Source organism: Chionomys nivalis, chromosome 3 (assembly GCF_950005125.1).
Source record: "Chionomys nivalis chromosome 3, mChiNiv1.1, whole genome shotgun sequence".
NCBI lineage: Eukaryota > Metazoa > Chordata > Mammalia > Rodentia > Cricetidae > Chionomys > Chionomys nivalis.
Window position 1 is genome coordinate 88,569,177 of NC_080088.1, and position 71,923 is coordinate 88,641,099.

At 48.1% G+C, this 71,923-nt stretch overlaps 1 protein-coding gene across 1 annotated transcript; it reads left to right on the forward strand.

Annotated features, from left to right (window-relative positions):
- The first annotated feature begins 17,474 nt into the window (after positions 1 to 17,474).
- On the forward strand, positions 17,475 to 41,280 carry Tmem130 (transmembrane protein 130). Its single transcript, XM_057764613.1, has 8 exons — positions 17,475 to 17,689; positions 25,107 to 25,412; positions 28,368 to 28,527; positions 30,867 to 31,033; positions 32,692 to 32,776; positions 33,443 to 33,645; positions 39,081 to 39,193; positions 39,564 to 41,280. The coding sequence occupies exons 1-8, from the start codon at positions 17,599 to 17,601 to the stop codon at positions 39,711 to 39,713; spliced, it is 1,275 nt and encodes a 424-aa protein (XP_057620596.1). The 5' UTR covers positions 17,475 to 17,598; the 3' UTR covers positions 39,714 to 41,280.
- The last annotated feature ends 30,643 nt before the right edge of the window (positions 41,281 to 71,923 follow it).

Consider the following 71,923-nt stretch of genomic DNA (forward strand, 5'->3'; position numbering starts at 1 on the left):
TGCAATAAAACTATATATATATATATATATATATATATATATATATATATATATATGTCATGGAATGCATAGAATTCAGTGACTAGCTTCTTTCATTTAATACAGTATATTCATCAGAACCATTTGTTGCCACTCCCATGTTCTGTAGACAAATCAGATTCTGTACCATCTGATGGCCATTCACGATATTTTCAGATCGGGGTGCTGTAAATAAACTGTCATGGACATTGGCGTCTGAGATCATGGTTGAACATTTGTTTTCATGTTTTCTGGGTAGGCACTTGGGGTGCAATTAGCGAATTACATAGGGATTCTGTGTATGACTTATCGAGCAGCTGAGAAGATTTTTTCTTTGATAGAGGCAGCATTTCATGTTCTGGTTAGGAGTTCACGACGACTCACTCCCGTTGGACACTTTGGGTTGTTGGAGTTTCATGATGTTCATTCCCCCCCCTAGTGGACATTAAGTAGTACAGCACCATGAGTGCTGGGCTGAGCTTTCTCCAAGGGGTAATCCCACTCTCCCACTCTGAGACATTCCTGTCTTTCTTAGATAAACATCTCTGTGACCTTTGCTCCTGTATAGCTGAATTGTTACGCGCTTGCCATTGATTGAGCTGTGAAATTGGCATGTGTATAATGAGTAGCAATCACTTTCCAGGCATATAATTGCTATACTTTCTCTTTTTTTAGATGTCTTTTAATGTTCTTGATGGAATCCTTTGAAGTACACTTTTAAAGCTTTTTATTTTTAAAAAATAAATTTAACATTTATAAATGTTTTAAAGTTTTATGATGTACAATTTTATGAAGTACTGTGATTTAATCTCTAAATCACATGGTGAGAGTTGAGGTTATGAACATTAACATCCCCCAGTTTCATCTTAATTGGGCAGTATATTCCTAAAAACTTTTATTTATTTTTTGGGACACAGGGTCTACGCTGCCCTGTCTGTTCTGGAAACTGTTCACTGAGATCCACCTGCCTCTACCGCCAGAATGTTGGGATTGAAGGCATGTGCTCCCCGTGCCCATCTTAGACCTAGATCTTTGACCCCTTTTAGTTAAATTGTATGCACTGTTATCAAACTTATTCCTGTCTTAAGAGGAGGAGCAGAGCATGTAAAGCTGGAAGGTGAGGAGGAACATCATCTTCTGGACATGGATGGTGGTCATACCCTCAACCTCACATAAGCTACATGGATCAAGCCAATCAATATTCCCTTTGTAGATGTGGGAGGTGCTCTCTCGGTCCCACCCTCTCTGAGGAACTTCTCACAACTGATAGCTGCTAGGGAAGAGAGAATCATTCTTTTCAGATGGAGTGGCCACTGGTCAGTTTCCCATGCTTCAGAGGATGGTCCCACACCCATGCACATGAGCGCAGCACTTAAGACTTAAGAGTCTTATTAAACAAATACAACATGAAGTTGTGAAAGGGATTCTGAGGGGGATCCTGGAGAAGCTGCAGAGGGAACATAGGAAGTGGGGTGAAGATGCTATTTCACTGCATGTATGTATGAAGTGATCAGAGAATAACAAATATTTCTTCCTATATTAACTATTTTTAATTTTGCTTTATTTGTGATCATGTATGCATATGTGTATGTATCCATGTGAGGGCTGGGCCTCTAGAGCCCAGCAGAGGGAGGTGGGTCCCTTAGAGCTGGACTTCCAGTTATGAACCATTCAGTGCCAAGTCCAGGGCACTGAACTTGGTCTCGTGCAAGCAGCAAATGCTCTCCACCACTTGACCATCCCTCCAGCCCGTATCTTGAGCGGTTTACATTTTGATGGGTTATAAAGACAGCTGTTTGTACACATCATTTTGGGACGCTCCTCTGAGTTGGATAGAAATAGAGTGGATCCCAGGCTCAGCAGAAGGTGTATTTGATTTCTAATCAGTGAATAAGAATTCAGTGCAGATTTTCTCTACACTTTCTCTTTTTCCTCTGTACTTACGTTTCCATTCCTTACTCCACTATACAATATGCTAAGTATCCCTATTTTCCAAACAGGCTTATGTATGTTTTTTATGATTTTGTAATAAAGATGAAGCAAATCACCTTGAGTCAAATCAGAAGGTGAAATGCGGTTGTGGTCAGAATGCTCATGGTTTGATCATGTGTCAGGCTGTGAACACATCATCTGTGCCCTTTCTCTCAATGTCCGTCATCCACTTTCTCTTTCTGCTTCCAGGCCCGAGTGGATTTTCTTCATCTGATGATGAACACTCAGGACTCCAAAGGCAAAGAGTCCCCGAAAAGTAACCCGGGGTGTTTCACGGTGTGTGGATGAAGGGGCCCAGAGAGGCACCACAACCGGCTGGTCAAACAGTGACCGTCCTCCCTGGACTTCCTACATCTCCTGACAGAGCTGCAGCAGCGTGTGGAACAGTTCAACTGTGAAACCAGACAAGGACGTTAAGAAAGAAAGAAGAGCCTATTGAAGCTCATCTCTTGTCCCTCTACCAGATGTGAGCCTCTCCCACAACCTTACCTGCTCTATACTTGGAGCTGGGTGCCGGGGAGGTGTCTTTCAGGGAACACTGGGTCCTGAGTTGCCGCTAGCAGGCAACCACGGCTGGGCGGGCTCCTGCAACACAGATGGAGAAGGCCCAGTGGTCTCAGGGACGGCAGCCTCAGCCCCAGATGCTTTCATAGCAAAGCAAGGTCCCTAGAGTATGGTGGTTCAAAGGCACAAAGAATTGGAAAGACCGGCCTTTTTCTGGGGACCTTTGTGAAAACATCTGAGCAGACTCCGTGCCAAGAAAAGGTAACATCACATCACTGCATTTCTTTATAAGTGTGTATGAGGACAGGCTGTGGTGGGTAGAGCTACACATTTGTGGTGGCGAGTCTGCTCTAACAGGACAGACAGGCCACAGGTGGGCACCAGAGTGGAATTCAGTCCCAGTGACTCTGGACCTCCTTTCTCTGTTCTTCCCTAGACAGCTGGGAGCGCCATTTGAATTTCTTCTCAACTGTGATGTTCTGCTTTGATCTTCATTATCTACAATGTTCTTTTCCTTTTAGCCCTGTCTGATATGGAGATCACAGCCCAATCAGTTGTTCTCATTTTCCCTGGCTATGAAGCCACAAGCACATCCACTTCCTTCATGATGTATACACTGGCCACCCACCCTGATGTGCAGAAGAAACTTCAGGATGAGGTTGACAGAGCTCTGCCCAATAAAGTGAGTGGATGATACCCAGAGAGGGAGCGCATAGGTAAGGTTTAGTAAGAACATGACTACTGAGAATTCAATGGGAAATTTTACAGAGGGCCATGCAATGGTTCTTCCACCCAACAAGAGTCTAAGAGAAACAGGAGAGGGACATAGGAGAAGATTGCAACCCACAGAAATGCACATTTTTATACAGTTCTGGCTCTGATGTATCTTTATCTGTTATGACAATAATACTAAGTAAGAGACACCCAGAAACCCTGTGTGACACTTGTCTGGACAGTTATCTCTGCTGATGTCTCCGGTGCTGTCCCTGTTATCTATGGTAGTAGGCTGGCCTTCCCGGGTCTGTGCAGGCTGGCCTGACACTCCTCTCAATGGCTCTGCTGTCCAGTGCAATAGCCCGGCATTTATGTGTGTGGGTGTGTACGTCAACTAGGGATTCTTTTCTCTCCTGTGGTTTACATAGTGTATCAGCGGACTTGCTGCCTGAGGCCGAACATCACTTTCATAATTTCTTGGAGCGTCAGTGCCCTCTGCCGGCCATAGCTTGCATTACACTCTGTGTGCTGGACAGGTTCTCTCAGGGAATCTCTAGGTCAAACCCTCTGAGGTGGCTAATGTCTCAGCTTCAGCTGAATGGGAATGCAGCTAGATTTGCTCAAGAGGAGTGCCTGCCTTTGTGCTTTCCACACCTCCTAAGTGCTGGTCGCCTGCTGGAGGGACGCAGATGTGGGTGTGTCAAGGACAGTACTAGGGCTCTTTTATGGGGCTCCAGAGCAGAGAGGGGCCCAGCTGCTGAGTGTGGGCTCAGGGCTGTCACACTCTGTGTTATTCTCAGTATAGGAGACCTGGTCAGGACATCGATGGTGGGGATACTTTTCTCTGTTGTTCTCAGCATAGGAGATCTGGTCAGGAAGTCGATGATGGATACACTTTTCTCTGTGCACTTTATTTCCTCAGCCTCCTGTCGCCTTGTCCTGGGTTGACAAACTTCAGTTAACAAGAACAGTCAGCCAGAAGCAAAAGTACAGGAGCCAAAAAGCAAGGTGAGAACATTTAGAGACTCTCCCATAGCTATGGACTTTGATGGATTAGGCCTTTGTTTTAGTTTTGGCGGGTGGTCCTGTCTATGTGCTGTGTTTTACAGCCCGAGTGGCACCTGCATCATGGAGTCCGTCTTGGGGCTGGGTAAGGTCTGAGGCCCTGTTACTCTGGCTCGCGGTTGGTCTGCTGCAATATCGTTCATCGCTATGGTGGGCCAGGAGTAGGAGCTCATGTTGGCCCTTTTGTCAACAATGAAGCTTACCTTTCTCCCCAATTCATGCGAAACTATAAAATGTGGGTAGACATATGTGTAAATCCTATCAGAGCATTGGAGTGTGAGAGTCTCCAAGTGAGGATGAGCCTTCTCCATCAGTAACAGCTGATGGATCCCAAGAGGCCCATAAGGGAAGATTCCCACAGGAAGGGTTGTCTTCACATTCTGCCTCTTCTGCTATCCATGGGGGACCCTGGCAAGTTCCCCAACCTCTGGGCCCCACTCTCCTCACTGGCCGCGGCTGGACTGCAGCTTAGTAAAGGATTGTTCTTAGTCAAGAGGGTATTTCTCATTGGGAGCTCCAGCTCCACTGGGGAAGATCTCATGGTTGAAAGGCAGGGAAAGGACAGCTTGGCCACATTCAATGTCCTTGTCATGCTGTCTAGAGATGAGTTTATTTGGTAGGGAACAGAACTATAGAAGAAAAGGAAGACCAAACAGTTGTTTAAAAGCACACTGAGCTATGGCCAACACCCTAAAGAAGAAGATAAGAGGAAAATACAGTTGTGTCATTCAAAATCAACACCCAGAAAGGCAGGCAGACCCAGCAGAACCTCATGGTGACAGGCTGGCTTGTAGGGACCGTACTGGGTATGGGGAGAGGCGGGGAGGGGGCTACTGGCCTCCTGAAAGAGAAAAGTGCATTGTCTTCAGGTGAACCTGTGTTCCTACAGGGGATCTCCTAGCTGACTCCTGACCTGTCACCCTGGAGCAATCCTTAAGGGCTGAGATAGGGCAAGGCTCAGCCTAAAGGGAGAGTCCGTGCTTAGCCTTGAAATTGTTTTAAAAATTACTTTATCATTTCATGTGTATGGGTGTCTGGTGACTAATCTTGGTTGTCACTTACACTGCACCTCTAATCCATGCAGGCACTGGTGAGGGTTTTGTTGATTGGATCATCTGAGGTGGGAGCCTCGGTCACACCTTTTGGTGGCAGCCCACATGAGGTGGAGCCTCGGTCACACCTTTTGGTGGCAGCCCACATAACAGGACACGGAAGAGGAAAGCTTTTGTTGTTGTTGTCTGTTTGTCCTCGCTCTCCGGCAAATTCATCGCTCCTGTTCATGAGGCGTTCCTTCACTGGTGTTAGACCCTGCTTTGGGATTTCAGTGCAGACTGACGACCAGCAGCTCTCCGGGACTCCCCTGGACTCCAGCAGCCGACTCCGGGACTGCTGAGGCTGAGGCATCTGGGTTCCTGGACTGAGGAGCTACCATGTGCTTGTCCTTCCATCAGGAGACCGCCTTGTAGGACGAGCTGGACCTCAGCCTCTAAGTCCTCTCTTAATATATGTGCTTCTACATTCATGTGTGTGTGTGTGTGTGTGAGTGTGTGTGTGAGTGTGTATGTGTGAGTGTGTATGTGTGTGTGAGAGAGTGAGAGAGAGAGAGAGAGTGGTGTGTGTGTGTGTGTGAGAGAGAGAGAGAGAGAGAGAGAGGTGTGTGTGTGTGTGAGAGAGAGAGTGAGAGAGTGGTGTGTGTGTGTGTATGTGTGTGTGTGAGTGGTGTGTGTGTGAGAGAGAGAGAGAGTGAGAGAGAGTGGTGTGTGTGTGTGTGTATGTGTGTGTGTGAGTGACTGTGTGTATGTATCAGTTCTAGTAGGCCTGCTCCCTGGAGAGCCCTGACTAATACCGGGTGTTTTGTCTGCATGTGTGCCTGTGCATTGTGTGACGGCAGCGCCCAAAGAGGCCAGAAGAAAGGGTCAGATCTCGTGGAAATGGAGCATACAGAGGCCACCCTGTGGGTGCTAGAAATTGACTCCAGGTCTTCTGCAAAAGCAGCTGGTACTTTTAACCCCTGAGCCATCTCTCCACCCCTGCTTTGTGATTTCTCAACGGTATGATTTTATTGATGCAGTTCAGTGAGTGTGGGGTCTGAATGAGAACCGTCCCCTTAGGCTCATGTGTTTGAATAGCACAGCCCCTTGTTGGGGGAACAGTTGTGGAAAGGAATGAAATAATGGTTTGCTGGAGTAAGTGTGTCACTGGGGGGCTTAGAGGTTTCAAATGCCCATACCAGGCACAGTCTCTTTGTCCCTGACTCCTGCTTGTGGTGAGATGGAAACTCTCAGCTACTGCTCCAGCACCGCGCCTGCCTACCTGCTTGCTGCATGCTCCCTGCCATCATGGTCATGGAATCACCATGGCAACCTGTAATCAAGTCTCCAATTAAGTGCTTTCTTTTATAAGCTGCCTTGGTCCTGGTGTCTCTTCACAGCAATAGCAAAGTGAAAAAGTCAGGTTTACCAAAACCTTGGAAGGAAAGGACAGAATTTCTCTGCCTCCTGTGTCCACCCTGCACTCTGTCCTCAGGAACCGTCAGAAGCTAGTTATTACAGCCAAGCACCAGCACTGATTTATTGTTAGCACCCAAAGACCCCTGTCACAGTGTGTTGATGGAGCTGTGGGCCTCTTCCCACAGCCCGGCTCCCAGCTTCTGCCATACATGGTTCCCAACTGCTGAGTCCATGACATCAGTGTTCTCTGAGGTTAAAAATCCCCTGTGGTCCTGCCTCAGAAGCTGGTCTCAGATGTAGGGTGTCTTGAATCCCTGAGGCATCCAACTGGGTCTTCTGAACTTGTTGCCCTGATGAACCCACACTCTATGGACAGAAAGAGATGGACCATTAGTGAAGGTGGCCTAGAAGTTTCCAGGATGGGGTGAGTTTCCCAGAGATGGCCTTGCTGGTCACACAGGTCCAATCGTGCCAGAGAATCCCCACTCCTCTCTTCCCATAACAGGACATATCACCTGACTGGTGTCCTGTAATTGCTTATTTTTTTTTTTTAATCTTTGGGGGCCCATCACCCAGATCCCAGTTAAATAGATGGAGATGTATTCTTTCTTAAGAATGCCTAGCCCTAGCGTGGCTTTTATCTATCCAGATTTTCTTTCTTTCTTTTTTTTTTTTTTTTTTTGGTTTTTCGAGACAGGGTTTCTCTGTGGTTTTGGAGCCTGTCCTGGAACTAGCTCTTGTAGACCAGGCTGGTCTCGAACTCACAGAGATCCGCCTGCCTCTGCCTCCCGAGTGCTGGGATTAAAGGCGTGCGCCACCATCGCCCGGCTATCTATCCAGATTTTCTGAGTTAAATTATCCCATTTCTCTAACTGCATTTTGCCTCTGGGCTTTTTACCTTTCTTTATTAAATTTATACTCCTTTCTTTCTACTCCATAGAAGGCTGTGTGGGTGGCCTCTGGCACCCCCTCTCCTTCTCCTTTTCCTTTTCTTGCTCCTTGCTCTCTTCCCTGATTTTCTTTTCTTATTTATTCTCTTTTCTTACCAGCTCAACCTATTTCTCTCTCCTGCCCACCTATTGGCCATCCAGCTCTCTATTAGATCAATCAGGTGTCTCAGGCAGGCAAAATAACAAGGCTTTTACAGAGTTAAACAAATGCAACATTAAAGAATACAACACATCTTTGCATCATTAAACATAAATTCCATAGCATAAATGAATGTAACACATCTTAAACTAATATTCCACAACAATGTCCAACTCTGCTTCCAGGTCAAGGCTTCTGGAGAATTCCCTGGTGGAACACATCACTGAAACTTCCTCCTATCTTCCCAGGCACCTACCTCTGGCCTCCTCCTCTTCATGCATTTCCCAGGGCTCCTGCTCCTCCAGCTGTGATATCAGCTTCTGGACGTGGAGGTGGAGGTTTGAAAACAGGATGCTGTGCCACAGGAAGACCAAAAGCTTCTTCAGGATGATGTGGTCTGGAGACTTCCTAAAGTCTTGTGGCAGTTTTTTGTATCCAGAGTGCCAGAAAGAATTGTATGGTGCTTCAGGAAGGAGCAGGTCGGTGGGAAGTAGAATCAGAAGCCTAGCCTCCCTTCACCAGCATGGCAGTGGTCCCTCAGATGAGGAAAGGGCTCCTTAGTACACATGCTTCTGGGTGGTCAGGAGTGAGGGGCTCTATGGAGAGGGCTCCAGACACTTTCTGGCCCTTAGAGGACAGACTGGGCAAACTGGACTGTGCTGTGGTGGGGTTGGATTCCCCTAGGGCCCTTTAGCTTCATCCTCCCCTCTGCTCCTCAGAACCAAAAAGATTATTAGAGATCTCTGTTTTTCTCTGGTACCATCCTCTATGGGAATCCTAAGAGGGGGGTGACTGGTAATGACTTAGTCCTCAACCCTATCACCCCAAACATCCCACTGTGCAGATGGACTCTAACCTCCTCGTCACCCAAGCCCACTCATGTCTTTGTATATGATCCTCTATACATTCAGTCTGGAAAGACCCATACCTGTGGCGTTTCACGAGGGAGTCAACACTAACGCCGTGTGTCCCCAACCCACACAGAGCTGCTTGAATCTGGTATAGGAATAGAAGTTAGGGAGGGCATTGGAGTGCTGGGGGCTCTTTGTATTCTTCTGACTTGCATTCTGAGGGCCTGGGAATGAGCCTCTCTCTGGTCACAGATCTTCAAGGACTTGAATGCAATGGGTGGAACCCAAGCTGCTCCTTTTAAAGTTTAATCGGGTGTACAGGGCTTCCTGAGGCTACTGCAGGGATCTTGTCTGGCTTTATTGATCCCACATAATCATGACAGGGTCTAGAACCTGCTTTCCAAATGGGAAAAAGGCTTTGCTCAAGGCACAAGATGTGTCTGACACTTCCTGGGCAAAAGTAGATATCACAAGCTAGAGTCATCTCCTCAATCTCTGGCCATGTCATTTTGAAGGGACAGGAAGGAGACCGATGCTGCCAGGACACAATCGTATTTTTCCTGTGAGAACACAGAGTCCCAGAGAAGAGCAGTGTCCTCCTAAAACCAAACCAGGGGGCTTGAGGGCCCGAACTCAGGTGTAGACACCCACATTTTCATTATTAGGTCAAGCCCCTCCCAGGGTGCGGCAAAAACTGGGTAGGCACCAAGGAAAGTAATGATGGTATCGTGGTCCCCAGTTTTCACAGCGGTCGGTAGGGACTGCACCACATGTTCTATGAAGTATGGGGTTTTGTTAGCAAACCTGAGTGGCTTGAATAGGGAGTCCGGGTCCATTTTGCCCTCAGTAAAGACCAAGAAAGGAAGGAGCTTTAAACGTGGAAACTCTGAGAGACATCCACAACCCATTACCACACAATGAAGTGGAAAGTGGGCATGAAGGATGTTCCTCAGTGTTCTCAGAGGATCACACCCCCAGGCAGGGATTGCAGTGGATTAGGGGACCAGAAAGGATTCCTACTCTAGGCTGGCCTGTGTTTTCTTGGTTTTGCTTTTGGAAAATGGCCGTAGGCGTTGTGTGAGAGGGCCCACCCACATCTCTGAAGGTGGCCACGGAGACCACCCTTGCCTTTTCTGTGGCTTGAGCCACCAGATTTATGGAAACAGGAGAAAAAAGCATCCTCAATGTACGAGTGCCTCCAGACAAGTGAGTCAGTTGAGGCTGCTGCTGGGCTCTGGTTACCTGGTAACCAGGTTGCTAAGTTACATCTGAACCATTATTAAGAAAGTGAGGTCACTTCCTAGCATCCTCCAGCCGATGCTTCCTCCATATAGGCTTTCTCTAGGGCTGACCAGGGCTGCCAACCTCTCTCCTTCTGCCTTTGCATGTACACAATGGGACACAGCAGTGTCCATATGCTTATGCCACACACTTACCTGGGGAACCCGGCTTCAGCCAGACCCTCAGCTTTGAGAAGGCAGAATATGTTTCCAAACCATTCCTTCTGTATCACATGGGTTCCTGAAAAAATAATTTCCTTTTAGGGTCTTCCCACTGTCCTAACATGCTCCCTGCCGGTCATTCTAGTGTTGATTTCCTATCATGCCATCAAGTGGCTATGACCACACATACCCTATAGCTGGGAAACCGTATGTGTTACCAGGGGTGAAGGCACAAATAGGACAGGTGCCTACATCCTCACACCCACACTCTTGCAAGGGCACACATAGGACCCACTACAAGTGCCCAGGAATATGTCCGTGTACAAAGGGCCATGCTTAGGTGGCCTGAGAGATATTAAGGTTGAGGTTAGTGTTACGGTGACAGGAAAAAACTGTATGTGTTCATGTTTAATCGTGCATTTCACTAAGAGGACCAGGCTGGCCTCTCCTTTTCTATGATTTCTAGTGTTGACCCCCTTTGGGCTTGCACAGGCAGCAGTGTGCCTCTTCTGCACCCCCAGACATTGCAGTCTGGGTTCTGGTCTGCAGGGTGTTCCGGCTGCTGGCAACATTCCTTACCCCGACGGAAAAGTACACACTAACGTGAAGACTCTGGTAGAAGTCTCTATCTTCATTCTTTGACGACTGTTTAAAATTCATTTATGGTTAAGTCTCAGACTTGTTGAAGGTAAAACAAGAAGCTTCAAAATTCAATGCAGAGATGGCCATGGTGGCACCAGGGCCTGAGCTGCCAAGGGCCATGTCTGGGTCTGTAACCCTACCATATCCAGGGTCTGTGCCGATGTCCATGGCTCCTGTTATCACCAAAGGCCGTGAGGATGCCCGGGGTCTGGGCTGTCACTTGAGGCCATGTTGGTGTCTGAGGATCATTTCTCCACAGGGGACGTACTGATGTGAGTGGCCTGAGCTGCCACCTGGGTCCATGGCAACATCTGGCCCATGATGCTGCCAAAGGCCATGTCTGGGGTCTGTGTTGATGTCTGTGGCCTGTTTTACCACCAAGGGCCAAGTGAATCGCGCGTGTTGAAATCCAAGTGCCACAGTGAGAGGGCCCTGCCCTTTGCTGACTCTGGGAGATCTGAACCTTCCTTTCACTGGCTACTGCAGCAGGGGTGTTGGCCCTGCCCCTCACTGGCCCTGAGAGAGCTGGCCCTGATGACCCAACCATGGGAGAGCTGGCCCTACACCTCACCACAGGCATGGGACAGCTGACCATGATGGTGAAGATGCAGGAGAGCTGGCCCGTACCCTCACTTGACAGGGGAGGTCCAAGCAGAGGCCTGGCTTGACCAACTAAGCTACTACCCAGGCCCATATCCAGGGCTTTGAGTTGGCCCAACCCAACATCTACCCCATCTATGACCTGCTGGAGGGTATGAAGGGACTGGTCCTGTGAACTATAGCTGCAGGGTCTTTATGACTCAGGGCAGCCAAGCAATACCCTAGAGGACTGCTGGTGACAGTCCGGCTTTAATGGTGTACCTTGAACCAGACCAAGAACTCATGACAATGAACATTTGCAAGTAAAGCTGTGTGGACACAAGGGTCTACTGCGTGACACACCACAGCTCCCAATGCCACTAAGACAAATGAAAAGGCAATGGGGAGGCAGGAAAAACTGAGAAGGGGATATTGTTTTTATTAGTAGTGCTTTTATTTTTTAAACTTTTCTTTTGGGGTGTGGTCACTGCAAGGGTGAATGGATGGATATGGATGGACTGGGAAACAAGTGGGATTGGGGTGCATGATGTGAAATTCCCAAAGAATCAGTAAAAGGTACAATGTTTCAAAAAAATTCAATGCAGACTGCCCAGTGGTGCATGCTTTTAATCCCAGCACTTGGGAGGCAGAGGCAGGCAGATCTCTAAATTTAAGGTCAGCTTGGTTTGCAGAGCAAGTTCCAGGACACTCAAGAACTTCTGTCTCGAATAAACAAAAAAAGTCTATGCAGAATCTGACAAAGAAGGAAGGAAAAAGAAAGGAGTGAGCTTGTGGTTCTGAGATTTATAGAAATATACAAATCCATATGGGAGTTTAACTCTAGGAAAGTAAAGTGATCAAATGAGTTTGAAGGGACTCGTGGGGACAGAAGGATGTATGGGAGGGGATATGCTCAATGCATTTTTCTGAGATTTTGCTGGTACACATTACATAATTAAGAACAACTATCATCTACATAATTGAAAATGTTTTAGTTCTTTTTTGGGGGGGGGGGATTTTTCGAGACAGGGTTTCTCCATAGCTTTTGGTTCCTGTCCTGGAACTAGCTCTTGTAGACCAGGCTGGCCTCGAACTCACAGAGATCCGCCTGCCTCTGCCTCCCGAGTGCTGGGATTAAAGGCGTGCGCCACCACTGCCCGGCTTAATGTTTTAGTTCTTAAAAATTATCTTATTATTCTTAATGATGTGTGCAGTACCCTTAGACTCCAGAAGAGGGCAATGGTTCCCCTGGAACTGGGGTTATGGATGGTTGTGAGCAGCCTTGTCAGTGCTGGGAATTGAAGCCATGTCCTCTGCAAGAGCAACCCGTGCTCCCAACCCCTGAGTCATCTCTCCAGACCATTTTTGTTCTCTTTGTGGTCATAGAGTAGCCCAGTGTAGAAACCATGATCAGTGTCCACTGATACCCAGTAGAAATTTCCAGCTGGGTTATTTTATAGAACCTGGTGGTGGGTGCCTTTCATTTCTCTCCAGCTATTGTTTAACTAATAAGAACCTCAAATATTAGCAACCTTAGGTGATAGCCACACTAATTTTGGCTACAGTTGTGAGATTTCATTGACCACAGGCTCGGAGGGTGGGGATGGAGCTGTATCCCAAGATGCAGGTGGTGTGCCCACCAGCTGGGCTCTCAAAGGTGTGAAGCCTTGCTGACTTAGATCTACCAAGGGTTGTCATGCTTGCTGTCATCTGGGACAGCTGGGGTCTGGTGGTGGTGACCCAGCAGAATGTCTCTCAGAGTCTGGCCTTAGAAGTCAGTCATGCAGCAGGGCAGTGCCAAAAGCCAGTAGCTTCAAGGGGAGGAAAACATGGCCCATCGGTTCATAGAGAGTAGAAGATTCTAGAAGAAACACTCTTGCCACCAGTTTTGGAAAACTCCAGTCTGGTTTGGATATACTTCTAGGACCTGAGTTGATTTGTTTGGGGCACATATACCTGGGCCCTGGCAGCCCTAACACCTAGACTTTAGTCACCCATTATCCAAAGGCCTGTTATACAGCAGAGAAGAACAGAGAAAGACTGGGTGTGGCGGTCCAAGCTTTTTTTTTTAAATTATTATTAGTCACCAATCTGGAGGCAGAACTAGAGGATCTCTGTGAGAGTATAAGGCCAGCCTGGTCTACACTGTGAGTTCTAGGATAATCATTCTCAAAATCAAAAGTAAACAAAAAAAATGGAGAAAGATAATTTAAGTGGCCACATTGGGAAGAGGAACAAATATCGAGGTCCAGTGACACCACAGTCCATTTTTAGGGTCCTGACATTAGGGTGAGTTTTAATATAAAGCACAAAGTATGCAAACTCAGCAGTCCTGAGGTGTGGCCACACCCACCTCTGCTTCAGTGTCTCCTGCAAGTGACCAGAACTCTAGGAATCTTTGGGAGCTAAGTTTTTCCTCCATTCAACACCAAGCTTCTTCTTTTTCCCTTTGCCTGTATGAAGTTCCTGGAGCTATTCTGTTAATTCTGGGGTGCGTCGCTTTGATGTCTTGTACTCATAGGGCCGGTGTCTATTTGGTGTATCTTCACTGTTCCAGGACAGGTAGGTTGCCCCATCTTCCTTTGTACAAGTCAATCTTCAGGTGAACAGGCCTGAGTTCAAAGCAAATACCATAAACAGAATCTAAGCAAGAAAAGGTGAAAGCTCATTCAAGACTGTGCTGGGCAGCCATGCACAAGGCTCATTTCTCTATACTCCCTAGGTTTTAGCTGTTCATGGAAGGGCTGGCACTAGTGACTCCATCTTTGTTGTTGGCTTGTAGACTGGATCTAATCATGGAGCACAGGCTGGCTTCAAAAACCTTGGTATTCTCTGCCTCAGCTTCTCAAGTACTGAAGTACATCTCTGCTTGTTTTTTTGTTTTTTTGTTTTTTTGTTTTTAATTTGATGCAGCCAAGGTCACCTGGGAAGAGGGAACCTCAACTGAGAAAGCATCTCCATCAGATTGTCCTTTTGGCAAGTCTGTGGTTCATTTTCTTGATTAATGGTTGATATTGTAGGGCCCATGCTGCGCGAGAATGCTTTTGTACACTATAAAGATTTGTCACTTGCATTGTTTTAATAAAATGCTTGTTTGGCTAGTAGCCAGGCAGGAAGCATAGGTGGGGCAACCAAACTAAGGGAGGATAAGCAGTTAACTCTCTTAGCATTAACCAAATCGGCCATTTCGATGGCTCTTGCCTCAAAAGATCGCTAATAGGAGCTGGGGAAATGACTCGGGAGAAAAGCACTTACTTCTCTTCCAGAAAACCTGAGTTTGGTTCCCAGCATCCACGTCAGGCTGCTCACAACTGTCTGTAACTTCTCTTTCAGGGGTTCCAATGCCTTCTTCTGGCTTCTGTGGATGCCTGCACTCAGTGCACACACAGACACACATATATACACACACAGAGACTCAGACACACACACACTCACACCTACATAAATAAAATTAAAATTAAATCTTTCTTTCTAAAGGTTACAAAGAAACACCCCTCACCTCTTGTCGTTTCTTTGTTAAGTGAGATGGTAGAAGATCGGCACATGCCCAGGATGGCATTATAAACTGATAAACTAAAGCAAGAAGCTGCAAAAGTTCAGATAGAGTTTACAGTACATGTCTTCTTCCTAAAGAATGAATCTTCTGGTGAGAATCTTTGAAAATTGCAGATTTAGAGCTGAGAAAGGCCTTGTCTTAGCTAGGGTTGCTATGGCTGTGAGGAGACACCATGACCATGGAAACTCTTATAAAGGAAAATGTTTAATTGATGCTGGCTTACAGGTTCAGAGGTTTAGTTCATTTTCGTCATGATGGGAAATATGGTGGTGTGCAGGCAGACATGGGGCTGGAGAAGATGCTGAGAGTTCTATATCTTGATCCTCGGGCAGCAGAAGGAGACCGTGTGATACACTAGGCATAGCTTGAGCATATGAGACCTCAAAGCCCGCTTCCACAGTGACACACTTCCTCCAACAATGTACCTCCTAAAAGTACCACCCCCTATGGGCCAAGCATTCAAACACATGAGTCTATGGGGGCCGTACATACTCACACTATCATAGACTTTAAGCAGTTGTTAACCATGCTGGAGTTCTTTTTTTTTTTTTAAAAAAAAAAATCTCAATTTTCACAGGGCAGTGGTGGCACACACCTTTAATCCCAACACTCGGGAGGCAGAAGCAGGTGGGTCTCTGTGAGTTCGAGACCAGTCTGGTCTACAGAGCGAGTTCCAGGATAGACTCCAAAGCTACACAGAGAAACCCAGTTTCAAAAAAACAAAAACAAAAAAAAAATCTCAGTTTTTTAATTAATGAATATATGTGTCTGTATGATCATATGCAGGAATTCTTGCTTCTCTCCTGGTAAGATACTTTAACCACGTTCTAAGATAAAAGAGTGCCTTTCTCCTCTTCACCTCGCCAAGATTTTCCCTGCTTCATTATCTTGCCTTAGTAGGAATATGAACCCTGGGGCTTCTGCCGTCTGTGACCAACAGATACTCAATCGCATACCTTGATAAGACCAACAGACAGAATAATCTGCTTTCAAAAGGCCACCATTAACAAAAGTCAGTGAGGGGCAACGAGATGACCAAGCAGGCAAAGATGCTTACTGCCCAGCCTAATGGCCTGAGTTCCATCCCCTGGACCCAGGTGGTAGAAGGAGTGACCCAGCTCCTGCAAGTCATCTTCTGCCCTCCACACATGCACTAGCATGCGTTTGACTGCACACACACACACGTACATACACACATAGAATTAGATAATAAAGGTGAACTTTCTACTTCCTAGAAATATTAGCCCAAAGGAACGCTGCTGAAATGAGGTCCTATCAGCCGTACCTATCCTTGGTCCCTGGTCCTCTGAGCATGACAGCCACTATCTTCTTCTGAGATGCTGCAACTACTTGCCAGAGACCCTCAAGACTGGGCCTATTGACTGCTGAGTTTCCCCCATAGAAAGAGAAGCATGGGGAAGGTCGTTGGACCCTCATTTGTTCTCTCAACCACTCCCTCCTGTACCTTTTAGCCAGCGGTATGCAATTCTGCCTCGTCCGTGAGCTTGTGGCCCTGGGAAGTACTACAGTGTATAGAGTACGGAAGCCTAACGGGATCAGGGGAACCCCGTCTACGCAAGGGGAAACATTGGCTGGATCTCCGGAGGAGCAGGGGCAGAGCTGTCCTCCCAAGAAGACAATGGCACACGGCCACAAAGTGAGTTCCAGACCAGCCTGAGATGTCCAGCAGAAAACCTGTCTCAAAAAGCAAAAGCAAGCTGGGCAGTGGCGGTCCACACCTTTAATCCCAGCACTCAGGAGGCAGAGGCAGGCCGATCTCTGTTAGCTGGAGGCCAGCCTGGTCTACAGAACTAGTTCCAGGATACCAGGATAGTCAGGGCTACACAATAAAACCTGTCTCAAAAAAAAAGAAAAGAAAAGAAAAGAAAAGAAAGAAAGAAAGAAAGAAAGAAAAAAGAAAAAAGAAAAGAAAAAGAAAAATCAAAACTAGTCAACAACAGTTAAGTGTGTATATTGAATTCTTTTTCGAGACAGGGTTTTCCAGTACCAGTCCTGGAACTCGCTCTATAGACCAGTATGGCCTCCAACTCACGGAGATCCGCCTGCCTCTGCCTCCCGAGTGCTGAGATTAAGGCATGTACCACCACCACCACGAGGCAAGTGTGTGCATTCATCAGTAGGGAACTGTAGCTAGTTTGAGTGGAGACATTCTATAAGCACAAAATGGATTCAAAGCAGTGAAGGACAGTAAGAGAGAGTAAGTGTTAGGGAGGGGGCTTGGTGAGTTGTTTGTTGCAAGAGCATGAGGATCTGAGTTCGGATCACCAGCACGCATGCAAAAGTCAGGCGTGGTAAGCGTCTGTAGCCCCAGTGCTGGGAGGAATGGAGGTAGGCAGACTGTAGTGGCTCCTTGATAGTCAGTCTAACTAACTTGACGAGCTAAAGGTTCAGTAAAGAGACCCTGTCTCAGGGCTGGAAAGATGGCTCTGGATCCGACAGAAACAAGATGCGGGAAGAGAGCATGCGCACCTGGTGAAGTAAGGCTTGCCTCTGTGATCCCTTGAGGGGAGGGACTCTGGGGCTCCGGGGAGGGCTGTGTGGGCGGAGGTGGCTGCAGGCGGGGACAGTCGAGCGCTACGTCGTCTCCACGCACAGCCTTACGGAGCCGCCACTGCGGAGCTCCAGCCCTGCTCCTTGCGCATCCGCCCGGAGCCCCTCGGCATTCACGCTGCGCCATGGCCAAGGCCGCCGATGTTTGGTCGGACCTCCGCCTCGTCTTCTGGCTCGCCTGCCTCCTGCCTTTGGGCCCGGCGAGGGTGGCTGCAGGTAAGCAAGCCAGAGCCTGCCTGGAGCTGTCCAGTGCTATCTGGAACTTGAGCTATCGAGATGACTCGGGGCTTGTACCCCTGCTGGACACCCCTTTGCCCAGAAGTCGCCCAGCACTAGGGGTGTCTCCCTGCTCTCCCTCGATGCCTGCCGCCAACACTCTGCCCATGGGAAACACATCCATCCCGATGCTTGGGACTGGTACTCACTGGGGGGAGGGACAGGGAGCATGGATGCATGCTGGGAACCCCGGGTGGGCTGGGAGAGAGGTCGTCGCGCCTCAGCCTCCCCCAGGGACAACCGCCCCCCATTGCCTGCATGGGGCAGCGCTTTTGCTTTAAGATGTCGCCTTTTTCTAGAGATTTCCACCGTGATTGCGTTGGCTTAGGGGCGGCGCAGGTACTAGTCTACAGCCGAGGAGGCCAGTCTGCCATTTCCTCCCTGGGAATGATTTTTTTAAAAAATGGGACCTTGAGCCGACAGATTCTTCCCCAGGCTCACCAGGACCCATCTCTCCGTGATGAAAAGACCAACATCAACCTTCCTACCCCATTTTAGGAGTAACAAACGACCCAGGTTCGAGAATTGTCAGAGACCGGTGGGTTGTGAGCAGCTGGAAAAAAAAAAAAAAAAAAGACATCATTCTTCACCGCACATCTGCCCATTAAAAGAGGTGGGGGAGCGGGGAGAGGGAACCTGGTGCAGATCTGAGAGAACGGCAGAGCCACGAAGTAAATTAAAAATAAAAAACAACCTGCGTTTTTGGCATGCATCAGAGGATTTTTGTGGGAATTTTGCATATATAAAATTACCTGCACTCTCTCCCTCTCCTGGAAATTCAACATAGAATCCATCTAGAAATGGACATCCTGATCCACTGGCTTATATGTCTAGAAGTTATGTGATTTAAATTATAAGAAATACACAATAAAAAATGTCTGTCTATACATTCATTCATTCATTCATCCATTCATCCACCCACCCATCCATCCCTCTCTCCCTCCACCCACTTACCAACCCTCCCACTCATCTATCCATCCCTCTATCTATCTATCTATCTATCTATCTATCTATCTATCTATCTATCTATCTATCTATCTATCTATCTCAAGGCAGTGTTTCTCTGCATAGCCCTGGCTGTCCTGGTACTCACTCTATTGCCAGCCTGGTCTCGAATTCAGAGGTCCTCCTTCTCCAGGCTCCCGGTGTTGGGATTAAGATGTGTGTCATCATATCAGGCAATATCTATTTTGAGATGAGGTCTTCAGGAATTGCCCAGGCTGGCTTCTAACTTGCACCCTCCTGCTTCCCCTTACCCAGTGCTAGGATTGTAAGCATGAGTCGCCACTCTAGTCACACACACACACACACACACATACACACACACGCACGCACGCTCGCACACACACACGCACGCAATACACACATACACACACATACACACACGCACACACACATACACACACGCGCACACACACACACGCACGCATGCACACACACACGCACCCACTTGAGATGCAGAAGCAGGTGGATTTTTGTGTTATGTAGACCATCACAGACGTGTTTGACAGTTTTTTTTTCACTGCCTACATGTGCTGTGTGAAAAGGCCACAGTAGCCATTTCTAGAATGTTCCAGGCCTCACATGTATTATGGGGAAACATGGAAACCTGGCAGGAAACTGGGGCCATGCTTTTGAGGCAATTGCCCCTTCTTTCTGTTTCGGCACATTTAGCTCCATGTCACTTGAGCACATTTGGGGGTGCCTCCGAGCCCTTGCCTTGGGGCTGCCTGTGCTCCTTATTCATCTGGGCTCCCAAACGTGAAAGATGAGCTTGGATGAGCAGAGTCACAGGGGATGCTCTGGCTCAGGTTCCTTCAGCCACACTTGGCAAAGATCTTCACTGCCCACCTTAGCCTGGATACCCTGGACACTTCCCAAAAGCCCAGAGGAAGAAGGAGGTCACCTTGACCCATGTGACCTGGGAGGCTGGTCTGAAGATGACCTTGAACTTCTAATCCTCCTGCTTCCGCTTCCAGAGTTTTGGAGGTTATAGAGTGTGCCCCCACACTCAGCATGATGAGGTACTGGGGATAGATCCTGGGGCCTCATTATGTAGTCACGCTATTAACTGAGCTCTATTTCCAGCCCCAGCTTCCAGTTTTTTGTTGTTTTGGGCGTTTTTATTGTTGGTGGCATTCTGTTCTGTTTTGAGACGGGGTCTCATTATGTAGCCCCACCTGGCCTGGAATTCATTTGTGTGGACCAAGCTAGCCTTGAACTCATAGAGGATCTGCATACCTCTGCCTCTCAGGTGTAGTAAAGACATGGTTACACCACCATGCCTGGTGCAGCTTCTGTTTCTAATTTCTTTTTAATTTTTAAATTCATTTTTATTTATGTGCATGACATTTATCATTGTAAGTGTATGTGCACATGTGTTTGAATGCCTGTAGAGACGAGACGAAGACATTATATCCCCAGGATCTGGAAGTGAGCTGTCTGTAGTAGATGCTGAGCACTGAATTTAAATACTATGGGAACAGCAATGTCTCTTAGCCTCTGAGCCATCACTCTAGTCCAGCTTCTGGTTTTTTTTTTTTGGGGGGGGTTGTTTTTATTTTGTTTGTTTGTTTGTTTGGTTTTTGTTTTTTGTTTTTTTAAAGACCATTGTGGTCTCTTCCAGGCAGGGCTGGTGAGAATTCCTAGGAGCTAGGCAGCCATTTGCAACAATATCGTCAGTGGGTCCTCCTTCTTCCCAGCTCCAGCCAGCTGCCCCCTGATTCCATTTCCATGGCAACCGATCTGCGTCAGCCCAATCTCACTGCAGATGCTGGATGGCAATTAACATGCAGCTTAGTGTGCCCGCCACCTTAGAGCCTCGCTCTAGTCCTTGTTCCTCCTCCACTTGAGTGGGAGGAAGAAGGGGCTGGGTGGAGGGGGAGGGGTGACAGGTAGGAGCCCTTGAGGAAAGAGATGTGCTGCCTGCCAACTAGAGGGAGGGCAAAAAACCCCCGCGGGATAGCAACAGCAGCCCTTTCCTTTTGTGTTACGCGTTTGCCTGAATGCTACGACAAAATAGGAAATGGGCTGTAGAGATGTCTCAGAGGGTAAAGGCACTTGCTGCCAAAGCCAAAGACCTGAATTTGGTTCCTGGAACCCATACGTTAGATGGAGAAAACTGACGCCCCTGCTACATGCCCATTGTGATACACACATGCACATGTATGCTCAAGAGCACACACACACATATGCATGTATACACGCACACACATGCATCCCTTCCCAAAAATGATAAATAAGTGTCCAAAAATAGAGTCCATCGTTTCAGGGAATTTAAGGCAGTAGGGGCCATGGCAGCTGGTCATATTGCATATATAGTCAGACAGATCTCTGTGAGTTCAAGGCCAGCCTGGTCTACACAGAGAGATCCTGTCTCTGAACTAAACTAAACCCCACCATGGTGACCATATTAACCTTCAAACCCATGGTATCTTGGTAACAGTAGTGGCCTATGCCTTTAGCATTTTGGCTCAAACAGCTTTATAACTCAACACATGGATTTGAAGAAAAGGGATTCATAATAGGAACTAGGGGGCAGAGCAACAGAAAAAACTGAAGCCAAAGTCCTCGTGAGATAAACAGGGGGCACATTTGCACACAGAACCTTCTCCTGGTTTTGCTGAAGACTCCAGCAGGTATCCTGTGGACTCACCCTGAAGAGGAACATGTCCATGCTAGGTAACGCCAGCACCTGTGGGGGTGGGGCACACAGAAGGGGTGCAGACAGTAGCCCCCAGGTGAACGGTCTTCTGCGACAGTGTCAGGTGGCCTGGACTCTGTGCCACATCTTCCTTTCCAGGTAATCACGTGACTCAGAAGTCCCACTGAACACTTACCATACGGTTTGTGTATGTGTGTGTGAATGAGTGTGTGTATGCACATATGTATGTGTGTGCACGCTTGTGGGTGTGTGCACTCTTGGGCACGTGTGTGTGTGTGCGTGGGTTTGTGCGTGCGTGCATGTCTGTGTGCATGGGTGTATGTGCGTGCACGCTTGTGGGTGTGTGCACTCGTGGGCACGTGTGCATGCGTGCATGGGTGTGCACGTGCGTGCATGGGTGTAGGTGTGTACACACTTGTGGGCGTGTGAGTGCGTGCTTGCACACTCGTGGCCATGTGGAGGGCATGTGTGCGCATGTGTATATGTGTGTGCACAGTTGTGGGTGTGTGTGCTTGTGGGCATGTGTGCATGCGTGCATGGTTGTGCATGTGTATATTTGTGTACACACTTGTGGGTGTGTGAGTGTATGCATGCACACTCGTGACCATGTGGAGGGCATGTGTGTATGTGTGCTTGTGGGCATGCATGGGTATGCACGATGGTGCACATGCATTCACATATGTGCTCCTGTATCTGGAGGTGACAGGGAGACCTGGGATGTCTTCCTCAGACGCTGTCTATGTATGTATGACTCAGCCTCGTGCTGACCACTAATAACACATGGTTGTGATATAGATAGACATTCGGGTTTTTGCTAATGTGACCTTGAGGCCCAAATCTTAGTTTTAATAAAATTTAAACACAGTAGAATCTGGAGTTCACTGATTCCATTAGATTGACTGGCCAGCAAGCCCCAAAGCTCTCCTGTCCCTGCCTCCTCCAGTCCAGGGACAGGTGTACCTCATCTTGCCTGGCTGTTTCTTACATGGGTCTGGGGGAATTGAACCCAGGTCCTCATCCCCACGGAGTCATGTCCCTGGCTCCTTACTACATGGTAAACATTTTTTTTTTGCATGATAAAGATGCAGGTGACCCTTGTCCTCAAGGAATTCACAGCACACGGAAGAGGAGAAGTCTCCATTCAGTGTAGTCGCGACAGTAATGGGCCCAGTCTGTCAAGAGAGCATTGAGGGATCAGGGCGTGGGAAAACTTCCTAAAAACTTACTGCCTTCTGGCAGAATGGGCATTCTTTTTACTTTTAGATTTTTTTTTTCAGCAGAATGTTTGTATATCCCGGGATCAAACTCAGGTCATCAGGCTTGGCAGCAGTGTTGTTCCCACTGATCCAGCAACCTGGGTACCAGGAATTTTTCTATTTTTAAGACAGGGGCTCACTGTGTAGCCCTGCCTGGCCTAGAAGTCACTCTGTAGACCAGGCTGGCCTCAGACTCACAGAGACCCACTTGCCTCAGCCTCCTGAGTGCTGGGTTTAAAAGCATGCACCACTGTGTGCCTTCTAGAATTGCAAGAGTTAAAGAGGCTGGCTGCCAGGAGGAAGTTTCCCAGCTGTGAATCTAGACCCCAAAAGAAGGTTTGTGATTACATTAGAGCAAATGTTAGAAGCTTGCTGGGGCAGGAAGGGGTGGGGCATAGATCAGGGCCAGGAGCAGAGATCCAGATGACTGCACGGGGAGGGGGGACTGGAAAAGGGACAGGATGGTGACGTGAAGGAAGGAGGTGTGACAGGAAAGAGAAAAATCAGAGGCCTGTGGCTGGTGTTTGGGACAGCTGGCTTTTTGTTTTGTTTTGTTTTAAACAAACACTTCTATAGCACAGGTTGGTTTCACATTCACTATGTAGCTGAGGATGGCCTTGAACTTGTGGACCTCCTGCTTCTGCCTCCAGAGTGCTAGGACTGTTGGTGTTTGTCACCATCATTCATGGACTGGGACCCAGAGCTTCCTTCACTCCTGGCAAGCACTCCACCACTTAAGCTATATGCCCAGCCCCCACCTGACCCCAGCGGGGCTCTTTTTACCCTTACAAGAAGTGAAGAGAGCAAATGTTCAGAGGGACCACCCATGGGAAATAGAGCTTTGGGTAAACAGAAATATTCTGTGTACCTGCAGAAGACTGACCACTAGCCACAACATTGTTGTTAAACACAGGGAATGGGGGGAGTGGGGGGGAATCGGGGGAGTGGAAGGGTGGTGGTGGTGGTGATGGTGATGGTGGTGGTGGTGGTGATGGTGGTGGTGGTGATGGTGGTGGTGGTGATAGTGGAGATGTGGTGGTGGTGGTGATAGTAGTGGTGGTGATGGTGGTGGTGGTGGTGATGGGGATGGTGGTGGTGGTGGTTGGTGGTGATGGTGGTGGTGGTGGTGATGATGGTGGTGGTGGTGGTTGGTGGTGATGGTGGTGATGGTAGTGGTGATGGTGGTGGTGATGGTGGTGGTGGTGATGGTGGTGGTGGTGATGGTGGTGATGGTGGTGGTGGAGGTGGTTGTGGTGGTTGGTGGTGATGGTGGTGATGGTAGCGGTGATGGTGGTGGTGGTGGTGGTGGTGATGGTGGTGGTGGTTGGTGGTGATGGTGGTGATGGTGGTGGTGGTGATGGTGGTGATGGTGATGGTCGTGGTGCAATGCCTGAGAAACATAAAGCTTGATTTAAGTAGATGCAAGCAGTAACATTAGGCTAATTTACACTTAGTTACATTTGGTTACAGTGCAGACAGAATGTAAAGGGAGTACATATCAATGCCTAAGAAGACGTGAGCCCCACTCAGGGACTTTGGCTGCGAATGTGGGTCTTAGTGAAATGAGTGGAGCCCAGCTGGGTGTGGTGGCATGAGTTTGTGTCAGCTCGTTCTGGACAGGGAGGTAGGAGGATTGCCACAAGTTCAACACCAGTCTGGAATATGTAGGCCTGCCTCTGCCTCCTGAGTGCTGGGATTAAAGGTATGAATCACTACAACTCAACCTTGTTCTGTTTCTTTAGCTGGAGTCTCAATATATAGCCCAAACCGGCCTTGAACATGATCATTATGTAGCCCAGGGTGAACTCTAACATTTAGTCCTCCTGCCTCAGCCTCCCTGGTGCTGCGATTACTGGCATACACCTCCAATCTTAGTTCAATTTTATTTGTTTGTTTGTTTGTTTGGTCTTTCAAGACAGGATATCTCTGTGTAATGGTCCTGGCTGTCCTGGAACTCACTTTGTAGACCAGGCTGGCCTCGAACTTACTGAGATCCGCCTGCCTCTGCCTCCCAAATGCTGGGATTAAAGGTGTGCACTACCACCGCCCGGCTGGTTCCATTTTATTATTAGTTACTGTTTTTAATCTCTTATGGTGCCTCATTTAAAGTTCTCCATGAACTGTATGTGCGAATGAGTGAGCTAACGAATGAACAAGGATGAAAACATGGGATATTGTGGGTCTGGACATCAAGTAGGGGTCTTGTTAAGGATCCCCTGTAAATAAATAGAGGCACTCTGTGATGCTACATTTATTTGAAGGGGGCAGAGGAAGACTTGGGGGAGTTGGCTTTCTTCTTTGACCGGGGAATCAAACTCATGTCATCAGATTTGATGAGATGACATCTTGCTGGCCGCACTGCGTCATTGATGACTAGAAAGGTTGCTGAGGGATTCCTCATTGTCTTCCTGAAACCTGGCCTGTATGTGTCTCCTAGGTCTCTATAATCTTAGTCTTACTACTGATGGTCCCGCTACCATTGGCACAGAAGTGACCATCTCAGCCAGCCTGGTGGTCAAGGACAATGGCAACCTGTCCCTGCCTTTAGACGCCCACTTCTATCGTTTCCACTGGATCCACGCACCACTGACCCTCACTGCCAAGACCGAGAAGAATCTAACCTCAACTATCCACGTGGTGGGCAACAGGCCTGGGGACTTTCCAATCACTGTCTGGGTCACTGCTGTCGACTGTTGGATGTGCAAGCCCTTAGCCAGGAGTGCTCTGGTCCTCCCCATCAAAGGTGAGGATCCCTGAGGGCCTTTCTTGTTTACTTATGTGCTTTCAAAACTCCCATATTGGGCAACCCGGGGCCTCGAACATGCTGTGCAAGAGCTTACCACTGCAATACACTTTCAAGTCTTATGCATGTGTGTTTGCATGTATATGTTCTTGTGCGTGTGTGTGTGTATGAGAGAGAGAGAGAGAGAGAGAGAGAGAGAGAGAGAGAGAGAGAGAGAGAGAGAGAGCACCTCTGGCATTGTTCTTCAGGCTGCATCCACCATTTTAGACTGAGACAGGATCTCCCGTTGGTGAGCTCACCAGTTAGACAGGCTGGCTGGCCATTAAGCCCCAGCACTGGGATTATGTAGTTGGCATTTTCTTTGGGCCAACAACCAGCTCCCAAATTAAGATACTTGTTATTAATTATGAATGTCAGCCTTAGCTTAGGCTTGTCCCACTAGCTCGTTTAACTTTAACCTGTTTCTATTCATCTATGTTTTGCCTCGGCGCTTCTCACCTTTCTTTCATTCTGTAAGTCCTACTTTCCTGCTTCCTCCGTGTCTGTCTGTCTGGCCCCTGGCATCTCCCTGGTGGCTTCCTGTCATTTCCTTTTCTTTCTTCCCCAAACCTAAATTCCTCCTCCTCCTTACTCTCCGTGCCTGGAAATACCGCCTATCCCTTCTCCCTCACTATTGGCTGGTTGGCTTTTTATTAGACCAGTCAGGTGCCTTAGGCAGGCAAGGTAAAACAGCAACAAATCTTTACATAGTTAAAAAAAATACTCTGTAACAGGACTACCAATGCAATCCACCACCATGCCCAGCTCTTTTGATTCATTCTTTCAAAGCCAGCACTTCACCAATTGAGCCATCTCTGCTGCTCTTAGTGCAGAAAAAAAAAATCCAGCCTTGATAATTGGCAGTAATCAAACAAAAGCAAATTATAAACATGAACTGTTTCTTGGTTGTTCATTAAGTAAAAAAAAAAAAAAAGAGTCAGAAAATAGGGTCAGTGAGATGGTTCAGCGGTAAAGGTGCTTGCCGCAAAGCTGAAAGACCTGAGTTTAATCCCCAGGACTTACATGGTAGAAAGAGAGAACCCACTCTTGCAAGTTACCCTCTGACCTTGACATGTCATGGCATGATTGCACACACAGGCACACACACATGCACATACACAATAAATAAATAGATAGATAGATAAACAAATAAATGTAATTACAACAGTTTTTTTTTTAATTTAACAAAAGGACTGGACAGTTGTCTCAGTGGTTAAGGGCATTTGTTGCTCTTAATGACTACTGTGGCTCAGTTTCCAGCCCTGACATGGCCGCTCACAACTGTCTGTAACTCTTGCCCAAGGCGATCCAACAACCTTCTCTGACCCCCTTAAAGCACCAGGCACACACACTAGCATACATAAAAACAATTTAAAAAGTAAAATAAAGAATCAAGGACTAGAGAAATGATTTGGCAGTTGGAGGACTTGCTGCTCTGGCAGAGGTCCAGAGTCCAGATCCCAGCACCCACCTGCGGCTTAGAGTCTAAATGAATTTACCTTCAAGAAATCAGCCTTCACCTGGGCAATGCTTCACGCGCAAGATGATGCTAATAGGGAAAACGGGATGTATACACGGGAGATACACAACCCTTAGGGGACTGATTAAAGACACTGAAGCAATTCGTGTGCCTTTTTCAGGAGTTGTGGAAGGGAAGGAATCTTGTTAGAGAGCCCAAGCTGGTTTTGAAGTCAAGAAGATCCTCCTGCCTCAGCCTCCTCAGGGCTAGGATTATAGGCATATGCTATGACACGCAGCTAATGTATATAAGTATTTAAAAGTGTTTTTTTTTTACAAATTTATTTATTTAGTGAGGGTGTACATGTATGTGGGTACCTGTGCCATGGTGTCCATGTGGAGGTGAGAGGACAACTTGCAGGAGTTGATTTTCTCTTTCTTCTCTGTGGGACCTGGGGATTGAACTCAGCCCGTCAGACTCAATGGTAGGTGCCTTCACCTATTGAGATGGTTGCCATCTCAATAGTCCCAATTTATGCGATTATTAATCATGACCCTTCAGGTGAGTTTTAATGTCCTGAGTGGAAATGCCCATGCTTGTAAAATTATATAGGAAGTAATGCAAGCACAGGATTTATGTAACCAAGCACATAAACTCTGCTAACGAAAATGCATGCAGTTGTCACAAAGGCCAGAAGAGGGCAGCAGACAGCTCAACGCTCCAGCCGCAGATGTCCTGCAAGCCCTCCCTTGTGGATGCTGGGATCTGAACTCTGGTCCTTGTGATCGCACCAGCTCTAGTCCTCCACTATGTTCTTGGTGTTGGGGGTGGAACTCAGAGCCTCCTGTGTGTGGCTTTCTGAGCCACATTCCCAGCCCCTCCCATATCCTTTAAATACCGCCCCCATGTTTCACAGGGTCTGATACAATATAAACCCCATAGGAGTAGTTGTTACGCTGTATTTCTTAGACAATATTAACAACAGCAAAAATGGTCTGTATGTGTTCAGTTCTGATGCAAAATGGTTTATTTTGAGACGGGGTCTCATGTAGCCCAGGATGACCTCCAACTCACAGAGTAGCCAAGGATGGCTTTGAACTCTTGATCCTCCTGTCCCAGCCTTCCAGGTGCTGGAATTACAAGTGTTGGCATCATGTCCTCCATCAGCCCATGCCTTTCTTCCTAGTGGGTGGCCTTTTTGTCAGAAAGAGTAGTGTCACTGTGAAAGGGAGGTGGGGGCAGGGACACAGGTTGAGCATTTGGCATGTGCTGTGAGTCGCTGCCAGCAGGGGGTGACTGGGATGTCTCTGTGTTGAGGGATCTCTGGGGTCCCCACACTGCAAGTAGTTCTGAAGGTCGGAGGAGGATGAACCAGGGAGTGGTTACTTTGTTCCTGACTGAGGTCATGCTCTGGCTCTCCCTACCTCTGAGATTCACTCTCCTTTTGTCTTTCTCAGAGTCACTTGTGGGAAACCTAGTCATTACCCAAAATTCCTCTGTGTCTTGGCCGAACTCCTACATCACCAAGAAAACCCTCAGAATCTCCTTCCTCCTCCATGACCCAAGCGACTTCTTCAAGTCAGCTTCCTTCTTCTACCGATGGGACTTCGGAGACGGGTATGCATGGCTCCCCCCCCCCTCTCTTCCCACCTCTCTCCCTCTCTCTCTCTAAGATCTCACTACAGAACCTGGACTGCTCTGGAGTTCATTATAGAGACCAGGATGGTCTCAAATGCACAGAGATATGCCTGCTTCTGCCCCTCCAGGATTGAACGTGTGGGCCACCATGACCAGCTGTTTACTCTATTTAAAAAAAAAAATCCCGCCAGGTGGTGGTGCACACTTTAGACCCAGCACTCGGGGCGGAGGCAGAGGCAGGGGCGGAGACAGAGGCAGGTGGATCTCTGTAAGTTCAAGGCCAGCCTGGTCTATAAAGAGAGGTCCAGGACAGCCAGAACTACACAGAACTCTTTCCTCTTTCTGTCTCTCCCTGAGAGTGAAGTTCAGAGGACAGCTTGTGGGAGTTAGTTTTCTCTTTCCACCACACGAATTCTGGGGATCAAACTCCGGTCATTAGGCTTGGTAACCAGTACTTTACCCACAGAGCCATCTTATTAGCCTCAAATGTGAGCCCACAAGTATTATACAGTACAAGTACAGCTGACAGACCACTGGACATATTATATATAATATTGTAAAGAACTGTTTTTGCAGAGTTGCAGGAACACCTGTCTTTTGGATAAGTCACTGTCAATTGAGTAGAAACCTTGTGGAATCACGGCATTTCTCCCTTCTATGATATCCTGGCAGTGTAAACCTGACTTTTCCTGTAGGGCAACCAGATACTTTCCCCACACCTTGAAACACTGGTGTGAAAGCATCCACTCAGTCAAACCTTTGTTCTCACAGCCAAAATCTACATAAAACTAGGCCCCCACAACTTTATTGACAGTACACACTGGTAAGAAAGGAGCCCCAAACAGGAGGTGGTATATCTGCTCTAGCAGCAGACTGGGGAAGGTGGAATCTGCTGGCCTTTGCTCTAAACAAATTACTAATATTCTGTATTACCCTTCACCTTGGATTCAGCTAACATACGATCATAGCCTTTTTATACTGTTTATACGGGAAGAAGGCCAAGTGGCTAAAACTAGCTTCAGAGAGGAAAATTCTCACCTGGGTACCTTGCTGGAGTCAAAAGCAAAGTCCCCAAAAGAGATCCCTTTTAACTCAACCAGCTAGACGCTAATGCAAATCAAGCCCACAGGTTACTATGGCTACCAACGCTGTGTTTCCAATCCCCGGGGAGCTTCACAACCACGCCCCCTCTGAGGTGTAAGGTGCCTCCTAGTCAGATCCAAGGGGTTTTTGTGATTCTGTGAAATGCCTGTTTGATACTATTGTTACCGCCTATGGGCTTGATAACTTGTCTGCATGCCTACATCAACCCAAAGCTTTGTGGAGAACAGCCCCTCTTTTCTCCTCGCCTTTCTCTTTTTTCATCGGCCAAGGAAAGAAACAAGCAGGAGGAAGGAGCTTGAGTCAGTCAGTTAGGTCTGCCCCCTAACCAGTTTTCGCCTGTCCTAGCGAATCTTTCTGGACCCTGAGGGGTTTAAAGGGCTTAACCCCGAAAGAAATCTTGATTGGTTGAATTGTTCTTGGTTTTTTTTTTCAAGGTTTGTTTTTATTTTTCTTAGTCATATGAATGCGTGTGTGTTCATGTCTGAGTATGGATAAGTGCAGATGAGTGCTGGGTGCCCATGGGGGCCACAGGAGAGTGACAGGTCCCCCAGGGGTCGAGTTAAAGGTGTTGTGAACTGCCCTCAGGTCCTTTGCACTGAGAAATCTGCCCCACCCTAAGAAAGGATGAGACCCTGGTATGGTGGCACAGGCCTTTAATTCCAGCACTCAGGAGGTGTGGGTAGGAGTATCAGGACATGAAGGCCAGCCTGGGCTACAGAGCAAGTCTAAGGCTACCCTGGACTCATAAGCCTCTGCCTCAAAAGTCAAAAACAAACAAACACAAACATAGAAAGCTAGCCGGGCAGTGGTGGCGCACGCCTTTAATCCAAGCACTCGGGAGGCAGAGGCCGGAGGATCTCTGTGAGTTCGAGGCCAGCCTGGTCTAGTTCCAGCTAGTTCCTGGACAGGAACCAAAAGCTACGGAAAAACCCTGTCTCGAAAATCCAAAACAAACAAACAAACAAACAAAAAACATAGAAAGCTAGAACCAACAACTTTAAATTTAAAAGATACGGGCTTTGGTTTTTGTTTGTTTCCACTCTGGAGACAAAGCTTGTCTGTGTGGCCCAGGCTGGCCTTGAATTTAAGATCCTGCCTCAGCCTCTCAAATGCTGGAGCTACAGGTGCTTCCATGGTGCTTTGCTGGATGCACTTCCGAATTCCTGGAAGGGGAAACGGTTGCGTTCAGATCCCTTCTCCTTGTCTTCTTGTAGGACCTTGTTGATAACCGACAACCCTGTGGCCTATTACAACTATTCGAATGCTGGAACCTTCACGGTGAAGGTCAGGGTGGTGGCAGAATGGGAGCAGACAAAGCCGGATGCCACGAAGGGCATCGTGCAGAAGAGCGGAGACTTCTCGGCTTCCTTAAGGCTTCGGGGTAGGTCTCCCGCTTGCCTGTGCCTGAGGAGCCCCAGACAACGATCCTTCCAGATCCACGTGACTCTGAGCTAGCATGGGGCTGCACTTGAATGGATATTCTGGGAGCCATCTCCACTGTTCATGTCTGCTCCGGAGAGTCCACCCAAGGCCGCACACAGTCATTCCTTAGCAGAGCTAGCATTTGAATTCAGGCCATCCTGCCTCCAAATCTGAGCTTGACCAGACACCTACCACTAGGGAGCTGGTCCTTGATGATCCTTGTTCTCTAGTTATTACGGCTTCAGATCAAAGCTGGCTCGGGAGGGTGGGAAGCCTCAGTCTAGCTACCTGGCGTTGGGCAGTTTTCAGAGATTTCTTTGTATGTATGTATAGGTGGGTGTGAGGGTACATGCATGGTGTGCATGTCCACCCAAGTCCATGCGTAACGTGTGTGTGTGTGTAGGTGAGTATACACATACGTGCATTCGCACATGGAGGTCAGAGGAAAACCTTGAGTTTTCAGATGCCAGTCCACCTTTTTAAAAATTAATCATTTTTGACAGTGTAGTCCTGGCTGGCCTGGAACTCACAGAGATTAGCCTGTCGCTGCCTCCAAGTGCTAGGATAAAAGGAGTCTGCCACCACTCCTGGCTCAACACCCTTCTCTTGATACAAGCATCTGTCACTGGCCTGGAGCTCACCTAGTAGGTTAGTCTGGGTGGCCGGTGACTCTCAGGGATGCACATACCTCCTCTGCCCCAGCGATGAGATTCTGAGCAGATGTTGCCGTGCCCAGCAGCTTTTCAGGTGCTGGAGTGAAATGCAGCTCTACACTTCACCGGCGGTTCCGGTTTATTCCCTGCTGTGATAAAACACTCTGACAAGCAAGGCAGTGGAGGCGCACGCCTTTACTCTCAGCGCTCGGGGGCAGAGGCAGGTAGATCTCTTGAGTTTGAGACCAGCCTGCTCTGCAGAGCAAATTCCAGGACAACCAGGGCTGCACAGAGAAATCTGCCTCAAAAACAAACAAACAAACAAAAATGAAAGAAACAACAACAAAAAACCCATTCTGACTAAAAGCAACTCAGGGGAGGGAAAAGTTGATTTGGCTTACACTCCAGGTTGCAGTCCATCAGTGAAGGAAGTCAAAGAAAGAACTCAAGGCAGGAACCTGAAGGCAGGTCTACTTGCTGTTCCACACAACATTCCCTCCAACCAGGGAACTCATGTCAAGGAAGTACAGCAGAGACTATGGAGGCCTGCAGGATGGCAGTTCATCACCAGATCAGACGCAACTAGCCCAGAACCTCATGCCTAGAGAGTGGTGCTGCCCACAGTGGTCTGGGTCCTCTCGTAATCCGTCACAGACATGTCCACAGGCCAATCCGACCCGAACCATCCCTCAGTTGAGACTTTCTTCTCAGGTGACTCTAGGCTGTGTCAAGTTGACAATTAACTAACTAGGACATCCAAAGAGCTGTCTCTACAGCCCTTGGGAGGATTCTTTGCCTCTGGTTCTGGCAGGCACTTTTCTTCTGGCATGGTCAATGGCTTAGCGACAGTGGGTAAGAGAGTGGCTGAGAGACAAGGACTCAGAGGTGGCCGTGCATGCTAAGGGGCTGTGCAGCTCGTATTGATCCTCAGCCACTGGGTCTAACAGCTTCCTCTTTCTTACAGAGGCCCTTCAAGGCATCCAGATTTCGGCGCCCACCCTCTTGCAGACATTCCAAAAGTTGACAATGAGCCTGAACTTCCTTGGGAGGTGAGTGAACCCCCAGAGCGCTGTGTGTGTGTTCTGTGGCCTCTCTAGACTTCCAGTGATGCGAAAGATCCTGCTCTGTCCCTTGAAGAACTTGGGTTTCGTGCGAGCACACTAGCGTTCTGCCCTGTGGCTGTGAAATGGGGAAGAACTGTGGGCAGAGCTCTTTCATATTTTTGATTTCCTGCATCTGGAGTGTTTAATGTTGAGATGTATTAGTTAACCGTTTCTTTGTTACACAATACCAGATGAAAGCAACCAAAGGGAGGAAGGGTTTATTTCAGCTCACAGTTCGTGGCGGGCAGGCAGAGCAGAGGGACCTTTAGCTAGCTGGTCACATAACATCCACAGTCTGGAAGCAGAGAGTGAAGGATGCGGGTACTCAGCCTGCTTTTCCCTTTTTATTGAATCTAGGACTGTGACCCATCGAATGGTGCCACCCACATTCAGGGTGGGATTTCCCACCTTAACTAACCTAACCTAGAAACCCCATCACAAACATGCCCAGAGGTTTGTTTCCATGGTGATTCTAAGTCCTCTTAAAGATGAAACATCACATGCAGGGCAGCCTGGTATCCATATGGAAAGGACTCTGAAGTCTCTGCCCTGTCACCTTCGCTGGGCGTGGTCACAAGCCACTTCTGAAAATGTGTACCTGCTCCTCTCTAGCCCCCCTCTGCAGGTGTGCTGGGGCCTCAAGCCGGCATGTCTCCCAGTGGAGGACAGAGAGTGCCACCCTGTGTTGGTGACCGGCACATCTTTGAACGTGACCCACGTCTTCCAGGACCCCGGGGACTACTGCTTCATCTTCCGAGCTGAGAATGCCATCAGCAGGGCAAACCAGTTCCATAGGATTCAGGTGTGGCCCTCCAGTAAGTGACACCTTGCCTTCTGCTGCAGTACCATTAATAGGTGTCAAAAGCCTGCCACCACCTCTGGTGGCCGGCCAATCGCTTGGTCGCCGATGATCAAGAATTGACTCCGCCAGCACTAAGATCACAAGTAGTTCCCCTGGGTAAAGAAATAGCCCACGTTTCAATGACCAAATGCTGAAGCCACTAACACCACCACCATCACCGACTCTGCCAACATTGTCATTGCCAGATTTCACCAACAATCAATACTACCAATCTCAGCACCAACCCCAAACTCCACCATTATTATCCTGAATACCCTGCCAACTTTAGCAGAGGCAATAAGCCCCACCAATACCATCACTTACACTCTGCCACCCCAGCCCCACCACCAGCCCCACCGACACCATCTCCAGCACTCTGCCAACCTCTGCACCAACACCGAACACCACCAGAAGCATTTTTAACACTCTACCACTCTAGTCATTACTACCAAACTCTACTGACCTCTAGTCATTACTACCATCGCCAGCTCACTCTACTGACCTCTATACCGCCACCAAACTCCATCCATACCACCACCAACTCCTTACCACCACCAGTACCGCAACCAAATTCCATCATGCTATCCCTAACACTCTATCAACTTCATCACCCCCTCTAAATGCTATTTATAATACTCTACCCAGCCCAGCACCACCGCCAGCACCAAATTCTGCCAATACAGTCCTTAACACTCCACCAACCTAGCAACACAGCCCCCATCAAACCCACCGACGCCCCCATGAACATCAGCATCGTTAAACAGTAACAAAGAAGTCAGCTCCCACGTGTTCCCACTTACTCAATGCCATCATCATTACCGCTGCCCCTATTCTCTGGTCTCTTTCTGAACTTCGAAAACTCTACCCCAACCCAGGCCTTGGATGACCTCAGGGGCCTCCTTGGGTCTCTTGGGCTCTGCTGGCTCCAACATGCTCTGGTGAGTATCCAGAACTCCATGAATTCCGTGGAGAAGATACTGGCCCAGAACTGGGGAGATGGTTCCGTGCGTAGGTAAAATGCTGGCTGTGCAAACATGAGGACCTGAGTTCCAATCCCCAGAACCCATAAAAACAGATGCAGCAACCTGGGTCTGTAACCCCAGTACTAGAGGCAGGGATGTGGAGATAGGAGGATTCTAGGGCTCCCTGGACAGTCAATCTAGCCGAATTCAGTAAAGAACCCTATCTAAATAAATAAATAAATAAATAAATAAATAAATAAATAAATAAAGGTAGAAGCTGGGTGTGGTGGTGCATACCTACAGTTTCAGTGTTTGGGAGGCAGAAGCAGGCAGAGCTTTGTGAGTTCAAAGCTAGCCTAGTTTATAGAGAAGTTCTAGGCTAGCTAGGGCTACCAAGTTGGACCCTGCGTCAAGCGAACAACCAAAATAAGAATGGACTGACAAGATGACTCAGTGGGTAAAGGGGCTTGCCGCTGAGCCTGAGGATCTGAGTTCTAGCCCCAGAAAGAACATGGTGGAAGGAGAAAGCTAACTCTACAAAATTGTTCTCTGACACACACGCAGGCGCACACACACACAGTAAGTAAATATTAAATAAGTGCAAATTTAAAAAAAATCCAACAAAACAAACATGAACTCTGAAAAACAAGGCAGAGTGTACTGAGCAATTGGGGGAGATAGCGGATATTGACCTCTGGCCTCCGCAGGGAAGCGCGTCTGCACACGCACACTCACACACACCACCTTTTCTTGGGAAGTAGCCTCGTGATGGTGAAGGGAGAGTGATCAGCTGCCAAGCCAGCACATTCTCACCCCTCACTTCACTGCTCTCCTCTGGCAGCCTCTCAGGTGAGCCTCACATAGCATGTTCAGAGCGAGGATTTGAACCCATGACCACCTAACTACAAGCACCAACTTCCTCCGACTCCACCATGCTTGTCTCAGCAAGAAGCTTTGTGGGTGAGGTCAGAACTGCCAGGTGGGGCAAAGGCACAGCATGGCTTAGAAGGGGCCGGTGTCAGTTATTTCTACAACATTGCCAACTAAATTCCTGACCAAACAACTGGCACTGTTTTGAGAGAAAGGACCCGAGAGTTCATTCCATGGTTGCTTGGCTCCGTGAACATGGGCAAAACATCATGGTCACCAGTGGGAGCAGGTAACTAGGGAACTTCTTCACAGTAGACAGGAATCAGAGAAAAGGGCAACTTACATCATGGCTGACGGGAAGTAGGCAGAGGGGACACAGGAAGGGCCAGAGCAAAACACGGCCTTCGTGTCCTCGGCGATGTAATGTCCTGCTTTCATCTCTGTTGCGGTGATAAAATCCTGATCAAAAGCAGCTTGGGAAGGAAGAGGTTTATTTGGCTTACAGGTCCAGGGTATAGACCATCATTGAGGGACGTCAAGGCAGGAATTTAAGCATCCACACACAAAAGTAGAGAATTCTTCATTCATTTTTTAAAAAAGATTTATTTATTTTTATGTACATTGGTGTTTTGCCTGCATGTATGTCTGTGTGAAGGTGCCAGATTTCCTGGAACTGGAATTACAGACAGTTGTGAGCTGCCATGTGGGTGCTGGGAATTGAACCTGTGTCCTCTGGAAGAACAGCTAGTGCTCTTAACCACTGAACCATCTCTCCAGCCCCAGAATTCTTCACTTTTACACAACTTAACACCCCAAACTAGGAAATCATGCTATCCACATTCAGGGTGGTTTGTTCCTTTTCATTTTTTATTCATTTTTATTGAGCTCTACATTTTTCTCTGTTCCTCTCCCTGCCTCTCCCCTTCCCACTTCAACCCTCCCCCAAGGTCCCCATGCTGTTCCTTTTCATTTAACAATCAAGACAGTTCCCCCACAGACATGCCATGGGCAAACCTGATCTAGATGAACCCTCAATTGATACTGTCTTCCCAGGTGATTCTAGGTCATGCCAGGTTGACAGCTAACCATCACCTCTCCTCCAAAACCCCTCCCCCCACCTTCCACCATCTCCCAATAATGGCATTCAGGTACATCTCTATCAAGACATTAAGCTGTTAACTAGACCAGAGCACTCAGGAACTATGGAAATACCCAGTGAGATGTGTTTTCTATATATTACAGTTTGATTCAGTTGACATAGGAACTAATGTCACCAGGGCTTCTCTCGTTCATTGTGTAGACTTTGGAGTCATACAACTTCACACTTACCTACCTGTCATTGAGTCCAGCCCACACACCAGGGGTAGGGACTTTAACTGCCCCTGAGAAGAGACCACTGAATTTAAAAAGAAAAGAGAAGAAATGAAAGGATGATATGACCACTCCTAAAGCGCAGAGAAGACTTTTATGGTAGATAGACTGGAGAATGCAGCCAGCGAGAAGAGTACAGGCTGAACATGGCTGGCAGGTTAAACTGGACCATAAGAGGAGAGGGGAGCCGTTGACCAAGAGAGGCAGCCAGGGCCAAGAGACCAAGGGACCAAAATGGTTGCCTTATAGGGATCAGGCTGGGGGAAGAGATGTGGAAGCCCAGCCCCTGGGAGGGAGGGGCTTAGGGAGGGATCATGGCGAAGGGTATTGAGAGGAGCCACAGGTACCCAGGGATACCAGGAGAACAAGGAGGAACCACAGATACTGAGTGAGGCTTGTCCATTGTTTCTTTGAGACCTAACAACTACCAAGTAGATTATGAATATGTTTTTAAACATTCTCATACTTTATTTTTCTGTGTGTGTGTGTATGTGTGTGTGTGTGTTGGGGTGTGAGGTTAGAGGCTCACGTAGATGCCTGAGTTTCGTGTTATGAATCATCTTCTGGGGAGCTGGAGAGAAGGCTCAGCTGTTAAGAGCACTTGCTCTTATAGAGGATCGGGTTCATTTCCCAGCACCCACATGGTGCTTCACAACCATCTGTAACTCCAGTTCCCGGGGATCCAATGCCCTCTTCTGATCTCCACAGACACCAGATACACATTGACATAAAGGCAAAACAATCATACACACAAAGAAATGAAAAGAATCATCCTCCTGCTGAAGTGACAACTCAGGAGTTAAGAGTACACACTGCTCTTGCTGAGGACCTGATTTTAGTCCCCAGCACACGCATTGGGGAGCTCATAACTTTTGTAATTCCAGGTGTAGGGGGATCTAATGCTCCCTTCTGGCATACATGGGCACTGCACTAACGTGTGTACACACACAATTAAATATTAATAAAATTATCTAAAAAGAACCATTCATTCTTGATCACTCTTCCATCTTATTCAATGAGGTAGGGTCTCCCAGTCAAACCTAGAGCTTGCTAACATGGCTAGACTCTGTACCTGTTGGCTCTGGTGATCCTGTCTCCACCTTCCATGGCTGGAACTACTGTAAGCCACTGTGCCCACCTGGGATTTATGTGGGTTCTGGGGATTTGAACTCTGATCCTCAGACTTGTGCAGCAAGTGGTCAACCACTGAGCCATCTCCCCAGTCCCAGGTTGTTGCTTTTAAATTTTTTCATTAAATTCTGGATTTTCCTGTGGAAATAGAATATATGTGCTGAGAGAAGAATTTCTCTAATGGGGTTTGCCTGTGTTCACCTCCATTCTGCTTGCTTCTTTAGAGCCAGAATTTTGGGCTCAGTCAGTAAAGTGCTTGCCTTGCAAACATGAGGATCAGAGTTCGGTCCCCAGAATCTGTGTAAAAAGCTGGACATAGCTAGGAGTCAGAGACAGGTGAATCCCTGGAGCTGGCCAGCCTGGCCTGCTTGATGGAGGTCTTGATCCTGTTTCAAACAAAAAACCAAAGGAGGAGCCTAAAGAACAGCATTGAGAGTTGTCCTGATTTCCATAAACACACACACACCTGTGCACACATATATACCTGCACACATAATATATCCACGTGCTCACAAACACACACAAAACCCAATATATTTACAAAACACGTATTTATTTACTGTGGGTGCTTCTTCCTTCTTTCCTCTCTTTCTTCTTTTTCCCTCCCTCCCTCCCTCCCTCCCTCCCTCCCTCCCTCCCTCCCTCCCTCCCTCCCTCCCTCCCTCCCTCCTTTCTTTCTTTCTTTCTTTCTTTCTTTCTTTCTTTCTTTCTTTCTTTCTTTCGTTTTCCAACACAGGGTTTCTCTCTGTGGCCCTGGCTGTCCTGGAACTCACTCTGTAGACCAGGCTGGCCTCGAATTCAGAGCTCTGCCTGCTTCTGTCTCTTTGGTGCTGGGAATAAAGGAATGTGGCCCCACTGCCTGGCTGCTGTGTGTGCTTGTATATGTGTATATGTGCCACAGCACACACGTGGAAGTCGGGGAACAATGATGAGAAGCCAGTTATTCCCTTCCACCATCGTGTTCATGCCTGGGGTGGAACTCAGGTCATCAGGTTTGGCAGTACATGCCTTTTCCCATGAGCCAGCATTTCGACACCAGCTATCCAGCCCTCTAACTGTGCTCTCTCCTTCCCAGCCTTCCAGCCATTTGTCTTTGCTTTCCCCTGTGCCACGCTGATCACCGTGTTGCTGGTTTTCATCATGTACATGACTGTGCGGAGTGCTACTCAACAGAAGGACATAACGGAGGTAGGTGTCCTATAGGGTGTAGGCTAGACCACTGATCCAGGGAGGGTAGGTGCCCTGTAGGATGGAGGCTAGACCACTGATCCAGGGAGGGTATGTGCCCTGTAGGGTGGAGGCTAGACCACTGATCCAGGGAGGGTAGGTGGACCAGTCTGCCTGGAGGAAGTCCTGCTAAACCCTGACGTTTGGGATGATGCACCAGACAGACATGGTAGACTTGCTGAGCTAGCTGGTGCCCCATCTGACTGTCTCTCCTGCTGAGCTTTCAAGTCCACAGAACAGGCTGGCGGGGGAACCAAGGGGCGGTAATTGACCCACGGGGTCTTGTTCACCATAGGTAACTGATTTTGACCTTTCTCCCCTGTCTGACCAGAGTCCAGAAGTCACTGGACTCAAGTGCTGCTGCCAGCTATGCTGTGGATCCCTCTTTCTGGACTCGCCGTCCGAGTACCTGGAAATCGTCCGCGAGAACCATGGGCTGCTGCCGCCCCTCTACAAACCCATGAAGACGTACAACGTGTGAACTCCCCACCCCGTACCTCTCAGTGTTCACCGATCACCTGTTGGGAGCTTCAGGCAGGGTGGCGTATGCTACTGAGCAGGAGGGGTTCACACAGGGGCGGCCATTGGCCCAGACTGGCCTTGGATCTGTGCAGCCCAGCTGCTGTCATTTGTCTTTGTGCCGCTCTCCCAGCTGTCGTCCACCCATCCGCACACTCCAGTCACCGCTATAAGCTTCCCCCTCCCCCTCCCACCCCGTGCGGAGCAGGATTCCGATAGTCGTGTGTCCTCTTAAGACTCTCCCAAGTGGACCTGGCTGCCCCTCGCCCTTTGCTTTCGTGTTAGCTCGTCTGTTGCTCATTGGGGATTCCTGAGGCCTTCCTCAATGCAGTTCTGCCTGAACCGGAGAGAACTAGGAAGGAGGTCACAGAGGGTTACGGATGCAGAGAGAAAGGTAATGAACACTCAGATGGGCACACGCTTACAGCAAGGAAGGATCACACGTGTTTGGTGGCGCATCTCAGATGATCTGCTGTGTGTCTACAAAGCTGGCTGCTGGGATGAGCCTGAGCCAAAACTCAAATGCAGCCCCTGAGCCTGCTCCTCTGTCCTTTGTCTCTGCAGTTCCGTCACCAGGCCGTTCTGTTCCCTGCCTGCTTGCTGAAAGCTGAGTGGTGGGAGCAGGGCAGAATAAACACCGGGGAGGGAAGACTGCTTTAGAAATTGACCCTCTTTGTTGAAACCCGTAAGATCAGGGTCTGCTGAGAAAAAAGAAGAAAAGAAGTTGGAGCAGAAAGAAAGTTGGACACTTGGGAGGCAGAGGCAGGCGGATCTCTGTTAGTTCGAGGCTAGCCTGGTCTACAAGCACTAGTTCCAGGACAGGAACCAAAAGCTACAGAGAAACCCTGTCTCGAAAAATCCAAAAAAAAAGAAAGGTGGAGCTAGTGAAGATTTGGGCTCTGTGTGTGTGTGTGTGTGATACCTTATCCACTCAGTTGCTCCCAAGGTAGTAGAAGGAAGAATCAGGAGGCAAAAGACACCTTAAAAGATTATAACCAGAAGCCTGGTGTGGTGGCGCACACCTTTAATCCCAACACTGGGGAGGCAGAGGCAGGCAGATCTCTGAACAGGTTCAAGGTCAGCCTGGTCTACAAAGTGAGTTCCAGGACATCCAGAGTCACATAGGGAGTCCCTATCTCAAAAAAAAGAAAGGAAGGAAGGAAGAAAAGAAGGAAAGAAAAAGGAATGAACAAAGAAAAGGAAATAAAAGGATGGTAAGTAGGTACAGATGTAGGCATTTGTTCTTACCTGTGCACCTAGCACAGTAGGGCAGCCTGCACCTGTTGGATAATGATGGTCAAGACTGTAAAGGTAGCTCTCTGTCGCTGTGACCGCTGGTTAGTAGCTCTCCTTTGCTGTAACTGCTGGTTAGCAGTTCTCTGTCGCTATAACAGCTGGTTAGCAGCTGTCTGTCTCTGTAACCACTGGTTGGCCCTTGGACATCCTGCTGAGATATAGTGTCCTCTCTTGTACCGCTCATTCCCATGACATCCTGCCATTGTCCCTGAATAAAAGCTTCATCCAGCGCACTCTGTGTGGCCGGGTAGTTTTGTTCCCTGTGTGTCGACAAAGCTTTGTAAAGGATGCTTGGAAGCAGCCTTTATATAAGCAAGCTGTCCCTCAGGCATCTTGCAATGATGCAGACTAAGTAGAATCCCTTAGAGGCGCACTGACCCAGGTCTGTTTGTGCCTTTCCTTGTCACCATTAGAACACCTGACCAAAGGGACTCAGGAAGGCTTCCTTTTGGCTCTTGGTGTGCCAAGGCAGGTGATCCATCGTGGCGGGGAAGAAAGTGAGGCAGCAGGAGCGTGAGGCACCAGGTCATTTTTCCTTTCTAAAATTTAGGCCACAGGTCCATGGGATTGTGCCCACGTTCAGAGAGGATCTTCTCTCCCTGATAAATCTCTCTGAAAATGTCCTCGCAGGCATGTTCAAAGGCTCATGTCCTAGATGCTTCTAAATTCCATTAAAGTGGCAGTTAAGAGTAACCATTACAAGCCCCTAAGAGAGAGCTGGACTGGGAAAATGTTTTCCTTGGGATCCTGAGTTTGATTCCCAGAGCACATGTTTAAAAAACAAAAACAAAACAACAAAGCCAAAGCCAGGCGCGGTGTCATGTGTCCGTTACCTCAGTGCTGGCAAGGCAGAAAGGAGCCTTGGGAACCCACTGGCTAGCCTAGCTGAGCCAGCAATCTCCAGGTTAGTGAGAAATGGTATCTCAAGAAGCACAAGGTGGAGAGTCGCTGGGAATGAGACATGAGGTTGCCCTTTAGTCTAGCCTTTAACCACACATATGGGCACACATGCGCACAAGTACTCTATAGGCAAACATGTACATATTTGCTTACAGAAATACTAGAAGCTGGGCCGTGGTGGCGCACGCCTTTAATCCCAGCACTCAGGAGGCAGAGGCAGGCGGATCTCTGTGAGTTCGAGACCAGCCTGGTCTACAAGAGCTAGTTCCAGGACAGGCTCCAAAACCACAGAGAAACCCTGTCTCGAAAAAAACCAAAAAAAAAAAAAAAAAAAAACAACAAAAAAAGAAATACTAGAAGTTTAATATAATTGCTTTCCTTTGCAAAACTGATATATTATGCTTTTGTAAAACAACAGCTCTTTGAATTGTTACTTAATCCCCTGGGGACTGTAGGGTATGGTGGAAGACTATTTTCTGCTGAGGGGCTGGGGCAGAAAGGACTGTTGGATTTCTGACAGGATCCAGGAGAGCCCGTGCAGGACCCGGTAGGCTGTCTGCCTGTAGTTCTCAATGTTTCCAGCAGATGGCAATGCCCACTAGCTCATATGTCCTATCTGTTTCCTTTGCCCAGCCTTGGCCAAGCCAAGCGTCAAGAGGGGCACAGACTCCCAATGCACACCCACAGCGGCAGCACCTGGGTGAAGACTTAGCACCATGCCACACATGCGTGCATGCTCACGCTGCCAGTCACACAGGTGGGATAGCCAACCTGGCAATCAGCTTCTAGAACAGTCAGGCCCTTCCAGGACGGAACAGTTTAGATCTCTAGCACGCTGCACACGTGCCTATAACCCGAGAATTGTAGGGGTGGGGATAGGAAGATGGCTGCCAGCCTAGCTCCAGGTTCAGTAAGAGACCTGTCTCAACAGGCAAACAGCGACAGAGTAGGACTGCTGTGGAGCAATCCTCCTGTACGCCGTAAAGATTCGCCACTCAAATTGATTTAATACAACGCTGATTGGCTATAGCTGTTTGGTTTAATCTTAATACGAGCCGCTCCGCCGGGGTAAAGAACTCTAATCAAACCAGATTAGACCTAGTTAAAATGCCCGTGTTTAATAAATGTAGCACTCTCGGGTGGACCGGAGACAGCATGGCGGGAAGAGAGCCCACGCAAACCAGAAACCATGTGTTCCTTTTTCTGTGGGAGTGGTCTTGACCCTCCTTGTGGGAGGGGTCAGCACTTGGTAGGCTGGGAGTTGGAGTCCGGACCAGGGCAACTCCCAGGCCAGGGGTTGGGGTGATGCTTCCAATCATTCATCCCAGACTCCTTGGATATAGGGGTGCTAGAGGGCTGGGGTCTCACTTTCAATCAAATAATAGCCAGGCCGGGTGGTAGTGGCGCATGCCTTTAATCCCAGCACTCAGGAGGCAGAGGCAGGAGAATCTCTGGGAGTTCGAGACCAGCCTGGTCTACAAGAGCTAGTTCCGGGACGGGCACCAAAGCTACAGAGAAACTCTGTCTCGAAAAACCAAAATAATAATAATAATAATAATAATAATAATAATAGTAATAGCCAGGCAGGAAGTATAGGTGGGGTGACCAAACTAAGGATGCTGGGATGAAGAAGGGCAGAGTTGAGAGAGACGTCAGCAGGCTCAGGGGAAACAGGAGAAAATGAGGTAGTAAGTCATGAGCCATGTGGCAGAGAGTAGATAAGAAATATGGGTTAATTTAAAGTGTAAGAGTTAGCTAGTAACAAGCCTGAGCTACCGGTCGAGCATTTACAATTAATATAAAGCCTTTGAGTCAGTTATTTGGGAAGCGGCTGCCAGTTATTTGGGAGCAGGCAGTCGGGACAGGAAAACTCCGTCTACACAGGACATCCAACAAATGTCTTCCTTCGGCCTCTGCAATCACACACAACACAGGTACCTATCTATACACAACAGCCGAGTATGGGACCCTGGCTCCAGGAGAGACAAGAGGCAGAACCCAGACAGGACAACTCTACTCAGGCCCCTGTGAGACAGCCTTGCCATGGGGGGTTCTTCTGACTCCGTGTCTGTAACCCAGACACCCACAAGGATCAGGGATGTCCTGACATCTTGTTCTTACAGATCCTCAATTTTCCATCTTATTGTTCATTTCCTGTCAGGCTGGAAGATGCCCCTTGCAGAAAGCACACTGGACCATGTGGTTTACTGTCTGCCTTAGTTAGGGTTAGTGTTGCTGCCATGAAACACCACGGTAAAGAGCAACTTGGGCAGAAGGGTCGATTTGGCTTACACTTCCTACAACAGTTTATCGTCAGAAGCAGTGAGGGCAGGAACATGGAGGCAGGAGCTGATGCACAGGCCATGGAGCGGTGCTGCTTATTGGTTTGCTTCTCAAGGCTTACTCAGCCTGCTTCCCTATAGACCCCAGGACCAGCAAGGATGGGCCTACACACAAGGGCCTGAGTCCTCCCTCATCAACCACTAATTAAGAAGATGCCTGGGCTCCGAGCCAGCAGCAGCTGACCAACTCAGCTATATCTGGGCCCAGACCCAGCACTCTGAGTCGGCCTACCCCACCATCTACCCCATCTAGGGGCTGCTGGAGTGCATGAAGAAGCCAGTCATGCAGAACCAGAGCTGCAGGACCACCATGATTCCGGCAACAGCAGGACATCTGAGATGAGTCTCAGCAACGGTCCAGTGTTTATGGTGCTTCAGAATCCAAAACCCAGCCAGGCGGTGGTGGCGCACGCTTTTAATCCCAGCACTCGGGAGGCAGAGGCAGGAGGCTCTCTGCGAGTGCAAGGCCAGGCTGGTCTACAGAGTGAGTTTCAGGACAGGCACCAAAGCTACAGAGAAACCTGTCTCAAAAGACAAAAAAAAAAAAAAAAAAAAAAAAAAAAAAAAAAAGAGAGAGAGAGAGAGAGAGAGAGAGAAAATAAAGGAAAAGAAAAAGAAACCAAACCTTGAACTGAACCAAAAACTCATTGCAATGAATATTTTCATCCAGAGCTATCAGATATATATACACACATACATATTATATATATTGTGAGTATATATATATATATATTTACATTATATATCCTACACACACATACACCTATAGCAGCCAGGAGCTGTGTTGATGTCCCTGGCCCTACCACCTAAAATCATGTTGATGTCTATGGGCCACGCTGCTGCTGAGGGCCGTCTGTGTCTGTGGTCCTATTGTACTTGTGGTCTCTATTGATGCCCGTGGCCTTTGTTCCCACCAAAGGTCACGAGTATGTCTGTGGTCTGTGCTGCAACTGAAGCCACGTTGCTGTCCTTGGACTGAGCTGCCACTGAGGGTCCTATTGCTGTGAGCGGCCTGAGCTGCCACCTATGGTTAGGATGTGTCTGTGGCCCGGGCAGCAGCAGGGGCCATGCTGATGTCTGAGGTCTGTACCGCTAGCAGAGTCCTTGCTGAGGTTCATGCCATGTGCTGATGCCAGAGACCATGTGGATGTCCGTGGTCCATACTGTTTCCAGAAACCATGTGTAAGCCCCCATCCATGCCCCCTCTGACTGGAAAGAGCAAGGAAGTCCTTTTGCTATGGTACTGATGACTGCAGACTTTAGCAGAGAAAGAGGGACACAGAAGGCTTCTGTGATACCCCCTATCTCCACCTCACCCTACCCTTCAAGAAAAGCAACGGCCTAGACAGAAAGTCACTGAAGAGAACTCTTAAAAACTGTGGTAAGGATGCTGAAGGATGATGTGGCTCTCCACTGTTGACGGCTTCTGGTGGGGGCATGGGTGGGGAAGGACTCGGTTATCTTTAAGGGGCTGGCCACAGGAGTCTGACCATGCTCCATTGAGTATATGGGCAACATAACTTGAACGTGTTTTTCTTCTTCTCCTTTTTTTGGGGGGGAGCATGTCACAAGGGTGGGGGCAGCCCTAGGAAGACTGGGAAGTGCATGTACTTGGGGTTCAGGATGCAAAGTTCCCAAATAATCAATAAAATATTATGAAATGGAAAAGAAAGAAAATGCCTTACAGGCATGTCTGCAGGCCAGTCTTTTTTGTGTTTGTGCGTGGGTGTGCATGTTTTGTTTGTTTGGGGTTTTCAAGCCAGGGTTTCTCCAGGTAACAGCTCTGGTTGCCCTGGAACTAGCTCTGTAAATCATGCTGGCCTTGAACGCACAGAGATCCACCTGCCTCTGCCTCCCAAGTGTGCAGTCTGATCTAATGGAGGCATTTTCTCAATTGTGGCTCCCTCCTCTCAGATGGTTCTGACTGTGTCAAACTGACATACAATTTAGCCAGCACACTTTCCATTGAAACGACTCCCAATCTTTGTCTCCAGCCCAGATGATACCCTGAGCCCACGATGAGCCTAGCTATGCTTGGCTCGCCCATTGACTTCTCAACTTCTTACATCTGATTCTAGTGTACTCCAAGCCTTCTACCCCAAGCCTGCTCTCTAAACTGGAACCTTCTGCACAATCTCACCAATCTGGTTCCTCTGAAATCCCAGTGCAACTCCAGTAATGAACACCAGGGGGTGCTTCAAGCTTTTGCAAGAAGTTACAGAAAGTCAGCAAGTCAGGGGATGAACTTCCTTCTACTTTTAGGTCCTTGCGTATTTATCTGGTTTTTGAGCCATAGCCTATCTGCAGCCATGCTGTTCCCCAGACTACTGATCAGGTCATTCCCTCTCAGATCCCCAGTGACTCTCAGGATTTTCAGCACTAATCTAATTTCCCAGGATCCAACATTGAGTCAAGACTCCTTTGGCTGAGTTTTGGAGACCTTCAGTCCGAGACTGGGTGAGCTGCCTTGCTTTAGGTTTCTAGTGAGGTGCCAACGACCCATGGTGAGAAGTGCATGGCAGAGTAAATAGTTCTTGTCATGCCTAGAAAGCAAAAGAGAAAGACATGGAGTGCCTCCATCCCTTTGGGGAGCTTGTTCCAATAACCCAAGCCCCCTCACCCCCTCCCCTGCCACCGGATTCCTTTTCTTGAGGTCTTCATCTTTTCCCAATAGCCTCACTCTGGGAAGTAACCCAGTAATCTGGTTCTTTAACCAGGGGCTCTTGGGATAGCGAGGGGGCTCAGTTGGCAGTGCTTGCCTGGCATGCACAGTCCCCATAAGCCAGGCATGGCAGAGCAGAGCTATAATCCCTGCTCTTGGGAGGCAGGAGGATTAGAAGTTTAAATTCATCCTCAGTGACACAGTGAGTTTGATGCCAGCCTGGGTTTATCAGAAAGCATATGAGGGCTGGAAAGATGGTTCAGTGGTTAAAGCACTTGCTTGGTAAGTGTGAGGGCCAGAGTGAGACCCCAGACCCCATAGAAATGCTAGGTGGCTGTGGGTCGTGGGTGCCTGTGGATTGTCTGTGGATCATGGGTGACTGTGGATTGTAGGTGGCTGTGGGTCATGGGTGGCTGTGGGTCGTGGGTGGCTGTGGGTCGTGGGTGGCTGTAGGTCATGGGTGGCTGTGGATCATCTGTGGATCATGGGTGACTATGGATTGTAAGTGGCTGTGGGTCATGGGTGGCTGTGAATTGTAGGTGGCTGTGGGTTGTGGGTGGCTATGGACTGTGGATGGCTGTGGATTGTGGGTGGCTGTGAATCGTGGGTGGCTGTGGATTGTGGGTGTCTGTGGGTCGTGGGTGGCTGTGAATCGTGGGTGGCTGTGGACTGTGGGTGACTGTGGGTCGTGGGTGGCTGTGGACTGTGGGTAAATGGAGCAGCTGCTTATAATCCCAGCCTCAGAAGTCAGGAATGAGCCGGGCGGTGGTGGCGCACGCCTTTAATCCCAGCACTCGGGAGGCAGAGGCAGGCGGATCTCTGTGAGTTCGAGACCAGCCTGGTCTACAAGAGCTAGTTCCAGGAAAGGCACCAAAGCTACAGAGAAACCCTGTCTCGAAAAACCAAAAAAAAAAAAAAAAGTCAGGAATGGGGGATTCCCCAGAGCAAGTTGTCTACTTAGACTAGTCATGTTGATGACTGAGAGACCCTGTCTCATTGAAGAAGACGAAAGTGTGCTGGAGGATGATTCTGGACATCAGCCTTCAGCCTCCACATGCATGGCCAGCTGCACACATGCAAAAAATGTGCACATACATGAACACACATGAAAATGAGAAAAAATATTTAAAAAGCAAAAATTTAAAAAGTGGATCTTGAGGGACACCCAACATCGAAAGTACAGCATTGTACAAACCACAGCTTTTGGTGTTAGAGTCCAGCCATCGTGCATTCTGGAAATCTTCCCACACTGAGGATGCAACAGTGAACTAAGCCAGGGTGGCCTCAGCATTTGCCATCTCTCCAGGTTAATGTCAACTGTCAACTTGATATAGCCCAGCAGTTACCTGAGGGGGTCTCAGTTGGGAGGGGCTGCCTCTGATCAGACTGGCCTCTGGGGACTGTCATAACTGTTAATTGATACGGGAAAGTCTAACTCATGGTGGGATCATCCCCCGTCCCCCAGTCTTCAAGGTAGACCTAGACTATATAAGGAAGGTTAGGGACCGTGAGCTCCAGCCCTCCTGGATGGATGGAGTTTTGTCCTGGCTTCCCTGACTGTGGGATGCTCATCATGTTGTCAACTTGACTACACCTGGAATCAGCTACACCCCAAGCTACTGGGCACTCATGGGAGGGAGTTCCTTGATCAGATTATCTGAAGTAGGAAGACCCACCCTGCATCCGGGCCACAGCTTCTGGTGCAGCTGGGATAAAAGGATGTGGAAGATGGAAGTTTTGTTTTTTGCCTGCTTGCCCTCACTCTCACCAGCAAGTCCTGTTCCTATGGTAACCCTTCACCAGTACCAAAACCAACTTCTGGATTCTGACATGAACTGAAAACCAGTGGCTCTCCAGAAAGCCTCCAGCCAGGTGATTCTCAGCCTGTGTGGGTTGTGATTCCTTGGGGTCACCTAAGACTATCAGAAAACACAGATATTTACATATTTACATACCATATACATATATAAATAGTACTAGTATATCAAACACGTATATATCATATACATGTATGATATATATGTATATAATATATGTGATGAATATGTGATATACATATATACATACACACATATATCACACATAAACCACTGAGCCACACCCCAAGATGGTTATAAGCAACTCTTTGAAACAAAGATGTGATTGCCGTTCCTGGGACAGGCAGTAAGTACAGAGCCATTTGTAGTTAAGGTTTCAGGTGGGGCATAGCCCAGTCCTTGGGAGACAGAAGTTTAATCAGAAACAAGAATGAACCTGGCTTGTCTTTACTATAAGATTGCTTTTAAGCCTATAATGAAGGCAGGCGCTGGTCTTCAAACCGACTCCCAAAAGTTGTACTCTGACCTCTGTATGTGTGCTTCCCCGACCACAAATAAATAAGAATACGTGACAAAACAACAAACCCAAACCGGAAGCATTCGTGTGTCCAACTTCTGCACCTTAGGGCAGCCCCACAGAGAGAGGCTGGCCTGTTGTGCTGGTCCCTCTCTCCCGGGGCAGAGGCCATGATTCTTCTGTGAAAGGCTCTCTATGCTAAGTCGGATTTGTTTTCACAGAGAGCAGTAGGATGAATTAAGTTTCAAGAGACCAGCAGGTGGCTTGGGCTGCTTGGATGCCCCTCCCCCAGGGAGTGGGAGCATGGGAGGGGCATCCTGTTACCAGAATTCTTAGGGTCAGAGTCAGGGCCCTGGCAAACCCTAACGAGCCAGGCTCAGCTGGTGTCTCCATAAGACACACACACACACACACACACACACAAATAGCAGGCCGTGGTGGTCCTCCCCTTTAATCCCAGCACTCAGTGGCAGAGACATTCTAGGCCATCCTGATCTACATAGCAGAGACCCTATCTAGAAAGGTGAGGCAGGGAAGGAAAGAGATTTATTCAAGGTGGCCCTATTGATAAGAGGAACAAAGAGACACAGTGACTTCCCAAGCCCAAGTCCGTCTCCGGGGCACCGACAGAAGTTTAGTTTAATAGAGGAACGGATAGCTAAGCAGCCATAGATAAGGTGTGGCCATGCTTACCACGGACCTGTCCGTCATTGTCTCAACTGCAGTCTTCCCTGCAAGGAGCTCTGACCTGAGAAACCTCCTCCTGCAGCGAAGCTCTGGCTGGCACCAGACCTCAGCCTGTCCTTTTGCCAGCATAAGATTCCTGGTGGGAAGTTCCAGTTCTTGGGGGTCCATTGTTTCAAGAGTTTGATAACTGAAGGAGGGGCACAAGTGTCTCTTTAAAACATCTTCCTTCCTTCCAGTTACAGAAGTTACAGAAGCACTAGGCTCCTCCCAATCCAGAGACGGTGGCTCGGTAACCCCCACAGGTGTATCCTAACAGCCACCCAGACATGTCTCTCATTTCATACCTCTCCAGGTGAGTCCTTTCATGTTCTAGATACATTCCAGGAAAGAGATTGTCTGATTCAAAGACACAGAGACCAAGCAACCCTGCTGCTCATCTTTCTGCCTGAGAGTAGGCAGGGGGATTGCATTAAAACACATAAATAGTTCCGTGATGATGATGATATTTTGTCTAATTGAGTATCTCTCCAAAGCCACAGAGCTGGGGATGACACAGCTGAGATTTGACTCTGGATTTCTGACCACCCTCATGGTGGGCTTCCTAGCTGCTGCTCCTCAGTGCAACAGGAAGCCCACCTGCCTATAGCCCACCTATGCTGGGAGTAGCCCGGTGGGCACTGGATCAGGAAGAATGGCGGAGTTGCAGGGTCCTCTGTGACCACCAGGGGGCACCAAGGCTCCAAAGGAGGAATAGAGGTCCTTTTCCTTTCCAGGAAAAATACCAGATTCTGGGAAGATGGCTCAGTTGAGGACCTGAGTTGGGATCCCCAAAACCCGTGTAAAACTCTAGTAGCGGGGGTTCTCTTGCCAGTTTGCCTAGTCAGAACTGCAAGCTTCGACTTTAGGTTCAGTGAGAGATAAATAAGGACAAGGCCGGCAGGCGAGACCTTCTAGTGGATAAAGGGGCTTGCTGTCAGGCAACCCGAGTTTCGGACCCACTTGGTAGAAGGAGAGAATTGACTCCCACAGGTTGTCCTCTGACCTCCATAAGTGTACCATGGCACATGTATACATACAGAGAGAGAGAGAGAGAGAGAGAGAGAGAGAGAGAGAGAGAGAGAGAGAGAGAGAGTAAATTAAAACAAAGCCAAAAATAAGGAAAATTATTTTAAAACCAGGGTGAAGAGTGACAGGGGACACAGACATCAACCCGTTTGCCGGTGACCACACCCACACTGACACAAACATTACCCTCCAAGATTTTTTTTTTTTAAATCCAGATTCAAGATCCAGTAAGATGGCTTAGCAGGTAAAGACACTAGTCGGGAGACTTGAGCTTGGTCCCCACATGATGGAAGGAGAGACCCTGCTCCTGAAAGCTGTCCTCTGACCCCCACATGGGTGCTGTAGCACATGTGGGCCCCACCACATACACAAATAAATAAACGTTATAATAAAGAAAAGTGTGCTCTAACAACCACATAAGGCTAGCAGGGCTGAGTAGGCACACCCCTGCAAGCCTTGTGACCTTGCACAAGTCACCAAGACTCCCTTTAGTGGATTAAATTTCATGATTGCTACTATCAACCCAATCTACAGACCAGGGAATCAAGGCTGCTTACAACAGCAAGGGAGATTTCTCCACCCAGATCTGATATACATTCAGCATCCAGCATGGCCCAGACAGGCCTAGAACCTTCCAAGTCATTTATAGTGGGCTAGGGAACAATGTTGAAAGTCAGAGCCACAACAAAGCAGAGAACCCCAGGTTTGACTGCCAATATCTTGGCTAAATACAGTCTTGTGACCCTCTCTGGACCTCAGTTTCCCTGAAGATGAGACCTTAGAAGTAGTTGCGAATTATGGGGACAAAGAGATGGTTCTGGGGCTAAGAGCACTAGTTCTGTTTTTGTTTTCTGTTTGTTTGTTTGTATTTTGTTTTTCTTCCAGGCAGGGTTTCCCTGTGTACAGTCCTGGCTGTTCTGGAACTCACTTTGTAGACCAGGCTGGCCTTGAACTCACAGAGACCCACCTGCCTCTGCCTCCCGAGTGCTGGGATTAAGGTGTGCACCACCACTACCAGTCATCTGCTACTCTTGTAGAGGACCAGTGCCCACGTTGGACTACACATAAAAGCCTGTACTGCAGTTCCAGGGCTCCAGCACCCTCTTCTGTCCTCTGTGAGCACTGCACTCACATGCATATACTCCCACAGAGGCACATGCTTACATCAAATAAAAAGAAGCAGCTAAGAATGAGATGTGGGGATAACTGGGAAAGCTTTACTTGTGGGAAGAAGGACCTCAGTTTGGTGCTCTGTGAAGGTAAGTGAAATTTTAGGGGGACCAGTGTCTAAGTATCACAAAACTCTTGGGTCCAACAGACTAGTGGACACTGTAGAAGACAGAGACACTACTGCGGGGGCTGTTCCAAGGAGGCTGAGTGATAGTGGCAACGCACGTAACAGAGTGGCCACCAACACGGATCTTATCCCTGAGTTCCGGGTGACCTTCAGGAGAGGACTGTCTCTCCATGACTTTGCTCACTGCCTCGCCTGCAGCTCCATCTTTAAAAATAGTTACAGAAAAGCCCATTGCTTATTCAATGAGCTCTTTGGTGAAACGGGGAGAAAGCCTCAGCTTTAGTTTGTTTAGATCATAAAAGGCCCACTGCTATTATCAAAGAATCTGGCTCATTAAAGACAAAACAGGAGGATGGGAGGGAAGGGTAGACAGGGAGGAGGGGGAGTGATGGAGCGCAGGTGGGCGGTGGCCTAGGGAACAAGGAGTGCTTTGTAAAGCTAGGACAGTCATGCGGCTTCTCTGAACCTGTCTTTTTGCAAATGTGTGCTGGAGATAACATGGAAAATGAATAAGAACCAGATAGATGGCGCGGTGGGTAAAGGCGCTTGCTGCCAGGCCTGCTCACCCAAGCTCAATCTCTGGGACCCAATGGCAGAAGGAGTGTACTGACTCCTGAAAGCTGGCTTCTGACCTCGACACGTGCACAAGCTGGCTTCTGATCTCCACGCATGCACAAGATGGCTTCTGATCTCCACGCATGTGCATGCGTGTCCCCAACAATAAATACATAAAAGAACAAGTCTGGAATCCCAGCTGTTTGTGAGGCTGAGGCAAGAAGATTACAAATTGAAATCTGTTACAGACTACAGAATGAGTTCAGATCCAGCCTGGGCTACAGAGCTGAACATCTCAGAATAAAGAGAGAGAAACATGGTTGGCTTTGTAGCTCCATGTTAAGAACTTGATTACATGTGTGAAGTCCTGGTATCATCTCCAGTATCATGGGGGAAAGAATGGTAATACTGTGCTGAGACTCACATACATGACCTGCACTTCCTGAAATAATTGTGCATCTCTCTCCCTCTCTCTCTGTAGATGGAGCTAAGGGCTGTATTCCTGCCACCCGGCTCCCATCCAAAATAACAACACACAAATAGTATTCTTTTAAACACTGCCTGGCCCATTAGTTCCAGCACCTCTTATTGGCTAACTCTCACATCTTGATTAACCCATTTCTAATAATCTGTGTAGCACCACAAGGTAGTGGCTTACCTGGAAAGATTCAGCATGTCTGACCTGGCGGCTGGCTCCATCACGTCTGACCGCACTTCCCTTCTTCCCAGCATTTTGTTCAGTCTACTCCACCTATCTAAATTCTGCCCTATCAGGCCAAGCAGTTTTCTTTATTAATTAACCAATGAAAGCAACAGATAGAAAGAAGTCACTCCCACATCCTCTCTCTCTCTCTCTCTCTCTCTCTCTCTCTCTCTCTCTCTCTCTCTCTCTCTCTGTATCTATGTACATGTCTGTGTGTCTGTATGTCTCCTCCTGCTGCCAAGGGGCTCTGCCTTCTAACCCTGAAACCACACATCTGTTGAAGACAATGAGGATGAGCATGTGGCCAGACCCATGTGCTTTACCATGCATGTGTGAACCACTACTTCAGAGACACCCAAGCCCTAGGCACAGCCCAGGTATGCCCTTGTCTCTCTATCCCTCAACTATACCCTAGTCCCCCACAGGGGGAATCTAGGCAGGGGCTCTACCACTGAGCCACACTCCAGCCCCTCACTGGGGATTCTAGGCAGGTGCCCTACCACTGAGCCACACCCCAGCCCCTCACTGGGGGATTCTAGGCAGGGGCTCTACCACTGAGCCACACCCTAGCCCCTCACTAAACTTCATTTCCAGAACTCCAATGTCTCAGGTCTTTATTCTCAGGCTTCTGCCATCTTGTTTGTCCCTCTCTCCTGGGGTCACCTCACCTATAACTCACTGTGTGCCAGCTCTTCTCCACAGACCAGACCTCTGAGCAGTGTCCTAGCCACGTGAGGGCTGGAGGACCCCTGTGAATCAAAGCCATTCTCTCTGAAGCTTCCACAGAGATCCTAGCAAGGACTGACAGCTGACCCTGCCATTGTTCTGCTTAACTGTCTTCTGTGGCTTCCCATTACCCAGGAAGAAGTTCAAATTGCTGTACTCTTCAGACATCTCAAGTTCACTGTCTGCCCACCTTCTGAATGCTGGGGTTGCAGGGTTGTACCATCAAGTATGGCTGTAATTTTATATTTTATTTTTTACAAATATTTTATTACACTTTATTAATTTGTGTGTGTGTGTGTGTGTGCGCGCATGCGTGTCATGGTTCCTATGTGTAGGTCAGAGGATAACTTGAGAGAGTGAGTTCTTCCTTCATCCTGCGGGTCTGGTATTGTACTCAGGCCATTAGGTTTGGCAGCAAGCACCTTTACCTGCTGAGACATCTTGCCAGCCCTCAATGTACAACATATTAACGGGATATTTTGCTTTCAGTTCCTTCATGCTATGTGTCTGCCATCTGCTGTATCCTCTCCTTACAGTGTATTGCAGCTCGATCTGTATTTAGACTCTGTAAGATACACAGTTGAGAAAGCACACACCCCAACCCGACTTGTTTCAAACATAACTAAGTCTTCCAACGAAGGAATCAGAGATTCATCTTAAAATGTGATTTTAATGAATGAAAATGAAACCAGGTGTGGTTGGTGCATGCCTTTAATCCCAGCACTTGGGAGGCAGAGACTGGGGGATCTCTGTGAGTTCGAGGCCAGCCTGGTCTACAGAGTGAGTTCTAGAACAACCAGAGCTATTACTCAGAGAAACCCTGTCTGGGGAAAAAAACCAAAAGCCAAACAACAAAAATATTAACGCATAAGAAGAGGAGGAGGACGAGAGGGCCGTAGCAACAGAATGAAATAAAATGGAGTTTCTGGGGCTGGAGAGGTGGCTCAGAAGAGCACTGGCTGCTTTTGTAGAGGGCCTGGATTTGATTCCCACCACCCATGTGAATACTCACAACCGTCTGTAACTCTAGGCCCTGGGATCTGGTGACCTCTTTTGGCCTCTAAGGGTACACACAGGGTGCAGATACACACACGGGGGCAAAACATTCTTCAACATTCAAAACACAAAAGAAAAGATTCTATGTTTTTTTAAGATGAATTTCTTAATCAGATATAGTGGTACACACCTGTAATCCGAGCACTTGAGAATATATAAGGACCACGGTTCCGTAAATAATCTCATCTCAATAAATAATAACAATAAATATAACAATAAATAATGATAATAATAACAGGAAATTAAGTAGAGCTGTAGGGACACGGTTGAGGAGGTGTTTGGAGTGATGTACAGGCTTTGGCTCATTGAATCTTCATGCCAGCCCGTGATGTCATCACTAGCTTGAAAGATGAGGGCGGGAATCGAGGCACGGAGAAGTTCCGTGAGTGACTCACAGTCACACAGCCAATGGCAGAACCAGAGCCGTGTGTTCTGTCGCAATGGCTGTGGTGGAAACAGCTACAAGGAATGAACTTCCGGCTCCTGGGATCACGGCCTTGGCGTGAGAAGCTCATTAACTGATTCAGAGTCATGTGTGAGGGTGCGCATGCGCACACAAAAGCCCAAAGAGCGTTTTATAAACTACCAATTATGTAATGGTGTGCAGCGTGTTCTGATGTGCTCTAGTCTACACTGTCTTCTTCTTTCTAAAAGTTTATTTTTATTTTATGTGCATTGGTGTTTTACCTGCATGTATATCTGTGTGAGGGCCCTGGAACTAGAGTAATAGACAGTTGTGAGCTGCCATGTGGGTGCCTCTGGAAGAGCAACCAGTGTTCTGAACTGCTGTAAGAGGGGTTTCCTATCTGCATGCCTCAGTCTAGAAATTCTTGGATGCTTGCCCTTTCAGCTTAAGGCCAGAGCTTCTCAGGCAAACACCAGGCTGTAGAAGGGTTCAGAGATCTACTGCCCTTTGGGATGTGGGGTGGGGTACTCAGAGCAGGGGCTGGGGCGGGGAGTGAGAGAGGAGATGACAAGAAAATATCAACTCCTTTTATGCCATTCATTTTGCTGCTGTTTTGAGACAGGGTTCCTGTAGCCAGGGATGACCTTGAATTTCTGATTTTGCCTCTAACCCCCAAGTGCTGAAATTATAAGCACACATGTCACTAAGCAATGTTCTGCTGGGTAAAGGAGCCTTGAGGCCAGATTCTGACGGGAGGAGAAGGGGTCAGAAGGGATACCCAGAGGCTGGGCTGGCTGAGGGACATCGAGAGTCAAGGTTTTCTCCTTTTGGTTTGTCTACAGTCAAGGCTGTGACAGAGCCTGGGAAAAGCCACCTACCGGCTGCTTTGAGTCTGTTACTCTGTGGATGTGGCGTCTGGCTGAGGGGGGACCGGTTGGCTTGGGGCATGCCACATCACAGGGCAGATGGAGAACACAGAGGAAGCCAGAACATGCTGCCAGGTGGGCCTGGAGCCACGTCAGCTTGCAAAGAATTCCCAGGGAGCTGGGGAGAACCTGGCTTCCCTCCCAGGTCCTGGAAGGCTGCCGATGCCAATTTGGTAGAAATATATCAGGACAAGGTGACTCCAGATGTTGGGTGGGCCCGAAGGTGCTGGGAGAGGCCGTGAAGAGCGTGAGGAAATCTTGGCTAGGATGTCTGCTGGGCTCCTCAAGCTCATGCTCACACTTGCCTGTGGCCGGCAGGTGCACACACCTGCGTTGGTGTGCATGCTCCAATATGCATGCACACAGTAGGCACATGCAGACATGAGATGGGGGATGGCGGGCTCACCTCCTCCCCAGCCTCACACCTACATTCTTTCCTAGAGGTGTGCCACCCCTAGAAACCCCTCTCCCTTCCAGGATTTCTCTGCTGCTGCAGCCAATTTTCCTTCCTGCCGTGAAACTCCTCAGCAGACCCTGCCAGGAACATCTCTTTCTCATTTATTTCAGGCTCCAGAGAGGCAGCGAGAGGAAGAACCCTGCAGATGGCTCCCTGGTATTTTCATCAACATGACAGTCTCCTGAGCACACACGCTGTGAAAGCCAGGGCCCGACTCCAGAAGAGGCAGAGCCCCATCCAGAGCAGGTAGGACACCCAAAGAAGATGTGGATTATGTTCTAGAACAGGCAGTGCTTGGCAAGACCAGAGCCTCTGGCTGGGGGTTAGAGAAGCAAAGCAGAGGTGGGTCTCCATATGCGCATGCCCCCTGAACCATCCCTCTACACGAAATGACCTCAAGGGAGGGGTTGACAGCAGCAGCTTCAGGGACCGCAGCACGGTGCCTGGCCCTCAAAGGTCTGTTCACTCAGGTCTACTGGAATTTGGAATTCTGTTAGGGGAAAGACTTGAGGAAAACTAATACCCTTAAGATTCATGAGCCAGGAAAATGACTCTGGGTGAAGGTGTCCACTGCCAAGCTGGAGGACCCGAGTCAGTCTTCCGAGCCTATAGGGTAGAAAGGGAGAACAAACTAACTTCCTTCTGAAGGTTGTCCTGTGTCTGCCACCTGGGCACCACGCATGCAGCTCCCTCTGACCCCTGCAAAAACATAAATTAATTAATAAAAATAAATAAATAAATACATGTAAAAGTTTTTTAAAAATCCACTTCTATTCCAGACCTCAGGATGTGTCTTCCTGGGAAGCAGGGCCTGCACAGATGGAATTAAGGATCTCAGGATGAAGTTATCCTGGGCTTGGGGATGTCATAGAATCTGCTTCCCTTCTGAGCAACCTCTCTGAGCCCCACATAACCCTGCCTAGCCACAGGTAGTCTTGGAAGGTGCTAGAGTATACAAGGGCAAAAAACTAATTGAACAGGGACTTGATCTTGAAGCTTTCGGGAGTCTCTCTTGGGTCTGAACTTTTCAGTGGTGTTTTGGGGTCCCTCCTCTAAGTAACCCCTCATCCACGCTGTTGTAAGTAAGCTTTAAATAAGCTTATGAGTTCACCAAGCTAGAAGACTTTTGGAGCCAGGCGGTGGTGGCGCACTCCTTTAATCTCAGCACTCGGGAGGCAGAGACAGGCCGATTTCTGAGTTTGAGGCTAGCCTGGTCTGCAGAGTAAGTTCCAGGACAGCCAAGGATAGACAGAGAAACCCTGTCTCAAAAACAAAACAAAACAAAACAAAACAAAACAACAACAACAACAAAACCTTTTGAGAGTTATTCTTTCTTTTCACCGTGGGTCCAGGTAGCTAGTCATCTTGCCAGCCTTTGTTTGTTTTGTTTTGAGATAGTCTCCTGTATCCCAGGCTGGCCCTGAACTCATTCCATATTGTAGGCTGACCTAAACACCCAATCCACTCGCCTCTACTTCCCAAGTGCTTGGATGGCAGGTGCCCACAAAGACTCACTGTTATGCACCAGCTAGGTGAAATTGACAAGAGACTGCAGTCTCCTGGAACTTTTGATTCCAGATCTACAGGATGGACATGTGAGCATCTTCCTCCCAGCAGTGCAGGGGAATTATGTAAGATGCTTTCCTAGTTTCATTTCTGTTGCTATGAGAAATACCCTGACAAAAAGCAATTTAGGGGAAGAAGGGGCTTGATCCGGCTTAAGATTCCAGAGTACACTCCATCATTGTGGGGAAGTCAACACAAGGACGTCAAACAGCTGGTCACATGACATTCACAGTCAAGAATGTCATTCTCAGTCAAGAGCAAGAAAATTGAATGCATGTGTGTGCTCAGCCCAATTTCTCCTCTCTCATACAGTTCAGGGTCACTCCCCCACAAACCTAGGGAAAGGTGCTGTACATGGCAGAGGGCCCCCAATCTAGGGAATGGTGTTGTCCATGGTGCCCCCGCCTTAACCTAGGGAATGGTTCTGTCCATGGTTACCCCTACCCCCCTCAACCTAGGAAATGGTTCTATCCATGGTTACCCCTACCCCCCTCAACCTAGAAAATAGTGCTGCCCATGGTTACCCTTACCCCCCTCAACCTAGGGAACGGTGCTGTTCATGGTTACCCTTACTCCCCTCAACCTAGGGAATGTTTCTGTCCATGGTTACCCCTACCCCCTCAACCTAAGAAATGGTTCTATCCATGGTTACCCCTACCCCCCTCAACCTAGGAAATGGTGCTGTCCATGGTGGCCCCACCCTAACCTAGGGAATGGTGCTGTCCATGGTGGCCCCCACCCCCAACCTAGGGAATGATACTATTCATATTGGACTGAGTCTTCCTAAATCAATTAACTCAATTAAGATAATCTCACAGACATGTGACAGGCCAGCCTGATCTAATTAGCGCCTCACTGGGACTCTCTTCCCGGGTGCTCCTAGGCTGTGTTACGTTGACAGCAAAGCTAACCACTACAGACAGAGCTACAAAAGGTCCCGACCGGGTGCCTGGCACCCAGCACATGCTTGTTCAGTGAATGAACGACTGTCCCCAGCCTATTCCCTCACACACAGCTCAGGAGGACAGGGTGCAGCTCAGGATAGTAGTGCTGACTCAGTCCCATGCCTGACTCACAGCCCAGTCATCCCCAGCCTCAGGACACAGAGATCTGAGGGTCCTCCACTGAGGTGTGGGCTTCTGAAAGGATGAGCTGGCAATTTGGCTACAGAGTAAGAGCTGAGCTCATTCTGTGTAGCCTTTGTTGATGAATTATAAAGGAACTCGAGCCTTATACTGAGAACGCAGAAGGGAGAAACGGAGGCTATTAGCATATATATATATATATATGGTATATATATATATATTTGGTATAAACAATCTTCATGAAGAATAATGAAGCAAGCACAGCACTGAATGAGCTATGCCAGCAACAGGTTCCATCAAGGAAAGGCACAAAGGTCAGGGGTCAGGTCTGCACAAATCAATGAGCTCGAGGGTACCAAACACAAAAGTGAAGGTGCTGGGGAGATGTCTCAGCAGCTAAAAACACTTGCCCTGCCAGCATGAGGACCTGAGTTCAGACCCCCAGAACCCTTGTAAATGTCGGGGGGGGGTTTGATGGTCTGCTTGTAATTCCAGGTCTGGAAGGTGGAGACACGATTCCCAGAGCAAGCTGGCTAGAGAGACTGGAGACTAGCCGTATTGATAAGCTCTTGGTTTGATTGAGAAACCTTGCTTCAATGAATAAGGTGAACAAGTGATAGAGGATGGTTCTGGACATCAACCTTGGATCTCCACATGCATGGACACACACATGCACACCACTCCTCACGCATGCAAACACACATACATTCATGGATATCACACGCGCATTTTAGGATTTGTTTTTAATTAAAAATTTAACATGTATGTTTTTTTTTTTTGTCTGCATGTCTATACCACACACAAACCCAGTGCCCACAGAGGACAGAAGAGGGTGTCCAAACCCCTAGAACTGGAGTTATAGACAGTTGTGAGCCTCCGTATGGGTTCTGGGAGCTGAACTTAGACCCTCTGAAAGAGAATCCTGTGCTTTTAACTACTGAGTCATTGCTCCGGCCCCAAGATTTGTTTTTTGTTTTTAATTATGTGTAGGTGTGCATGTCTATGTGTGGGCATGCACACCTCAGGGCATGTGCCTCTGGAGGCCAGGGGCATTGGATGCCCATGGAGCTGGAGTTAAAGGAGGCTGTGAGCTGTTGCTGTGGGTGCTGGGAACTGAACTCAGGTCTTCTGCAAGAGCAGCGTAAGCTTTAGAGAAGGTCCAACTCTTCAATTTAGCTTTGTTTCTAGATAAGGTCCTCTGTAAAAACCAGGCAGGTCTTGAACTGACTACATTGTTGAGGATGACCTTGAACTCTTGCCTCTACCTCCCAGGCACTAGGATTACAAGTCTGCACCATCATGTCTGGCATCCAGTTTTATTAATTATGAGATATGATTCGTTTACTCTGCATGCCAGGCCCTGCGGCAGGCGACTACTCTGTCTCCAGATGTTTGTGGGTTCATTATCCTCTCTTTAGCAATATCATAATTATCGTTAACAACAACCAAATCTTTGGAAATTAACCCTGGGACGGGCAGAGGATCGCGAAGCTCAAGACAGCTGGGGTAGGACACACCCCTTGGACATTTCAGCCGTGGGGCTTTCCTGGCTGCTTGAACCCGAAATGAGCTTGGGGGAGGGGATTACTATCTCTGCCAAGCAAAGAGGACAGGCTTTTCTGTGTGGCTCTGAATTGGTGACTGCCACCCACTCCAGGCTCTTGCATCTGTTTCCCTTAACAGTTTTCACAACCTGCCAAGTCCTGTGCCGCTAGGGCCACCTGTCATAATCTCCTGCAACCTGGTAACCACCCTTACCCTGAGTCTTTAGGCCCTGTCCAGGGACAACTTACCAACACACACACACACACTGGCCTTAGACTTTGGGAAGGTGGTAACTTCTGAGAGTCAGCTGGAAGTGTTATGGAATGAAATCTTGTATCTAACCTCCCAGAACTGAGCTAAGAACCTAGTTGAGACGGTTGGTCTTAAATGTCAACTTGCATGGCTAGGGAGATGGCTCAGCTCTTAGGAGGTTGTCCTACTTCTGTAGAAGGTCCATATTCAGTGTCCAATACCCATGAAGTGGCTCACAGCTGCCCATAATAACTCCAGTTCCAGGGAATCTGACTCCAGGAATCCTGGCTTCCAGGGCAATGCAAGCATGCATGTACACACATAAACACATTATATATATAAAAGTTCACTTTCTACAATTTAGAGTGATCTGAGAAGAGAGCCTCAACTAAGGAATTGTCTAGATTAGGTTGGCTTGTGGGAGATCATCTTAGCTTAAATGAGGTAAAAAGACCCAGTTCATTGTGGGTAGCATCATTCCCTAGGTTGGACGCTGAACTATATGAGTGACTAACACTAGTTAAGTAGCAGCAAGCCAGCAGCCAGCATGGATGCATTCATTTCTCTCTGCTCTTGACTGTGGACCTGAGGTGACCAGTTGTCTCAAACTCCTGCCTCTATGACTTCCCTGGAACAGTGAACTCTAACTGGGAAATGTGAGTGGAATAGAGCCCCCCCCCCATGCTGCTTTTTGCCAGTCGGGGCGTTTGATCACAGCGACAGAAAGAAAACTAGGACAGCACCTGAAGAGAGGCAGCTAGTCGTTCTACAGGATGGAAATCTTTGGGGGTATAAACCCAGTTAAGACTCTAAATCAGGGTGGAAAGATGGCCCAGTGGTTAAGAGAACATAGTGCTCCTGCTGAGGACCTGAGTTCAAAACTCATGCCAGGAGGCTCACAACTACCTTTAACTCCAGCTCCAGAGGAATCCAGTGCCCTCTTCTGGCCTCTGCAGACACCTGCACTTACATGCACTTCCCACAGACACATAATTTTAAAAATTAAATAAACCTAAAACATGAACAACAACAATGAAAAGACTCTAAGACTCATCCTTGGGGAAACAGCATCTCGGACAGCTGGGTCCCAGGCATCCTACCTTTTACTGGAGCGATGGAGAGAAGTCTCCCATTGTCAAGACAGATTCGTGTGCAGGATCATAAAACCTAACACAGTTACCACAGAGAGGACATTTTAATAAAAGCCACGATACACCCTTTTCCAGACAGCCTTCCTTGATGAATAGCTCAGATGAGCCTAATAAAGTTATAGGTGAATAGAAATTAGATCTTTAATGGGGCCAATGGCAGCAGAGGGAAATTGCTAGCATCTCCTTTTGCATGAAACCAGGCTGGCGATCCCCCTCCTCCTTCATTCCTTCAAGTCCACCCCAGAGAAAAGGTCCTCCCTGCTGAGGCTAGGATATTCCCTTGCTCTCCCCGAGTCACCTGACCTCCCATATTCTTTTCCTTTGTTTTAAAAGAGAGGCATGTTCCCATTGTTGTTCTAAAATTTATTTTTATGTGTATGACTATGTGCCTGCACTGTGTGTGTGTGTGTGTGCGCGCGTGCACGCGCGCGTGTATACACCATACGTGTGCCAGTGCTCACAGAGGCCAGAAGATGGAGTCCTGTTTCTGGAACTGGAGTTACAGATGGCTGTGAGCTGCCTGATGTAGGTGCTAGAATCCAAATCTGGGTTCTCTGCAAAGAGCAACCAGTGTTCTTAACTGTGAAGCCACCTCTCTAGTTCCACATTCTTTTGAGATAAAAAATTACATTTTTTTTGTTTATTAGTGTGTGTGTATGTGTAGCTGGTTATTTTACTCTTTGGAGGCCCACCACCCAGCTCCCAAATAAATACACAGAGACTAATTCTTACTTATGAATGCCCGGCTTTAATGTACCTTGTTTATAGCCAACTTTTCTAGCTTAAATTATACCATTTCTCTTTAACTAAATTTTGCCTCTGTATTTTTTACTTTCTCTTTTTTTCTCACTCCATGACTGGCTGTGTGACTGGGTGACTGGCCCCTTGCGTCATCTTCTCCTTTTCTTGATCCTCACTCTCTTCACTAGTTTTTTCTTCTTACTTATTTTTTCCCTGTCAGCCCCACCTATTTCTCCTGCCTAGCTATTGGGCATTCAGCTCTTCATTAGACCAATCAGGTGTTTCAAGAAGGCAAAGCAACACAGCTTCACAGAGTTAAATAAATGCAATATAAATATAACATATCTTTGCATCATTAATCAAATATTCCACAGCATAAACAAATGTAACACTTTCTAAACTAACATTCCACAACACTGGACCATAAGGGAGCAGAGAAAGAGCTGAGCACTAAGTATACAAGCCTTCACTCCTTCTGCCCTTGACTGAGGATGAGATGTGACCTGGTGTCTCAGGTTCCTGTCTCTGTGGCTTCTCCGCAGTGATGGACTATAGCTAATATAGCTGTGAGCTAATACAAGCCTCTCTCCTCTAAGCTGTTTGTTGTCAGGGAATTTGTCATAGCTGCAGCAGGTGTCACCATCCTACAGTATTGGAGACCAGATGCAATAGGGAGGAAAAGAAGAAACAGCCAGATGCCACTTTTGCCTCCTCGTTTCCTGGTCCACCCTGGCATGAGCACCACCACATGCTCTGCCGATATGAACTGTGATGCTCCGGACGTCTTCCCTGCTATGCCGGGCCGAGCTCCTATGACATGGTGAAGGCTAACTTGACTACATCTGGAATCAACTAAAACCCAAGCTGCTGGGCACTCCTTCAAGGGCCTCTATTAATCAAATTATGTGACGCAGGAAGACCCACACTAAATCTGGGAGACTCTTTCTAGTGGCAGCCACACATAAAAGGATGTGGAAGAAGGAAGTTTTTGCTTTTTGCCTGCTTGCCTTTGCTCTTGCTGACAAGTTCGTGTCCCATGTTGGTGAGCCATTCCTTTGCTGCTATTAGAACCGACTTCTTGGGGATTCCAGCATAGACTGAAGACCAGCAGCTCTAGGAATCCTTCGGGACTCCAGCAACGGATTAGGATTCTGAGACAGCCAGCCTTGTGGACTGGACAACTGCCAGATTCACAGCCTTTCCATCAGGAGACATCCACTGTTGGACTACCTGGACCACATCCTATAAGCCACTCTACAAACACACACATACACACACACACACACACACACACACACACACACACTTTCATTCCATCCGTTCTGTTCATTTAGAGAACTCTAATGTAGATAAAGTGAAAACAAACCTTCCCTTCCTTAAGGTGTTTTTATCTGCTATTTTTGTCATAGCTTTGCAGAAGTAACTAATACCCTGTAAAAGTCACTGCTACTTTCCGTAGAAGGCAGGCGTGGCCTGTGTCATATATTCACAGAAGTCCTGGATGGTCATGCAGGCACATAAGGCCCCTCCATGGTGACTGATGTTCTGCAGCAACTTCTCCCAAAAGCATCTGAGCTATCAACACTTGAGCATCTCCTAGATCCCGGGCAGGCTTGGAGGAGAGCAGCTGGCTGTGTGTATGTGGAGTCAATGCCCAAGGTCGGCAAGACAGGGTATAGTACAATCAGAATCCACACTGAAAGCTCTCCATCCTGCCACCCAGCCGGGACACTGCTTAGCTTGGATAATGCCCTGTTGAGCCAATCCCACTCACTGCCTTTGGTAATGTGTCTGACCCTGGAGTTCTGACACAGAATGGCTGTTGGGTGTCACTGTGTCTGTTTACTGTACTGTGAAGATCCATGGAGCACATTCGGTGTAGATGAAAATCCAGTTTTCTTAAAGCAACCCAGAGACAGCTACAAATAATTTCCAGAACACAAATATTTGCAAGGCTTCTGTCTCCCACAGGGGTTGCTTCCTGGAAAGAGTTTCAGAGCTTCTTGCCCTGGTAGGATGGGTGGGATGAGTGAGTGTGGGAATGAACCAGACTTCTCATTAGAGATGTTCTGTTTATTTTCAAGTTCTTCTGATTGGCAGCATCACCAAGGGTGGTGGCTCAGAAAACTTGATAAACACACATACATGCACACACACCCACCACACACACACTACATACAACACACAAATACAAAACATACCTACATATAACATACACACACAACACCCCCACCACACACAGCACACAAATGCATAATATACTCACACATAACACACACATATGTATGCAACACAAACACAAATACATGACATACACACATAAACATGCACAAATACACATAGCACACATATATACACACACCACACACACAAATATACAACATACATGCTAATACACAACATAGCAATGGATAACACACAAATATACACACATACATACACATAGCGCATATATATATATATATATATACCCACACACACACTTACCTGTAGGCAGAGTTTCTCTGTGTCCTAGCAGCCACTCCCAAATAACCACACAGAGGCTTAATATTAATTAAAAATTGTTGGCCAATAGCTCAGGGTTATTACTAGCTAACTCTTACATTTTAAATTAACACATTTTTATTCCTTCACTTGTTGCAGCATAGCTCATGGCTTGTTACTTCACTTTGTACATGTCCTGCTTCCTCTGCGTCTGGCTTGAGACTTCTTTGACTCCACCCTTCTTCTTCCCAGTGTCCTTAGTCTGGTTCTCCCACTAACCTTATCATGACCAGCTAATTGTCAACTTCTTAAAACCAATCATAGCAACATATATTCACAATGTAAAGGAACATTCCACAATCACCCTTCATCTACATCTGTACCCATCTCTATTTTATTTCTATCTCTAATCTTTATCTCTGTAAGTCTGTCTATCTATCTGTCTGTCTGTCTATCTGTCTACCTATCTATCCATGCATCTATCTATCTATCTTTCTATCTGGATATAGGGTTTTGCTATGTATTCCAGTCTTACCACAAACTTATTTTTCTCCTGTCTCAACCTCCTCAGTGGTAGGATTGATTACAAGTGTGTGCCACCCACTCAAGTAAAATGTTACTCATTGTGGGAGGACTAGATGGGATCTTTAAGTGACAGTTAAGGGCCTGGTGTCAGTAAAATGCTTGTTTTGCAAGCATGAGGACCTAAGTTGGATTCCCCAGAGTCAAAAACTTCGGTGTAGTGTTGCATTCTTGCAATACCTGCACTTTAGAGACAGAGACAAGTGGATTCCTGGAGCTGGCTAGTCACCCAGCCTAGCCTATTTGGTGAGTTCCAGGACACTGAGAGACTCTGTCTCAAAACAAACAAAAAGATGGACAGAGCCTGAGGTTTCCCTCTGACCTCCACATATGTGCATACACATAAGCATGTGCACCTCTCCATACGTGAGTGTGCACACACATACGTGCATAAATTAACAAAAAGAACTGGGATATGATAACCTTCAAAGACACACCCCCATGACCTACTTCCTTCAGCTAGGCCCTGCCTTCTTCCTATTTCTACCTTCTAATAATGCCACTATATTGGTACTCAATCAGGGGGTTAATCCAGTGGTGGGAGCAGAGTTCTCGCCATCCAGTCTTGTCAGAAAGATTGGCTCCACCAACAGGGGACCGGGCTTCAACACACAAGCTTTGGGGAAGACACTTCATATCCAAGCTTTAACAACCTTTATTCTTTTACAAACAACTCAGTCCATGATATTCCAAGGAAGCCACAGAAAGTAGAATAAGACATCTCAGCATTTATCTGTAAGCCAGAAACAGTGTTCTTGAGAAGGATTGATTGGACATGAAGATCTAGGTAAGTGCTCTATAGCTGAGCTATGACTTCGGTTCTGATTTTACCCCCTTTTTTTTGTGTGGAAGAGAGTCTTACCAGGCTGGCTTTAAATTCACTCCATAGCCCAGGCTTGACCTTGTTATCCTCCTGTCTCAGCCTCTTGAATAGCTAGGATTACAGGTCTGTGTTACCACGCCCAATTTGACTTCCTTTCTGAGCCCTGGTTGTCCTATATTTTCCTATATGGGGAATCTTAGTTTGTTTTCCATTGCTGTGATAATGACCATTACCAAAAGCAATGTGGGGAAGGCTGAAAGGGTAACTTTGTTTACAGCCAACCCTAAGTTCCAAATACATCTACCATTTTATCCCAAACAAGGTCAAGTCTATCACAGAAATATCCCATGATCCTGGTACCAATTGCTGTATCAGTTTGCTTCTATTGCTATGATAAACACCATGACCAAGGCAGTGTATAGAAGAAAGCATTGATTTGGGCTTATGGTTCCAAAGAATTGAGTTCATAATGGTAGAATGGAGGCACCAAGCAAGCATGGTGACTGGAGTATGAAGTTCAGGGTTCACATCTTGAACCTCAAGTACAAAGCAAAGAGAGCAAACTGCAAGTGGGGTGAGGATTTAAACTCTCAAAGCCCACCTCCAACAATATACTTCCTCCAGTCACACCTCCCAAACCTCCCCAAACAGTGCCATCAAACTGGGGACCAAGTGTTCAAATGGCCATGGGGGATGTGCTTATCCACCCAAACCACTACCTGAGACACAGCCATTCATAGTAGAATCGATTTTGTATCCTAACAGAACACTGGTGGTCAGTCACTCCTGGCCAGCAGACACGAGCATTCAAGCATGCACAAAAGTCACAGAAAAGAGGCTGGGTTAAGTTCAGAAGTAGAGCACCTACCTGCCTAGACTCCCCCAGTGAGGGGCTGGGTGTGGCTCAGTGGTAGAGCACCTGCCTAGAATCCTCCAGTGAGGGGCTGGGTGTGGCTCAGTGGTAGAGCCCCTGCCTAGAATCCCCCAGTGAGGGGTTGGGGTGTGGCTCAGTGGTAGAGCACCTGCTTAGAATCCCCCAGTGAAGGGCTAGGTGTGGCTCAGTGGTAGAGCACCTGCCTAGAATCCCCCAGTGAGGGGTTGGGGTGTGGCTCAATGGTAGAGCACCTGCCTAGAATCCCCCAGTGAGGGGCTGGGGTGTTGCTCAGTGGTAGAGCACCTGCCTAGAATCCCCCAGTGAGGGGCTGGGGTGTGACTCAGTAGTAGAGCTCCTGCCTAGACTCCCCCAGTGAGGGGTTGGGGTGTGGCTCAATGGTAGAGCATCTGTTTAGAATCTCCCAGGGAAGGGCTGAGGGTGTGGTTCACTGGTAGTGCACCTGCCTAGAATCCTCCATGGATTCTAGCACATGGCTCTAGCACAGTAGACCCTGGATTCCATCTCCAGCCACACAGAAGTTTTTAAAAACTCACAGAAAGAGCTGGGCGGTGGTGGCGCAGGCATTTAATCCTAGCACTTGGGAGGCAGAGGCAGTCGGATCTCTGTGAGTTCGAGGCCAGCCTGGTCTACAGGAGCTAGTGCCAGGTCTCAAAAAACCAAAAACCAACCAACCAACCAACCAACCAACCAACCAACCAACCAACCAACCAAACAGTCCCAGAAAGTCAGACATCTCTCTTTCTGGCTCAGATGCACACCACCAGGAGTTTCTGGAATTCCCTTTTCTGCTTCTGGAGCTAGCAGCTTGATGGGCATTGGTGGTCATGTCAAGGCTCAGAATTGTTCTCACAAGAGGCCCGGGATCTACTCATGGTTCCGGTGCTTTCAGGAACATCCGGTCCCTTTCCAGTGCATTAGGAAGTAGGAGTATGGGAGGGAGGTGGGGTGCGCTGCACAGGCGGCTGCTTTGGCCTACTTTCCCCAGCTTGCTCTGGCTCAGCCTGAAGCCTGGGGACCTAGGGAGCTTGTGATCTGCCTGCCGCCAGAAACCATTCTTGTCTTCACCCCAGTTTTTCCAGCCTGTGGGTTTCAGTTGCCAGTTTGTGTCCTGAAAATGGGAAGCCAGTGACCCCCCCTCCCACCCCTACACACGCACCCTTTGGGGGGTTATCATGGTTGTCATGGAGATGCTCTCTCTCTCAACCCTTTGCATCTTTGTAGGGGATGGCCTGCCAGGCAGAGTTCAAGGCTGGAGCCCGGTCTCTGCCAGGAGAGGCATCCAGTTTGGCCACAACAGTCACAGTGATCCACATGTGATGTGCCCAGCTCTCCCCTCAGGCTGAGCTCTGTGGAGGTCCTGAATGGTCATTGCTGTGGACATCTGGGAGTGCTGGCCCTGAGCATCCTTTAGTCCAGTAGCAATGCTTTTACCTGTAAACAGCCAGCATGCTCCTGGACACCCACATGTGTGGGGGATCAGAGGACCACTTTCCCGTCTTGGTTTTCTCCTTCCACCACGTGGGTCCCAGCTTGAATACAGGTTGCCGGACTTGGCGGCAGTCCCTTTTCCTGCTGAACCATTGTGCCAGCCCTTGCTTTTTGGTTTTGAAGCAGAGGCTCATGTAACCCAGGTTAGCCTTGACCTCGATAAGTCACCAAGGTGACTTTGAACTTCTGTTGCCTTCATCTCCTGAGTGTTGGGATTATAGGCAGGCACCACCCCACTCAGTTTTACACAGAGCTAGGAATGAAACTCAGGATTTCTTCAAGCATGTTAGGCAACACAAGAGCACTCAGCCACACCCCTAGGCCCCAAAGCAACCCTGTTTCTCTTCCATTTTTCATGTGTATGTATGTGTACAGTTTTGTGTATGCACACATATGTGTGAGCACATGTCTCTCTGTGTGTGCACACGTATGTGGCTGATGTTGGGAGTCATACTCTATTATTCTTTCAAAGAGGCAGGGTCTCTCAAACCTATAGCTTCAATACGGTTAGTCTTGCTAGCTGTCTGTCTTGCTAGCTGTCTGTCTTGCTAGCTGTCTGTCTTGCTAGCTGTCTTGCTCTGGGGATGCCATCTCTGACCTCTGAGGCTAGAATTACAGGCATGTCACCACACCTATGTGGCTTTAGCTCGAGTTTCTGCATGCTGAGCCTCATGTTAGTATAAGAAACACTGTTAATGGCTGAGCCATCTCCCCAGCTTCCTAAGCAACTCATTTTATTTTTTTAAACTTCTATTGAGGTTTTTACATTTTGTATGTATGTGCCTGTGTGAATGTGGGGAGCCTGGCAGAAGGTGTTAGAGCCCCCAAAGCCAGAGTTCAGGATGGTTGTGAGCCACCCAGCTTGTAGGTGCTGGGGCCCAAACCTGGTGCTGTGTAGCAGCATCATTCCAGGTTAAAACCTTCCAGTTTGAATGGAAAGCTCCTTTAAGATGCAGGATGTTACGGCGACATGAAACATTCCATTTCTGCAGAAAAACTTGTAAAGTTCAGGAAGCAAACTACTCCAAAGCTTCAGGAAGTTCCTGAAACTGACCAGATTCACTGGGACACCCTCTCCTCCAGTATTTTTCAGCAATGAGAGCTGCGGAATGACCCTCTCAGACTAGCTGCCTAGAAGAGGCTCAGCTACCTAGCTGGCTGAGACACACTCCAGCCTATTGAGCGGCCTGCAGGTTGGGCAAGGAGCTCCAGATTTTCCCGTTTGGTGAGCTGTCACCCACGCCATGTCACATGCCACCCATGTGAGCTTTGGTGACACAGCTGTCTTTGAGTCATTTCTGCTCCTACAAGTAACCCCTCACCCATATTTACATAACCAACCCTCATAAATCTCAGCATTCCACCAACTTGAACTTTAGTGATACTATTCCCGTCTGCCATTGGCTCCTCTCTGGGTGAGTAGAAGTTTATTCAAGTCTCCCCAGAAACACTATCACTCAACACTTGGATCCTCGGCAAGAGCATCAAGTGCTCTTCACTGCTGAGCCGTCTCACCAGCCCCCACAAAGCAAGGCTTTATTGGGACAATTTGTCACACAAGACAGGAACATCTAGTAGATGTCAGAATGGTTGTGTGGTCATTGTCAGGGCATTCTGTCTTCCTCCAAACCCTTAGGCAGCAGAAAAGGAGGCAAAATATCCCAACAGTGGGATATTTTTTATTGTCTGTAATTTTGTCTGCTCTGGACCTAGGTAGGCAAAAAGGCTGACTCAGCCCTGCCCATCACCAGAGCCCACCTCTGCACTTGCTTGGCCTCATCCCTACCCTGCTGGGTCCGGCCCCTCCTCAACACACCAGCCTTCGTCCATGTCAGTCACAGTAGAAGATTCAGTCCCCTAGGCAGAGCAGAGGTGTCTGATTTCTCAGTGCTGTGCTCAATGACTCCACTTACAGGGCCCAGAGTGGAGGCCTGGCCACGCAGGAGGGGATTGTGGGTAAACACAGAGGGAAGATGACAGCTCTTTATGTAGCTTAGGGCTAGTTTGCATCTGAGAAGCAGCCCAGGTGTTTATCAGCTATGTGACTTTGCGGAAGTCATTTGACTGCCTCCTCCGAGTGCTGTCACGAGGACTCCTATTTCCTTGAATGGCAGGACGCTGATGAGATGGGGTAATAAAGACGCAGAT

Excerpts from the sequence above, each read along its gene's own strand:
- Tmem130 (XM_057764613.1), top strand. The coding sequence starts at position 17,599 with ATGGCCAAGGCCGCCGATGTTTGGTCGGACCTCCGCCTCGTCTTCTGG. Across the intron at positions 31,034-32,691 it reads GGCTTCCTTAAGGCTTCGGG|AGGCCCTTCAAGGCATCCAG; the intron begins GTAGGTCTCCCG and ends TCTTTCTTACAG. Across the intron at positions 33,646-39,080 it reads GATTCAGGTGTGGCCCTCCA|CCTTCCAGCCATTTGTCTTT; the intron begins GTAAGTGACACC and ends TCTCCTTCCCAG.